Raw genomic sequence first — 71,311 nt, 5'->3', positions numbered from 1 at the left:
TTTATCCAGCATTTCTAGGTGTTTTGTGGCAAAGACATTTTTAGATTATTAGGCCATATTGCCAGTCTCTGGCTAAATAACCCTAAAATTAATTTCATTGGAAAAAAAACCTCACTGTACTTATCTCTGAATAGTAAGTGTGAGTGATTTTTATTTTCTTCTGGGTGCTTTTTTATAGGTTGTTTTTTTCATTTAAAATAAGCATGTATTTCACTTAAAATCAAAATTTAAAAAAATTTTAGCCCAGTGTGTGTTTATCTAGACACACAAGTGGTTGTGATGGTTTTTTTTCAGTTGTTATTGTTTTGGAGAGCTGTCTGAGGTTTTCTTTGCACTTATGCTGATACCTGGCAGGCTATAGTGGGCATCAGGCAGATCCCAGTGGGTTCAGGTCCTGCCTTTGACTCATAACATGTTACATTCTCAACACATAAAAGCAAGGCTTAAGATTTGGAGGGGTATCTGTTCCACTTCAGCAGAGATGCCTTCGCTCCAGCCTCCCTCCCGCTTGGCTTTCTCTGCTCAGGTTGCTTGTAGGTACTTCATGCCATTAAATACGTGTTGTCACTGCCCATCATTTCCATATTTAGATCTAGGTTCAAGGCACTCATGCTGGAAAAGACGTAATTTTAAAAGTTTTAAAATTAGATTCTTAACAATGCTTTCTTTTTCTTCTATTGCTTTCAGTGACCCCAATATCCTGGACTACTCCAGAAACACCAATACCACCACTGAAATAGACAATTTCAACTGCTACGACAAGACACCCTCTACAGTGACATCACCTGTCAATTCGAATATACCCATGAGAGCCACCTTGAGCTACAGTTTCTGGGAACAAGAGAATCCAAAGGAGCACTTCCTGCAGGCTCCTGTAGCCAGTTCCCTAGGAGAGAACTTCGTGGGACCCTAACACCTAGGCAAAACAGGGTCATCTTCCCAGGCTTCATTCAGTCCACTTGCTACAACCTTCTATCATGCTCTCTTCCTATTGTGGCCCAGATGACCATGGGAGAGGTAAGATGGTGTTTATAACAAGGTGCTTCGGTACTTCCACCAATAAACCTCCAAGTGAGTCCCTAATTGTTATAGGTTGTGCTATGGGGGGTGGAGGTGGGGAGGGGCTGGAGAAGGACTAATTAGGAGCAATAGCTCACTCCTTGAGAAATAAATGGAAAAAACATTCTGTTAGCTCAGTTGAAACCCCCAAACAGCCAAGCAAAGCCAAGAAAGCCAGTCCGGAGGAAAGGACCAGGGGAGAAATCCAACTTCCTCTTACAAAGGGATGGGGGAAACAGAGACAGGGCTGCTACAAGCCCAAAGTGAAAGAATCCTGAGAATGACGGCAGTCAACTAGGAGATGTTTTTGTGTTGCCCCACTTACCTCAAACAAGAATGTGAGTCTTCCTGCCCCGTTCCCTGTGTTAAGGTAAAGCTATGAAAGGTCATCCTGGCCATGCAAACTTTGGTTGCTAATGAAGATGGGGCTTCTGTCAAGGAAGATGGTGACCACCCATCACTGGAAGTCCTAATTGATTGACACTTCCTAACCAGGACCTAACAAAGCCCAAGTGGAAGACACAGTGTGTATATCAGGGATAGAACAGGACCCTTGACCAACCTCTGGACAAATGGGGAATACTGACTTGAGGAATACTACCACAACATTCAGTAGGCATTTATCAAGCTCCTGCTAGGTGCCAGACACTGCACTCGTTGCTGGGTATATTAGAGAGAACAAGACAGATGGACATGATACTTGCCTTTAGGGAGCATATGGGAGAGATACTGAGCCCTGTTTTGGAGACACAGGAAAGCCATTTAGGTTGACATGATGTTTGAGCCACCTGGTCTGCAAATCAAGTCTGGAGGACCTGCTTCCCTATAGTTCACACGTGGGTAATACAGTGATGGAAGGAGAAAGAACATGACTGCCCTCCCCTTGTGCATGCTCAGTTGGGCTGAGTGGTAAATCCCAGCTAGACTGGGTCAGAAAAGACTCTGAGCTGAGAGGATGCCTAGTGTTTGTTGATTGCTTCCTGCCTCCAATAAAAATTACAACAACAAATTTCCTTTCAGCTTGTTACAATCAAACAAGCTGAGCATTTTTGGTGCTGGTGAGGGACATCTAGAAGCAGAACTTAGAAAAGACTAAAGTGAAGGGTGACTACCCTTCCCAATTTATGCCTGTTGTTCTAGTAGCATTATTAATGTGTACGCATTCCACTCTCAAAAGTATCCCTAATACGGTATGTTTACAAACATTTAGGAGATCTCCATCCTCATTTCTATTGCCTTGGTTTAAGCCTCCATCAACTCTCACCTAGATTATTGTGGTAACCCCACCTGGTCTCCCAGATTCTGTCATCATTGTAACAATAATAGCTAATTTCATTAGAAACTTACTATATGCCAAACGCTATGCTAAGTCTTTACAAAGATCACTTAAGCGACACACTCATTAGGATGTAGATACTCTGTGATCACATTTTACAGATGATGAACCCGAGCCACAGAAAGGTTCAAGAACTTGCTTAAGGGCTTCCCTGGTGGCGCAGTGGTTGAGAATCTGCCTGCCAATGCAGGGGACACGGGTTCGAGCCCTGGTCTGGGAGGATCCCACATGCCGCGGAGCAACTGGGCCCATGAGCCACAATTACTGAGCCTGCGTGTCTGGAGCCTGTGCTCCGCAAAAAGAGGCCGCGATAGTGAGAGGCCCGCGCACCGCGATGAAGAGCGGCCCCCGCTTGCCGCAACTAGAGAAAGCCCTCGCACAGAAACGAAGACCCAACACAGCCATAAATAAATTAATTAATTTTTTTAAAAAAAGAACTTGCTTAAGGTCATATAGGGAGCAAGTAGCAGAACCAGGATCTGAACCCAGTCTGTCTAACTCTGAAGTTCATACTCTTATGAATTCGATTTATTCCCAATCCATTTCCCATCTATACTTCTAAAAAACCATCTTTCTGAAACATAAATCCATCACTTCACCCTTGATAAAAGCAAACTCTTTGATACAAAATGACCAGGCCTCTCTCTCCAGCCTCTCCACTGGCCACCACTCCCCTTGAACCTCATGCTTCCACCATGCCGAATTTCTTGTGGTTTCCATAATACACCGTGTGTTTAGACAGCGCAAGGATGTTGCACATCCTTCACTCTATTCAAATACCTGTCCTTGCATTTTCTACCTGTTGCTCTCATGGTACTTGTCCTTCTTGATGGAGCTCTTCTATGCTACCATTGTGCCCTGCGTGTACCCATTTTACAGCATTTCTCACACCACTGTAGTTGCTTACCTGTCTGTTTCCTTGGTGGGACTGTGAGAAGAGATACCATTTTATATTAAAGTTTTCTGATTGCCAGTAAGAGAAGCTGACTCTAAAATTTATTGGAAGAATATGAGTTGGCTCAGGGCATCAAAGGGACAGCTGAAAAGTCAGTCTTGGAACGCACTGACACCAGAACAGCTCTGGAGATTCAGGTAAGGATGGCTAATGGAACATGTTGTCAAATGCTGCAGCAGGCTGAGTGGTTTCCCCAAAGGAAATGGAGGGCTGTTACAAAAGAACAATTAGGGGAATGGATGTCCGGTGGCTGATAATAACAAATGTCCACCACAGTCTGACTTTGTGTTCAGAGAGGCACTCTGCCATGGCCTCAAGCATCTCTGTATATCCTTGCTGAGGAAGCCAGATTTCAAGGCCTAACTGTCCTCTGACCTTGAGCTATTTGTGTAGCTAGTCACATAGGCAGTTAGATAGATCAAGGTGACTACCTTACGATGACTTGCTCTTGGGGAAGGACACTGGTTTGGTTACTGTTTACTGAGCCCTTAGACCTGGGTTCCTCAGCTGCAATGTATCCACTGCAGGCATAGCCCTCACCTGGGCACATCATGTTGCCCTGTGGGGATTGGGGGCCTGGCACTGCCATGCTGATGCTCCTGCTGCTGTTTGCTGTGCTGTTATAACAAACTGTCTTGCTTTGATCCATTGACTCCTTTTTTTTTTGGCTGCATTGGGTCTTTGTTGCTGTGCGTGGGCTTTCTCTAGTTGCGGCGAGCGGGGGTACCCTTCGTTGCAGTGCACAGTCTTCTCATTGCGGTGGCTTCTCTTGTTGTGGAGCACGGGCTCTAGGTGAGCAGGCTTCACTAGTTGCAGCACGTGGGCTCAGTAGTTGTGGCACGCGGGCCCTAGAGCCACAGGCTTCAGAGTTGTGGCACGTGGGCTCAGTAATTGTGGCTCACGGGGCTCTAGAGCACACAGACTCAGTAATTGTGGCACACAGGCTTGGTTGCTGTGCAGAATGTGGGATCTTCCAGGACCAGGGATCGAACCCTTGTCCCCTGCATTAGAAGGCGGATTCTTAACCACTGCGCCACCAGGGAAGTCCTGATCTATTGACTCTTGCTGTCTACTTTGGGCAACTTTGGGCTTTTGGTAAGGCCATCTGATTGCTTCCTTAGTCATTTTCCTTGGAGTCATTTCTTTGTTTCTCCTTGCCATCCTCTGTGAGACCTGGGTTCTTCTCTGATACTGTCCAAACCCCTCGTATACACTCTTATTCTATAATTATTTTCACTGTTAAAAATAATCTTCAACTAACATAATGCCTGTGTTTGGGGTGGGGTGGGGGAAGCTCTCTTTATAGGGAAAACACAAAGCCTCCTCAATTACTGCATCCATTTCCAAATTTGAGTTCACTGGGCAATGTGTATTCTTCCCCTGGTTTGTTTCTATCTTGCCTTTATATTCCAAAAATTCTATAGCAAATGGTAAATTGAAATGCTCCAAATATATTCTATGTACAATAATGAGAGAAGGAATAACATATATTTCACCACAAAGAAAGAAATACAGGTGCAAGTTCTTGTTTCTTCATCTTGGTAACCAGGCAGTAGCTAGTATTTATGACCTTCCATTTCAGGTACATCTTGCTTTAACGTGCACCTCAGCCGGACAGGATTCTTCCCTTGGTAGGGAGACCACAAAACTTAATTCCTGAAAAACCTAAGCCCTCACTGGTCTTGCTGTGTAGGGTCACGTGCTCTTCTGTTAACTGAGCAGGTACTGTAAAGAGGCATTTCAAGGAACATCTGGGCTCCACTCCTACTCCTCCCTGCCCCTATCGTGTAGAAGCAACACTTTTTGCCTTTGATAGTGAGTCAGTGCTCTCAAACAACTCCAGAACCCCCTTTTATACATAATCGCCATGTTCCCCTAATGGCAAGAGGAGCCCAAAATAGCAGCATCAGGCTCACTTTTCAATCAGTGGAATGATTTTTGTGCCTCTGGTGGAATCATTTCCATCCTTAGGTATAAAAATCTCCAAACTTTGGACATGCAACGTACAAACATTTTCCATGCAACTCTTTCTTTGGAAACTTCTGGAGTATGCACTCCATTAAAATTCCTCAGGAGGAGGAAAACATGGACCCAGGAAAGGGTTGGGTTCAATGTAGGAGAGAAGTGAAGGAAATCCAAGATGTCGATGAAGGGAGAGCCTGGAATGACAGCAGAGCAGTTAGTTCTTCTTGGAACTAAATGTGTCTAAATGTGTCTCCGCAGAGATCACACTGGTAGAATACCCGATGTGCCTGAATGTAATGAGAGGAGGTTTACACATATGGCAGAGTTTAGGGGTATATTAAGAACAGTATATAAAACCAAGCAACCAAAACGATGCTATAATTATTAACTCCCAGAAGAAAAATTGTACTAAAAAGGAATATAATTCAAGTATATGCTTCGTCTGTGACTATTCATAATACTGTATACATTTAGATAGAATATAGATTTAATCAAAGATAGCAAGAACTGTATTTGGAGGATGAGTGAAAGGCAATTGTGTGGAGGTTGGGGGGAAGGTGTGGGAGAGGAGGGAGGTGATAAAGAGTACATCTTCATCTTTTATAGTTGGAAATCAGTAGCAAATACCCAAAACTGAAAAATCAAGAAGTAACAATGTAAGTCTGTTTTTGAGAGATCCAAGGATAACTATTCAAAGAAATATCTAAAAGAGTTTACTTATTTCTGAGAAATGAATGAGGCAATAGAGGGTATGTGGACAAGTGACTGCTATTTGTTTTCTTTTTTTTTGGCTGCGTGACGTGTGGGATCTTAGTTCCCCCACCAGGGTTCGAACCCACACCCCTGCAGTGGAAAGCATGGAGTCGTAACCACTGGACTGCCAAGGAAGTCCTGTGACTGCTATTTTTGATAACGGGCCTTGATTTGACTTTGTATACCATGGTCATGTAAAATGCTGATGAAAATAATTTAAAAATTAAGATAAAATAGAAATTATGCAGGAGAAACGTGCATCTTGCTATGCAGTTTATGAACAGAAATATTGGCTGTATAGCTGAGGTCCCTCTGTCACCCTCCTCAGTGAATCAGTTAGGTCCTCAGTTCCTTGAACCCCAGAGGAGTGATGATTATTATCCTGAATTTGCTGCTTATAATTTACAATTTTTTAAAAATTTATATATATATATATATATATCTCCTTCTAGAAGCCTCCCTGCCCTTTTGTAATACCCCCAATCCTCCCTCCCCTTGAGTGTAGGCTGGATTTAGTGACTTGCTTCTAATGAATAGCAAGTCACTTTCAAGGTTGGATTATAAGTCTGTACTTCCATTTTGCTGGCATTCTCTCTCTGGCTGTTCTCATATGCTTGCTCCAATAGGGAAGACCACCTGGGTGGTCTCCAACTAACAGCCAGCGAGGAATTGAGGCCCTCAGGCCAACAGATGGTAAAAAATTGGATCCTGTCAACATCACAGGGTGAGCTTGGAAGTGGATCTCGCTCTAGTTGAACTGTAGGGTGATGGTGATCCTGGCCAATACTTTGATTACAGTCTCATGAGAGACCCTGGGCCAACACCTTGATTGCAGCCTCATAAGAGATCCGGAAGCAGAGACCCCAACTAAGCCATGCCTGGATTCCTGTCCCATAGAAGCTGTGAGATAATAAATGTGTGTTCGGGGGAAAAACATATGAAGTTTTGGGGGGTAATCTATTATGCAGCAATAGATAACAGATAGATAATGTATATCTATATATATCATTATGTATCTCTATATCTGTCCATGTATTATATCTGTATATCTATCTACCTACCTACCTACTTACCTACCACATACCTATATTTGAGTGGTTTGTAGGTGGTTTTACCCACGTGCACGTTTCAGATAGGGATAAAATGTTTAGCCAGATGACGTCATATTCTGTATGTTCCTCTGGAACAGTTTTTTTACTCAACATTGAATCTGAGGCATTCCATTTTGACTGGCGGACGACACAGCAGCCTTTTGGGTCCCCCCACTGGTGTGAACTCAGAGCCCCCATGGTCCCTGAACGTTTGTGCATTTCCCTTTTACGAGGGCACCTTATCCTTGTCAGTGGCTTAAAGTTTCTTTGGGGATGCCCGGGAGAAAGATTCATAGTAGGTGCTCCATGGTGTTTATAACAGGGTCCTTGGTTAAGGGTTCGGCCTTGCCTTCATTTGAGGAGCTCTGGGTCTGAGTATTGACTGAGGCTTGAAAAGTGGTGAGCAGCCATGATTCTGTAACCATATTCCTCAGAGCTAGCTATCATCATTCTTTTGATGATGCAAATGACCTTAGTCACTGCCTATCAATTTTATTCCTAGAGACCTTAAGTCAGCCCTCATTTTTTTTAGTTGTCAACAACCAAGTCTCCCTAGTTCAGGCGTAAAATGAACATTGGACAGGCTATCCAATAGCTGACACAATCTCCAGAAAGGTAAGAGAGAAATGGCTTGAAGGCTTACGCAGCCAGGACAAAGAATGATGGCCCAACCACAGCAGGACTGCTCCAACAAAGACCCCACTCCCCACTATTGCACATACACTACAGCTCCCACCAGTGACCCTGGGCCAGGAGTCTTCTAAAAGCAGACACTTCTACTGCCACCTGGCCCAGAAAACGAGACTCTGTGCAGTGCTGGCTTCCTTATGTTCTCACTCCCAAGCAAGTGAGTCTGCTTGGGAGAACCCAGGTTGCAGGATGTACCTGAGCTGAAACAGAGTCTAGCTAAGTAAGGTCTGGCTTCCTCCCAGGCGAAGTAAAACTCACAAAGTGTAAATCCCCAAATAGAAGTACCAGCAGCCAGAAGCCATGAAAAATGTCCCCAGAGCACCCTTAGTTAAATAAGTACAGACCCAGATGTCAAAAGGTCAAACCATTCTCAGCTCTGATTACCAAGCCTGACCATGCTTCTGCTCCTTGAGTGCTCCCCAGAACCCTCTTTGCCCCACTGAGATCTCCACTGGAGCCCATTTACTGGCTTGCAGAGAGCCTATTAAACATTCTAATGCTTTCTCAAAACCTTGGAGATGTACAAGTATTCAGGGTCTTCTCAAAGGACAGAGTTGGACGAGGACAGGTACATGATAGAGGAGTCAGTATTCTTGCCTCCCAAAGCCTTTGAATTCCTCTTTCTACGTCATATCAAGGAATTTCTGGCCTCTCACTGTTCCTTTTTTTTTTTTTTTATGGGTGATTTTTACACTGAAAGGACATTTGCCATCACTGTATACTTTACACATTTTTTAAAATTTTTGAATTTTATTTTATTTCTTTTATACAGCAGGTTCTTACTAGTTATCTCTCATTGTTCTTTAATGTGAACTGGGTTGAATCCAAGCTCACTTTAACCAACACAGGAAACTATTAGAAACATACAGAGATGTGAGAAATAGCACAATCATTACATAACCTCTGGGAAGAACACCCATATCAATAAAATCAATCCAATCTAAAATTATGTCCTCCCTCTTTGATGGAGTGCCTTAAAATTTATTCTAATAGATAGTCCCAGACTTTACAGATACAAATTGTCAAATTTTTCTACAATATGTTTTCCTGGGTAAATACTTTCTCTTCCCTACATTTATTTCTACACTTATCTACCCAACACCCACTGAACATTGTGGAATCGAATTCTGGTAATCAGCCTCCTAACATTGAGGGGAATTTTTAGCATCCTCCTGCAAGAAGGGAAAGGCTTCCTCTCACAAGGGATAGGCAGTGGGAAATTTCCAGAAGGATTTGAGGATTTGGGTCTTCCAAGTCTTGTCAGCTATTCCTGTTCCAGTTGTTAGAGATTCACTCTGTTTCATTGTGCCTCTTTTACATGAAAGACTGAATTGAAGCTGTGATTTCGGCAGTCTTCAAAATTCAACAACCCAAAGAACCAGATTCTGAGTTCTTTGAAATTTTTTCTCTTTCTTTGAGTTATTCAGTGTCATCAGAAGCACCCATTGTACCCCAGTGTCCTGGAAGTCTTCATACCCTTTATATTGTCCTAAGGCAGCAGCCACCTTGTTCCCCAGATGCCCTCAGCCAACAAATGGTCCTCATTATCAACAACTTATAATTTAATTAGATGTGGGCCATTGACGGTTAACTTCCCCTCCCAGAATATTGCTGGAATCTTGCTGCATTCTATTCCATCTTGTTAGGGTAATCAATTCCCTGGGGACCTATAACCTGCAATCCACTCTCTAGTACCAATTTCGGTATCAGAGTCCTTCAGCTGCAAGCAATAGGAACTACTCTATCTTCGGCAGAAAAAGCTTGGGTTTTGTACCCCCCACCCCATGCCATTGGAGGCTGACTCACAGAATCAGAGACAATTGGAGAAACAGGCTTAGAAAATGCAGACCCAGAGCAGCAGCAAGGATGTAGGATTTGGATTTAATGTACACTTTGTTTGGGACAGTGTCACTGGCTTTAATGTCTCCGCCATGTTTTCTGTCCTTGTGGTTTTCCATTTAACATTCAATCACCCAGGAACCTAGCTTTGGCCTTATACCTACCTGTGCCAGTTACCTTCCCTTTTCCCTCCAAACTCACTCTCTGCCTTCTCCACCCTCTCCATGCCCCAGAACACCTATGGTTCCTGCTTGTTGTGCAAGTTGATCTGTATAGCCTACATCAAAGGGTCTGTTGCCTGTGGTCTCCAGGTGGGTTTGGCCAGTGGGAAGTCCAGGTGGGAGATCAGAGGGAGAGGGGAGGATGGGGCCAAGACAATTATTCCCTCCCTTGTAGTAGCATAAGACTGGCTGTGTGTCCTTTAACAGAAGGAAACTGCTTCCCTCATGGCAGCCTCTTCCAGTCAACTATCTCTTTCTGGTTCCAGTAACCAGTCCCTCCCCTCACCCTTCAGGTCCATTATGGACTTAGCTAACTGGATGCTCCCTCCTGAATTTTATATCTTGAGCAAGGATGTTGCTCATCCCCACAAACGAAGGTGTGGCAGTGGGGGCAGCATCCTGACCAGGCACTGCTGGCTATGTGACAGGGGCCGGGCATCCATCCAGCTTATTGGTCCTCTTTTGATTCCTGACAAGAACCCAAAATCCCCGAGTCTGTTTCCCTTAACTTTCAGCTGTTGTCAAGACCTCCCAATAGTCTTCCAAAGAATTCTCTTTGGCTTAGGTAGGCCTGTCATTTCCTGTGCCTACAACCATGAGGTCTAATTGATGTGCTGCTATCCCCAGAAAAGTGGATGCTATGTAAACATGGCAACCACAGGTGTCTTATTCATTTGTGTTTCCTCCAGTGCCTGGTTCCTGCCAGGTACCCAGTTAAAGGTTGTTAAGTAAATCCATTTCTGCCACAGCTAGCTCCTGCGGCCCCACGTTGCTCCTTCCCGCAAACAGGGAAGAAACTACAGCCTTTGCTGGATGAACTTAGTGAAATTGACTTCCCAGAGACTATTTCTTAGATGAAAATAACACAACATAAGGGATTGGTAAAGCTTTTAGTGGCCAATAAACACATCATTTAAAAGGGAAAAGGGATAAAACATTGTTATCCAGAGTCATTTAGAGCCCACCAGGACATGACATTTGCAAAAATAATCCCCCAAACAATGTAAGAATGCATCTTAGTTTCTGAAATGGAATTCAGAGAAAAGAGAAAATGTCCTCAAGGAATAATACCAAGATGGACCCACTTAGAATGTGTGACGGAAGTGAGATGAAAGCTTCACAAATGCCCTTGTAAGTCTCAAGAGAAATAATCAACAGCGGGTCCATTAAGACTCTAGTGGTATTGATGAGACAGCTGGTAGGGGAAGCAGAGAACCTGGGACAGTGAATATGTAGAAATGAGAGGTCCTGACCTGCATCCTGGGGCCACCAAGGGATCCACTAATGAACTCTCAGAACCACAGGCCATTGATTTAGAATACAAAACAAAACATGTCTCATCCTCAGCAAGAATCCTGTCTGTCAGTTTAGCCAGAATCCTCCTTACCCCTGATGCTTCTCTTAGTAATTTTCCATCCACTTCTCCTCACCCTGCTCCTTGGCTATAAATTGCCACCTATCCATCCTGCATTCAGAGTTGAGCCCCATCCCTCTCCTCAGCTCAAAATTCCATTGTGATGGTCCCTCTACCTGTTGTGTTAGTGCCCCCACCCCTCTTGTCCCAAATAAAGTCTTCTTCCTAAAAAAAAAAAAAAAAAAAAGCCCACAAGGGGTCAATCTTGAGAAATCCAAGACTGTGGTTTCAAAAGAAAAAACAAGCACTGAGAATGGTAAAGCTTCATAAAGTGAGCATTTAAAATAAAAATCTAGGGACTTCCCTGGTGGCGCAGTGGTTAAGAAATCCACCTGCCAGTGCAGGGGACATGGGTTCAGTCCTGGTCTGGGAAGATCCCACATGCCGCGGAGCACTACTGAGCCTGTGCTCTAGAGCCGGTGACCCACAACTACTGAGCCCATGTGCCACAACTACTGGAGCCTGCGTGCCTAGAGCCCGTGCTCCGCAACAGGAGAAGCCACCGCAATGAGAAGCCCTCACATCACAACGAAGAGTAGCCCCCACTCACCACAACTAGAGAAAGCCCGCGCGCAGCAATGAAGACCCAATGCAGCCAAAAATAAATACATAAATTTATATATTAACAAAAATTACCGGGCTTCCCTGGTGGCGCAGTGGTTGAGAGTCCTCCTGCCGATGTAGGGGACGCGGGTTCGTGCCCCGGTCCGGGAAGATCCCACATGCCGCGGAGCGGCTGGGCCCGTGAGCCATGGCCTCTGGGCCTGCGCGTCTGGAGCCTGCGCTCCGCGGCGGGTGAGGCCACAACAGTGAGAAGCCCGTGTACCACAAAAAAAAAAAAAAAATTACCAATGGCAATTTAAAAAATAATAAATGAAAATCTAGAATTATTAAGGCTAAGGCCACTTTCAGGAGCTATAACTTGAATGGAAACAACCAGAAAAACAACAATCTAGAAATACACCGAGAGAGGATGGTTCAGGTTTTCGAATCTGTCTCTGATTCCTGGCTGACTTGGGATAAATCAACTCATTTCCCCACTGGAGAGATACGTTTTTAAAATTATGCCCCCAAGCAAAACCCTGTTTTGGAATGTTAATAGTTGCAACAATAACCGGAAACACACCCTGTGTCCATGACAAACAAAGAAGTAGTCATAATTTATTCTAAGTTGGTTTTATAGCCCCCTAAAGTCTCCACGCTGCCTTGCACAAAGAACGAAAGGAATTTCTGTCATATTTATCCCTCCCCTCACCACCATTCAAGGGCCACGCCTAGATGCAAGAAGAATATGGCAACTAGTGGTATCGGATCATCCCACACGCACACTCAGGACATTCCATTTGTAAACGCTTTGCATTTTGCAAACTGTCTCCACTTCTACAATCTAATGTAATTTTCCCAATTGTGTGAGATAGCTGTTATTTTGAACTATACCTTACAGATGAGAAAAGTGAAGCCCAGAACAGCTTGGCAAGGAACTTTGGGCAGCTTGTGAGTCTCAAAGTCCAGAGGGCAGTAGTAGGGCCAATGGCCTCTGGGCCTCTTCTCACAAGTGTCAGTCCCTCTTGTGCCCATTTCTGTCAGCCGTCATCACTGAGACCTTTGGTTGCAGGCTCAGCCCAGCCTAGTTGCTAAACCAGGGGCCCAGCCCAACCCCAAGACCCGGATTCTTGACCATGTAGCAGAGCCAATGACTGGCACCAGGTGGCGCCACACTGCATGCGGGACTCCAGTGGATTGGATCTGCACCTCCCAGCCCCTTGGCTGTGTAGGCTAACCCCAGGTATTTTATTAACTTCAGAATAACGCCACAGCATCTGGTTGACTATTTGGGACTTCACTTGTCACACTATAGTGGGCTTTTACTCTTTTTCAGAAGCCAGTTCAATACACCTTCAAGGGTTTTTGGTTTTTTTTTTGTAACTACTGCATTCTGAGTACAGGTCTCTGATGAGCTTTCATTCTGACTTCTAAGAGTCATAAGCAAGCATTTATATATTAGAATACATATTTTTATTATAGTTTTTTCCTTTTATATGACAGTTGAGCTAGTACATCGATTTTGAAAACCTATATGTGTATATATTTATATATGGTATAATCACTGTATTTTATTTCAGAACAGCAGAAGAGGTGTTACAAAATATTTGCCATGAAAAAAATATATATATATATTTGCCATGAAAAGGGGACTTGGGTCTGACCAGGTTGAGGACCATCATATGGGAGTATTGACCTTCTGCTCTATATTTCCTGGTTGACTTGATGATACTTGAACAGACAACAACTTTAAGCCTACTTTGCTGTCTCCACTCTCTCCTGCTCTCACCTCACCCTGGGGCTGTTCCTTTGCTCTGCTGGTCCCACACCTCTGCAGCTCTCAGGGAAGCAAGTCCCTGACGGCATCACTCGTGCCCTGTTACAATCCAATGAGTGCCATCGCCCCCTCCTAGGCTCTCTCCCGCCCTTTCCCAGCCCCTCAGCTACATCCTGCCTGTTCTGTCCTCACTCCAACTCACTTCTCATCTCCAGTCTCTTCTGGACTGTCCGTCCAGGTGAGATCTTGGGCTGTGCTGGCTCTTTAAATGTCCTTTTCTCTAGTTGGAGATGCATCCTGTTCTCATGGAATAATCTTTGTCAATTCAGCCTGGAGATCTGAAAAACGGTGAGCCCAGCTGAGCTTTTCTGCCTCTGCAGAGGCAGTGCTGTGATAAATAAGGGCTTCTACTCTTGAAGATTTTTCTTACTGTTGTTTTCCCTGAGCTGATTACTCATCTCTGGCTGCCTCTCGCCTTTTGGGGCTGGTGGGTAATTTGTGAGAACACACACAATTATATTAACTTGCTTTCTTTATTATCAGGCCATACCCGGGTTTTCTGTTTTCCCTATCCTTTGGCCACCATGTAACCTCTTTCCTGGTTAGAGTGTCACTAGTTAAATTTTTGCTGTTAAAAAAAAATATGGGGCTTCCCTGGTGGCGCAGCGGTTGAGAGTCCGCCTCAACCCTCCCCGATGCAGGGGACGCGGGTTCGTGCCCCGGTCCGAGAAGATCCCACATGCCGCAGAGCGGCTGGGCCCGTGAGCCATGGCCGCTGAGCCTGTGCGTCCGGAGCCTGCGCTCCGCGACGCGAGAGGCCACAACAGTGAGAGGCCCGCGTACCGCAAAAAAAAAAAATGTATTTACTGTGGATGTCAGAGGGAGTAATTCTGTGACATGCTTCTTTGCAGAGTCTGCTGATAATCCACCAATATCCTTCATCCTTAAATAATAAATAATAGAACTCTACAGTTCTACATGGGCTCATGGCCACCCAGCTAAAAGCTACATTTCCCAGCTTCCCTTGTATCTGGGTGTGGCCATGTGACAGAATTCCAACCAATGGGATGTGAGCAAAAGTGATTACGCCATTTCCAGGCCATGCCCTTAAAAGGAAAGAGTGTACACTCCCCTTCCCCTTTTCCCTTCTCACTGGCCAGGATGCAAACATAATGGCAGGAGCTGGAGCAACCACCTTGGAACCCACCTGTTGAGAATAGCAGAGATACTCTTACCAGCTATGGACTGCTTACCTTTGGACCACTAGGTAAGAGAGAATCAAAATTCTGTTTTGTTTAACTCACTGTATTTGGGGGGCTTTTGACTACCTAGATTATACTCTAAGTAATACAGCTTCATGTTACTACCTTTACCCAGGAGCCTGTACTTCCTTATTACTTGTACTTATTTATGTTTTCTTATTTCAAATTTTATGTTTTATGTCTTCCTTTTTAAAACTTAAGTTGTTAGCTAGTGGTTCATCTAATTTTTCTTTTTCAAAGAAGCAGCTTATGGCTTTATTTATTCTAGTGAGCTTAGAGTTTTAAGATTATTTTTGCTACCTTGACACTTGAATTAATTTCTAGCCATTTATGGAATTGTTGGGTCACATCCTTTCCTCCTTAACACTCTTTCTACATTGTTCCATTGTCTTATGCCATCTAAAATTGCTGAAAAGAAATCTGAGGTCATTCCCATTTTATTCTTCTTGGTAGATTGTCTGCTTCTTCCGTCTGGATGTTTGTAGTAGGAGGCTTTTGTTATCTCTGAGATTTAGGAACTTCAGAAGAGCTATTCTGAGCCCAGTGGTTTCTTTACTCGATTTACCTGGAATATAGGAAATCCTGTTCATTTGCCAAATTGAGTCTTTTTGTTTCAGAAAGGGCTTTTCTTTTATGCTTTTGACTATTATTTCAATTCCATTTGTTCCCTCTTCATCAGGACTCTAGCTGTATGTTGGGTCAATATAAACACCTCACATAGCTGTCGTTTTCTTTCTAATCATTTCATCTCTTCACCTTTCTTTATTGTGTTCTGTGTGATATTCTCAAACCTGTTATCCATGGCACTCTGACTCAGTTTTCTGCCATATCAACTCTACTTCCTGTGGCTTCTATTGTGACTTTCAGATATTTTCTGGGTTTTTCTTCTGTTTTTTCCCTTACCTTTTCAAGTCTTCTTTTCATCTGATTTTGGTATCTCTGAATTTTTGTTCCATACAGTCCCATATTGTATTCAATTTCCTTTAGAGTTCAGAGAAGATACTTTTCAAAGAATTTATTCTATTTTCTGAAATCATTTTTCTTCTGTTATGTATTCTTTATATGTATTTCTACTGACATTCTTTAGGAGAGGATAGTAATATCTTACATAGATCCCATGGTAGCTCTTTACTAAGAAATAGTGACTACTACCTGAATCTATCTGCCCTTGAAATATAACTCCTTTTTAAAAATTAATTAATTAATTAATTAGTTTATTTTTTTGGCTGTGTCGGGTCTTAGTTGTGGCATGCGGGCTCTTCGTTGCGATACACAGGCTGCTCTCTAGTCGCTGTGGCATGCGGGTTTAGTTGCCCTGTGCCATGTGGAATCTTATTTCCCCGACCAGGGATCAAACCAGCGTTCCCTGCATTGCAAGATGGATTCTTAACCACCGGACCACCAGGGAAGTCCCGAGATATAACTTCTATTTCATAGGAAATATAGTAGCTAGAGAAGCAAGCTAAACACAAAGAAATAACCAGAGAAATCCAGAAGGTGGGACATTCTGTAGGACAACTGACTTAATTGTTTCCACTAGTAAGTGTTCTAAAAAAGAGACTTGATGAGATTAAAATAAACTTAAGGGACATTGTGGTCCTGGATTGGATACTGATTTGGATAAACCAGCTATAAGAATAATAGGAATTAATTGAATAAATTTTAATATAGCTTGGAAATTAACTGAGATGAGATATAATACCAAAACACAAAGGTAGAGAGTGTTGACTAAATAAAACAGGTGATGAAAAAGCTTTAAAACGATTTTTACAGTATGATCTCATTTTAGTACACACACGTGTAGCTGTTACAGTGACGTTTTCTGGGAGGTAGGAATATGCTATTTGTTTTTAAACTTGTCTGTATTTTCTATTATTCTACAAGCACATGTACTCCTTATGTAATACAATTTTTTTTAATTTTTAATTTTAATTTTATTTAATTTTTAAATTTTTGACTGCATTGTGTTTTCGTGGCTGCATGCGGGTTTTCTCTAGTTGCGGTGAGCAGGGGCTACTCTTCACTGCAGTGCAAGGGCTTCTCTTTGCGGTGGCTTCTCTTGTTGCAGAGCACGGGCTCTAGGCGCTCAGGCTTCAGTAGTTACAGCACGTGGGCTCAGTAGTTGTGGTACGCAGGCTCTAGGGCACGTGGGCTTCAGTAGTTGTGGCTCGCAGGCTCTAGAGAGCAGGTTCAGTAGTTGCAGCACATGGACTTAGCTGCTCCACGGCATGTGGGATCTTCCCTGACCAGGGATCAAACCCATGTCCCCTGCATTGGCAGGCGGATTCTTAACCACTGCGCCATCAGGGAAGTCCCAGGTTTTTTTAAAAATAGTGACACATATTTAAATGGAATATATTTACCATGAAGCTAATAAAGCTTAAGCTTCAGGGTTCCTTAATCACATGGGCTATTCCAAGGCCCTAGGAGGGCCTCCAGCAATTTTGTATCATACTTTCAAAGGATTTTAAAATTTCATTTTTTATGCTCCAGCATTTTTTTAAATTGTGGTAAAAGACACACAATGTAAAATTTACTGTTTTAACCATTTGTAGGTTTACAGTTCAGTGGCAGTACATACATTCACATTGTTGTGCGAACATCACCACAACTAATCTCTGAGGCCTGTACCCATTAAACAATAACTCCTGACTCACCTCTCCTTCCAGTCTTTTTTATTTTTAAGAGTCTCCAAAATTGTATAAGCTTTAAACCCTACACAACCTGGGCCCAGCCTCAACTGACAACCAGATATCCTGATCATTCTTTTTTTTTTAAATATTTTTTTGACGTGGACATTTTCAAAGTCTTTATTGAATTTGTTACAATATTGCTTCTGTTTTATGTTTTGGTTTTTTGGCCCTGAGGCATGTGGGATCTTAACTCCCTGACCAGGGATTGAACCCGCACCCCCTGCATTGGAGGCAAAGTCTTCACCACGGGACCGCCAGGGAAGTCCTTCCTGGTCATTCTTGAGCGAGCTTTTGAAATGATACCCAACCCTGCCAAAGTGACTTTAGCCTCAAACCAAAGGACAATCAGCATAGTCGAGGAGACTCTCACCAAAGTGCTCATCAGTAAATGTGCAGAAGTCAAAATTGTGACAGCATCAACATCAATGTATACACAGAAAAACAAATCCAATAAGTTACTCATATTACTGGAATATATATTTATACAACGTTTTCCAGAAATTATGTTTGTCATTCTTAAGGTCCAACTTGATTGTAAATTAACCCTATTTTCTTCATTGCTTAGAATTATTGGTAAATAGTACCATAATTTCCTGTAAAATTTGTCCAGAAGAGTAGATAGTCATTTTATATAGTTCTATCAGCTTGTTTTAAGTCTGGCTCAAAGTCACAGAAAACCTTTATTTCCTTCATACTTAAAAGAAGTCTGGAGGTACAGAGTTCAGGACGAGTATGATAATTTTATGATTTGCAAGGAATTGGAGCCCTTTTATCTTGCTATGCTACCATCCTTGGCATGCCACTTCATGGCCCAAAAGAGCTGCTCAAGCTCCAGCCATCAAGTCTGTATTCCAGTCAGAAGGGAAAAACAAGGAGTGAAAAAGAGCATGTCCCCTTCCCATAATGATTCCTCATAGAAATTTCACCCAACACTTGAGTTTACCTCTTTTCTTTTTTTTGTCCTATGGCTTTACCTAGCTATAAGGGAGGCCAGGAAATGTAATAGTTATACCAGAAACTTGTGTCCAACTAAAAACCAACCATTCTATTACTAAAGGAATGGAGAGAATGGATATTGGGACAGACAACTAAGTATTTATCAAATGTTTTTTTAAAAGGTTCAGTGTGCTAGTTTTTGAGGTTTGATGGGGGCAGGTAGGAAGGAATAGGAACTTAAGGCACCATTTTATCATTGTTTAGCATTTTGTTTAGAGCTGAAAGCTTGCTTCCTCACAATTAGCTATTTAGACTGGGTGCTAAAAAGCCACCCTCTACACACCACACAAATGGACTCAACAGGCTTGTAAAGAGAAAAAGTCATCTTCCATATTGACGGGAATTTTTGAATGTCTCAATGGCCAAATATATCCAAACCATGTATCTAAGCCAATAAGATTTACTGTTGCAGGTAAGCTTTCACTGTGAAAAGCATCGTATCAGCGTATTAACTGCCATCACTTTTGTACTGTATGTTGTTTCCAGGGAAATGTAAACCACAGGATGCAGTCTCTGACCCCATCCTTAGAGAATGTTACCATAGAGGACATTTCTCCCACATGGTAAACAAAAGAAAACAAGGAACGTGAGTGCAGAAGTTGCTTTAGCCATGAGCGAGCCGATAGAGCAGGGGCGTAATGGAAACGACTCAGAAAGGGAGATGATGGAATCAGGTACGGAAAGCCTCGTGACCTTTCAGCCTTCTCCCTGACTTGATAATGAAACACAAAAATAAACCTCCATGCTTGTACTTTGCATATGTTGGTTGTCAAATTGCTTTTCTAAATTGACTGTATTTAACCTTGATGGTTGGTGAATTGTACCTTGATGATTAATAGATTCTGGAATTTTGTCCAAACTAGAATGTGATTTCTCCCTGAAATAGACTTGAATAGCAGTCAGCCTGCTTGGTTCTTTGCCTCTGATCTAGCCACCCCAAGATCTGGGCTCTTTCTTCCTCTGGCTCAAGGGTGAGGAAGCAGGGCTTGTTGATCCAGCAGAGCTGCTCATTGGGATTCTATCCCTCTCAGCTGGTACCCTCACCAAGCCAGCCCCTGGATAAGAAACTACTTGTTTCTACAGTTCTTCAGTTTGACTTCCTCAGGGAAATAAGGCCCGCAGAAGTAGCCAGGCAGCTGTAGGAGAACACAGAGCAGGCACCTACAGCCCCTCAACTCCTTCCAGAAACAGCAAAGGCTACTGCAGATAAACCAGGGTATGTGGGGCCCACATGGTACAAAGCTCAGGAAAGCTGAGTTTTAAATTGACAACAGCCTTTAAAACTCTTTGGGGGTAGTCGCCTTCAGAGTAAGGGAGGGTTGAAAGGCAGGGAGGGTATTTTCCTCTTAGAAGCAGAAGGAGCTTCCTAACAGCCTTCCTTCTTTGCTTTGTGCCTGGTTCAGCACTTTCTTAGCAAGTTCTGGGGGAGCTCAGGTCCTGAGAAGGGCTGGGGCCTGTCAGGGCACTAAACAAGCTGTAAAAGCACTCTGGAGGAAAAGGGAGGCTCCTCTGCATTTCCCTTTCCTGCAGGCCTGCCCTGTTTTTTCATGATGTCATCCATTCATCATTGTGATCTGATTGGTGGTCCCAGGTCTTGGCCAGCTGCCCAAGGCCAGAAGGGAAGAGAGAGATCCCAGGACAAATGCGCAGCAGGCCCCTGAGCATGTGCGGAAATGTTGTCATCAGTTCCACATAGAAAGACTTGGAACAAATCGAAGAAGACAGTAAAAGTCACAAGATCCTATCCAACCTTCCGTTCCCTGAATGCCTGGGAAGAATTTAGGGGCCTCTTTCCTGTGGATAGGGAACCAAATCCTGGAGTGGGCCTGGGTGTGGAAGAGGGACTGCTCTGCCAGATGGTTCATTCTCCAGAATTCAACCTGTTTCCTGAATCAGTGGTGTTTGAAAGCAACTTTGTCCAGGTACTCTTGGGCCACTCAGAATGGCACTCCTTGATTCCTCTAAATCTGTTCCCACAACGTGACAGAGTCTATCCCTGGAACTGGAGTGGAGTGACAACTGAGGCAAAGAGAGGAACCTAAGGCAAGGCTACCCCCATCTGACCCTGACTTTGCAGAGCTCCAGATAGGTTTTCTCCTGCAGTCACTCTGGGGAGAGAAGTCAAGTGTTGTCTGCTCTGAGTGGAGGATTTGGTAGCTTCCTCCCTCAATTTACTTCCTCCTCCAGGCTGCTGGATCTCAAGGCAGATGAACAAAGAGGCAGTAAAGTGAGCTGCCCTTTGAGCGTTCAGAACAGAAATGTTGGTGGGTGAAAGAATAGGAGCTGGGTGCCCAGAGAGATCTGGGCTCAGAGTCCGGTCCACTGCTTTCTTATCAGGAGGTGTCATCAGGAAGGTGACCTGCACACCCTGAATCCCAGTTTCCTCTATTGTAAAAAGGGTGGGACTGACCTGGCTGTTCCATGAAACACAGGAGGCAAAGGCCTTAGTGCAACGGCACTCAGTGCATTTTTGTTTCCTTGTCTGGGCTCCCCTTAGGCCAGATGGAACCCAGAATAAACAGAACTTGGAAGTTACAGGGACCTGACAGTGCAGAAAAGGTGCAGGAGATAATAGGGTCCCTCAAGAAAGTGCCAAAGGACAGGTTTTTCAAAGAAAACCCAGGAAAACAGTCTGGGGAGGATTCACAGAAGTGTGACACACGTCAAGGAACTCTTGTGGACAATTGCTAATAGTAGGTAAAGTAAATACTGGTACAGTTGTTTAACCAATATAGGTTAAAACTGTGGTTCCCAACGAGCGATGATTTTGCCCCTGCCAGCAGGGGGCATTTGGCAATGTCTGAAGACATTTTGGGTTATCGCAATTTGTATGGGGGGAGGGTGGAGATTGCTCCTGGCATCTGATTGGCAGAGGCCATGGACACTGCTAAGCATCTTACAATGCACAGGACAGCTCCTCCCCCAAGCAAAGAATTATCCAGCCCAAAATGTGAATGGTGCTGAGTCTGAGAAACTCCCACCTGAAACATACTGCTGCTTCTGCCAGGGCTCAGACTGTGCCCTGGGGGTGCTGCTTTGCAGGTCAAAAAGGGCAGGAACTGGATAGACATCTACAAAGCCTCCAACACCACCGCCCTTGGGGTGACCTCCTCTGTGCCCTGCCTGCCTCTTCCCAACATCCTCTTCATGGCCAACGTCATATGGCACCATGGGCAGAGCCAGACATGGAACCAACCAACTACAGCCCCCAAGATCATCCTGAAGAGGTAAGCATCCTGAAGTGGGGCAAAGCGGGGCCATAAAGTGGACAGGAGTGAGGGCCAGTCTACATGCTCTCTTTCCTTCTCGCTGCATTCACTGCACTGAGTTCTTAGGAAATCTCTCCGCTTTGGGCCAAGGGGCAAGGAAGCCAGGCAGTCTGGCAGATGAAGCACTGGCTGGGACATGCAGGTTCTAGTCCTTATGCAACTAACTAGACTCAAATAATTTTTGAGTCACAAGTTACTTGCTGCATTGCAGTCTTCCTACTGGTAAAGTGAGCGGAACGAAGTCTCACTTGGAGCTGTAACATTGTGCTTGTCCGAGATGAAACGGCCCTTTTAGATGTTTGAGCCTCTTCTGTAGGATATCTCAAGTATCTCTAGATATTCCCAGAAGTCCAAGTAAACCCTTCATTGCTCCATGTTGCTTCAGTGATAGACCTCTCCATTATGTTCTAGGTACACCTATGGCAAGTACAGCCCAGACCCAGCTGACTAATACTAGATCCAAAGGCAGCTCCTTGAATCTTAGCTCCTTTGGGAAGAGTAATTGAGGCATTGAGGTCAATGAATGGACAAGCTGGACAGGGAGACCCAGCTGCTGTTGTGCTGTCAAGAAGGAAATTGAAAAGCCCTGTGATGCCAGCTACCTTACTCCCAGGCTGTCCCTCTCAAGCAGGATCCAGGGAACACCAGCATGAGAATCATGGCAGGATGGGTAGAGGTTAGAATGCAGATTCCAGGGGCTCACCCCAGACCTACTGAATCTGAATCTTTGAGGGTATCTTCAGGCGTCTGCATTTTAAACAAGCTCCCCAGGTGAATCTGATCTCCCCAAAGTTTGAGCACCACTGTGCTAAGCATTCTCTCTCCTACCCACCAAAGCCTCAGTTCTGAAGGAGACACTCCTCATTTTAATGAAGACAGGGTTGGATCAGAAGCAATGGGGTTGTCAATGTGTGTCTTCCCTCACACCTTCAGGATTCTCCCTTTGAAGTTTGTGGAGCTCCAGGTATGTGACCGCTTTCAGCGTATCCTGCGGTTGAGGACAGTCACGGAGAAGATCTACTACCTAAGGCTCCACCCTGACCATCCTGAGACTGTCTTCCACTTCTGGATCCGACTGGTTCAAATTCTGCAGAAGGGCCTGTCCATCACCACCAAAGACCCTAGGATTCTCATCACTCACTGCCTGGTACCCAAGAACAGCTGCAGTCCCTCAGGAGACTCACAGGTAAGTGAGCACCACTGGCTCTTCCAGCCAAGGTCAGAGCTGAGCTGTAGAGCTTTGTTGAGCTGATACGGGGGCACCCTGGGAAGCCTTGCCTTAGGTCTTTTCTAACCAGCTTTACTGATTAAAACTCACCTGAGTGTACAGTTCAAATTTTTCAGTAAATGTGTAGAGTTGTGCAGCCATCACCACAATCCAGTTTTAGAACATTTCTATCACCCTAAAAAATTCCCTCATGCCCATTTGCAGTCATTCCCTGTTCCTACTTTCTGCCCTAGGCAGCCATTGATCTGTCTTCAGTCCCTACTCATATTTCTGAAACATTTCATATAAATGGAATCCCATAATATATAGGCTTTCGTGTCTGGCTTCTTTCACTTAGCATAAAGTTTTTCAAGTTCATCCATATCATAGCATGGGGCCAACTCTAGGGTAGAGTCACAGATTACCAATAATTTATTCCTTTCAATTGCTGAATAGTATTCCATTGTATAGATATACCATGTTTTATCTGTTCACCAGTTGATGGACATTTGGATTGTTTCCAGTTTGGGGCTATTATGAATAATGCTGCTGTGGACATTTGTGTACAAGTTTTTGTATAGATGTATGTTAGGGTATGTTTTCATTTGTCATGGGTAGATTCCAAGGAATTGGAATTGCTGGGTCATATGGTAAGTTTATGTTTAAACCGGCAAACTGTTTTCCAAGGTGACAGTACCATTTTCATTCCCACCACTAATGCACGAGGGTTTTAGTTTCTCTGCATCTTCACCAACAATGGTATTGTTGGGAATTCCCTGGCGGTTTCAGTGGTTAGGACTCCGTTCACTGCTGAGGGCCTGGGTTCAATCCCTGGTCAGGGAACTAAAATCCCACAAGCCACACGGCCAAAAACAAAACAATGGTATTATCTTTTTAATTAAAGTCATTCTAGTGGATGTGTTAAGTTTTTAATTAGGGTTTCCTGTCGAGCAACTTTACATGGGCTTATTAGTCATTTATATATCTTCTTGGTGAAATTTCTATTCAAATCTTTCTTGAAACTTTTAAAAAATATATTTATTTTATTTATTTATTTGGTTGTGCCAGGTCTTAGTTGAGGCAGGCCAGCTTCTTAGTTGCAGCTCGCCTGCTTCTTAGTTGTGGCATGCAAACTGTTAGTTGTGGCATGCAAACTGTTAGTTGTGGCATGCATGTGGGATCTAGTTCCCTGACCAGGGATCAAACCCAGGCCCCCTGCAGTGGAAGCACAGAGACTTAACCACTGGACCACCAGGGAAGTCCCTTGCCTATTTTTAAATTGATTTTTTTCTTTTTATTGAGTTTTAAGAGTTCTTTGCATATTCTGGATACAAGTCCTTTATCAGATGTATGATTTGTAAATATTTTCTCCCAGTCTGTGAGTTGTCTTTTCATTTTCTTAATGATGTCTTTTGAAGAGCAAAAGTTTAAAATTTTATTTTATTTATTTATTTTTATTTTTGGCTGCATTGGGTCTTTGTTGCTGCGTGCAGGCTTTCTCTAGTTGTGGCGAGCAGGGACCACTCTTCGTTGCAGTGTGCGGGCTTCTCATTGCAGTGGCTTCTCTTGTTGCAGAGCATGGGCTCTAGGCGCGCAGGCTTTAGTAGTTGCAGCGTGAGGGCTCTAGAGCATAGGCTCAGTAGTTGTGGCACATGGGCTTAGTTGCTCCGCAGCATGTGGGATCTTCCCGGACCACGGCTTGAACCCGTGTCCCCTGCATTGGCAGGTGGATTCTTAACCACTGCACCACCAGGGAAGCCCAAAAGTTTAAAATATTGATGAAATGCAGTTTATCAATTTTTTCTTTTATGGATCAGGCTTTTGGTGTCGTATCTAAAAACTCTTTGTTCAACCCAAAGTCACTAAGATGTTATCCTATATTTTCTTCTAGAAGTCTAGAAGACTTAGCTCTTACATTTAGGTCTTTGATCCATTTTGAATTAATATTTGTGTATGATGTGAGGTAGGGGTACTTTTTTAAGTACTTTTTTTTTTTTTTTTTTTTAAAGCATGTGGATATACAACTGTCCTAGTACCATTTGTTGAAAAGCCTATCCTTTCCACATTGAACTGGCTTGGCATCTTTGCCAAAAATCAATTGACCATAAATGAAAGGATCTATTTCTGGCTTCTCAATTCTGTTCCATTGATTCATTTGCCTAGTCTTGTGCCAATACCACAATGTCTTGATTAATGTAACTTTATAGTAAGTTTTGAAATTGGGTGTTGTAAATCTTCTAATTTTGCTCTTTTTCAAATTGTTTTGGCTATTCCAGATCCTTTACATTTCCATGTAAACTTTAGGATCAACTTGTCGATTTCTACAAACAAAAAAAAAAGCCTGCTGGAATTTTGATAAGGACATGTGGAATTTATATATCAATTTGGGGAAAATTGCCATCTTGACAATATTGAGTCTTTTAATACATGTATATCGAATGTCTTTCCATTTATGTCAATCTAATTTAATTTCCCTTAGCAATGTTTTGTAGCTTTCAGTTTACAAGTTCTACACTTCTTTTGTTCAACATATTCCTAAGTATTTGATTGTTGTTGATATTATTGTGAATGGAATTGTTTTCTTAATTTAATTTTTGCATCAGTCATTGAAAGTGTACAGGAATACAATTGGTTTTTGTGTATTAATCATGTTTATTAGTTGTAGTAGTTTTTGTGGATTCCTTGGGATTTTCTACATATGTGCATACATTCATGTCATCTGCGAATAAAGACAGCTTAACTTCATTTCCAGTTTGGATCCATTTATTTGTTTATTGCCTTATTGCATTAGTTAGAAACTTCAGTACAATGTTTAACAGAAGTAGCAAAAGTAGACATCCTTGCCTTGTTCCTGGTATTAGGGGAAAAACATCCAGTCTTTTATTAAGTATAATGTTAACCATGGGATTTTTGTAGATGCCTTTTATAAGATTCAGGAAACTCCATTCTATTCCTTGTTTATTGAGAATTTTTATCATGAATGGGTATTAGATTTTGCCAGATGCTTTTTCTCCATCTGCTGAGATGATCACATATTTTGTCCTTTATTCTATTAATATAGTATATTACATTAATTGACTTTTAGATGTTAAACCAGCCTTGTGTTCCTGCAATAAATTCCATTTGGTTATGGTGTGTATGATCCTTTTTATATATTACTGGATTTGGTTCACTAGCATTTTGTTAAGGAGTTTTGCATCTATGTTCATTAGAGATATCGGTCTGTAGTTTTCTTGTGATAGCCTGGCTTTGGTATCAGGGTAATACTCACCTTATTGAGTAATTTGGGAAGTGTTCCCTCCTCCTCTATGTCTGAGTTTGTGAAGATTGGTGTTACTACTTCTTTAAATATTTGATAGAATTCAGGGAAGCCACCTGGGCCTTTTTGCCCCAGGCCTTAGAGTGTAATGAACAGAAGCCTGACTTGAGTTACAACACAAAATCCATGAAGGTTGAGATTTTTATCTGTTTCCTTCACTTCGATTCCCCAGTGCCTGGCACATAGTTGATATTCAATAAATATTGAATGAATATAAGCAGCTTGCACAGCTGGGGCATCTGGGGGGTATCGCAGGCAACAGGAAAAAAGGCAGTTTTACTCTGGCATAAAAAGTAGCTCAACGTAGGATATTTCTTAGAGAAATGAATTTGAAAAACATTAAATTCCTACAATAAACATTTAATCCCCTTCCATTTAAATATAAAAACAGCATAAGCTTTATTAAAGTTTATATTAATAGGCTATTCAATAACATATTAAGGTATGGTAATAAGAATAGCTTATCTACTAAATTATGTTTAAAGTTTTCAGAGACAATGGTATTCTTGGGACACCAAAGGATATTTCTAACAGTACGGGGGTATAAACAAACAGATCTGGCCTCAGAATTGCCTCTCTGTGCAGTTGGCGTGGCTCTGTCTGATAGGACAGCTGAGTTCTAACCTTTAGGGTCTGGACCATGATATTAGGAAAATGCAGAGACGCTGAGAACTTAACCACCTGGTTTTGCTTTTCTTTCCTCCATCTAGTTAGTGCAGAAGAAACTCCAAGCCTCCCAGCCCAGCGAGAGCCTCACGCAGCTGATGGCCAAGGGGGAGAGTGAGGCCCTCTCTCAGATCTTTGCCGACTTGCACCAGCACAACCAGTTCAGGTACGTGACTCAAATCCAGCCAGCATGACGTCCCCAGATGGTCTGCGCTGGGAGATCCAGAAACCAAGTTACCTTGGTTAATGGGCACAGGGAGGTGCATGAAGTATTGCCCCTCAGTATCCAGTCTGTATTCTTGACTCAGGGCAACCTTTCCCTGGTCTCTTTGCCTAATTCTCCTTCTCCACAAGCATCGTGGGCTTGACCCCAGAGGAGGAATTTTATAAAAAATGAAAAGTAGGGCTTCCCTGGTGGTGCAGTGGTTGAGAGTCCACCTGCCGATGCAGGGGACACGGGTTCGTGCCCCAGTCCGGGAGGATCCCACATGCCGCGGAGCCGCTGGGCCTGCGAGCCATGGCCGCTGAGCCTGCGTGTCCGGAGCCTGTGCTCCGCAATGGGAGAGACCACAACAGTGAGAGGCCCGCGTACCGCAAAAAAAAAAAAAAAAAAAAAAAAAACCAAAAAAATGAAAAGTAGCTTCTTCAATATTAAGAATAAATTAGTAACACAGGTGGAAAAGTAAAACCTAATTTCTAAACTAGTTTCTAGTCCTACAGAAAAGTAATCAAAACATTGTTTAAAATGTCATCATCAGGCTTCTCTGGTAGCGGAGTGGTTGAGAGTCCACCTGCCAATGCAGGGGACACGGGTTCGTGCCCCAGTCCGGGAAGATCCCACATGCAGCGGAGCGGCTGGGCCCATGTGCCATGACCGCTGAGCCTGTGCTTCCGGAGCCTGTGCTCCGCAACGGGAGAGGCCACAACAGTGACAGGCCCGCGTACCGAAAAAAAAAAAAAAGTGTCATTATCTGGCCTCTGCTTGAACTTTATGGAGCTTCTATGGTCACTTTTTTTTTTAATGTTTTCTGGAAAGCTCCCTCATGCAGGCCTGTCTTCTCCATGCCTGAGGAAATGTCCTTACATGTACAGGTGACTTAGGGTTGCATCTTACGACTGGTGGGTATGAGAGAGACAGAGGTCGAGAGCACTTAGACCACAGGGCACCACGGCCAGAGAGCAAAGATGAAATGGGAACCGGAGTCCTAGTTGAACTTGATTTGTGATGTCAAAGAAAAGGAAGAACAGAAAAAAATTAGTAAATGGCACCAGAAGAGAAAAACGAGGTGTCAGAGAGAAGGGGATTTTTTTCATAACCGGGACCAGCAACTCAGAGATAGAATTTAAAAAAAGAAAGTTTTCTTTGTGAATGCCAGTAATAAACTAAAAACCAGGAGAGCTCAGAGGATGCAATCTCTCATAATGGGTAAGAGCTCATACAACCCTGGGCCCAAGTCACCACTCTATGAGCCCTTGGGGGCATATTGCTTAACTCTGCTGGGCCTCGGTTTTTACACCTATGAAGTAGAAATTGCAGTACTGCCAACCTCAAGCAGATAGTATCAGGATTAAATGAGCTCACATGCATCAAGTGCTTGGCCCATCCTCAGCAAATTTACAGGAGGTTGTAATAAACTCTCAATTAATATTAACTTGTAGGGAATTCCCTGGTGGTCCTGTGGTTAGGACTCTGCGCTCTCACTGCCGAGGGCCCGGGTTCAGTCCCTGGTCAGGGAACTGAGATCCCGCAAGCTGCAAGGCACGGCCAAAAAAAAAAAAATTTGCTTGTATTATTAATTCTAACTTGAGCTGGAAGTAGAAAAACTATTAACACAAGAAGAAGACTTGTTAGTTGCCTGCTGTTAAAGAATTTATACTGGGGTTGTCACTCTGTATATCATACAGAGATCTGTAATGAAGGAAGATGTAAGATGGTAAGATGTCACATTGCTGAGCTGGAGAGCCCTGGACTCTAATGGAGGAAGATATTTGATATCTAATAGCAAGATATTTTGACTGTCTCAGAATGTTAACTTACAGATTTTCTTTATTACTCTGGGAAGGATGGCTTCTGTTTATACCTCACTGGCCACAATTCAGTCACATGGCCACACCCAGCTGCAAAGGAGGCTGGGAAATGCAGCCTCCATTCCACATAGCCATGGGCCCAACACAAAATTAGATGTTCTGCCCCGGAGGGAGGAGGGAAAAGGGCACGCTGGGCACCTACTGGCAATCTCTGGCACAGACAGCTTTTAATATCTCCAGGAGGTCAGAGGAGTCAAAGACCTGAAGGAGAGACATGCACAAGGCAGATAAAGTGTAGAGAAAGCTGCTGTGCAGGGTAAGGGAACAAATGAGGCTTCGCCCTGAGGAAGAAGCTTGGTGAGTGCAGAGAAAGGGAAGGAAGGCCAGTAGGAAGTGGGGATGGTGGAAGGAAGACATAGAAGTGGGCAGGGACCAAGTCAGGCAGGGGCTGGGAAGCCATGCGAATGGATTTAGACTTTAAGTGTAATGGGAGCCTTAGCAGCATTTTAAACAGGGAAGTGGCATGATCCCATTTACATTTTAAAAAGGTCACGCTGGCTGTTGCAGTGACAGTGATTTGAAGAGAGGGAGGCTAGGTGTAGAGAGACCAGCCAGGGAGCTATGGCAACCGAGTCTGGGCTGTCATGTACAAGGCGGATCAGAGGGATGTGAGAAACAGGGAACATTAAATTTTTGCTTCCTTATCTCAATAATTGCTTTGTACAAACATTTAGTTTCTTCTCTTTAATTTTTCAGCATGAAGCCCTGAGTGATGATTTTTCTCCTCATTTAGGCAGGTTCTAGTCTAGTTGCGGTTATAGCAGTTTTTACACGTTGGCAGCAACATGCAACGTACAGCAAATAAAATAAATGGCCAAGACGCAGGACCAAACAGATGGAGTCACACCCACTCCACCTCAGCAAAATCAGCAGCCTGGGTTCTGCTGCCCAAACTCCACCCCATCCCGCCTCCCCCTTTCCTATTTTTTCTTCTGGTACTTTAATATGCGTCACACCCACCCAATATAGTCACAGCTGGCCTTTTTCACATTTATATCTGCCTCTAAAGCTTTTGTTGCATCAGGAAAAATGTAACTAGAAACAAGATTTAAAATGAGAGTTTCATGCTCTATTCTTTTTCTTTTGACTTCCATTTCCTTGATCCTGAAATGGCTGGAGTTCCAGGAGCAGCAGAAAAACAGAGAAAAAAAAGGACAGTCCAGGTAACGGAGGGCACGGGGCCCCTTGTCTAGGAGAATTTTCTGCTCTGCAGATATAGGAATAAGATTGCCTCTAGTACCCCATCCCAACTTTCCTGGTGCTGTCAGGGTTGCCATCATCCTCCTGTTACCTTAGTTTGAGTTCCTCCGGGATCTTTGGCCGCCATAGTCAATTTGGCATCAAATCCTATTAATTCCTTTCCTTCAAATGTTTCTTATATTCTTTACTTCATTTCTACTCCCACAGATCCCACCCTAGTCCACTTTATCATCTCTTGTCTGGACCACGGCAGCAATCTTCTGCTAGTTCATTCATTCATTTATTCATTCAAAAGCATGCACTGAACACTTGGGAAGTGCCAAACACTGTTGAAGGCTTTGGAATCACACAGCACCCCCTTCAAGGGGTTTATAATTTTTGGAGTCAGATGGGTAAATCCCCAAATTACATAACCTCTCCTTCCAGGCAACATTCGAAGCTCAAGCCTGGGGTGCCGCAGGAGCACAAAGGCAGGCCTCCCTCACTCCTCCCGGGAAGCTGTCCCAGAAGGCCTGGGGTCTGAGCTGAGTCAGAGAGGATGAGTACAAGTGGGCTGGCCAAGGCAGATGAGGCAGGGTTTCTAGGAAGAGACGCAGAGTCTGTGTGAGACAGCATGACCCATTCTGGAAACAGCAGCCCTGTTCCCTATTTATTTCCGGGTTCTGGTTTACCCGAGATCCACTCATTTTGGTATGGATGATACTGCATGAACTTTCCCCTCGTACCCATCTCACCTGATCACTGTCCCCTCCTCAAATGGGAGCCCTCTGACTCCTCCTGTTCAACAGCCCAAATCTTCTGCTCTGGTCAAACCTCAGCTACCCTTCCCCATGCCTTAGTAATCCCCCTCTCCTCCCTTCCTCCTGACACCACCCTAAATCCTACCTAACCTTTCAGGTCCACTCACAACACCTTCCTGCCCAGACATATCTCTCCTTGCTCATAATCTCTCTTACACAACGTACTATCCCTAATTGTTTCTTTTTTTTCCCTGGTAAACGGGCCTCTCACTGCTGTGGCCTCTCCCGTTGCGGAGCACAGGCTCCGGACGCGCAGGCTCGGCGGCCATGGCTCACGGGCCCAGCCGCTCCGCGGCATGTGGGATCCCCCCGGACCGGGGCACGAACCCGTGTCCCCTGCATCGGCAGGTGGACTCCCAACCACTGCGCCACCAGGGAAGCCCCCTAATTGTTTCATAAGCTTAAGTCTTGTTTCTTCAACCAATACTAAATTTTTCTGGTGCCTCTGAATTTCTACAGTGACAAGCACAGGGCTGGGAACACAATAAGAGCTCAATAAATATTTGTGCACCACACCACTAAGAAATTATTCCTCCAAATTGGCTCAGGAAGCAGCCAGAATATCATGTTATGTTTAGAGATTTAGAGGAATGTGTAGATCCCAAGGGAGCTGTGCCAACTTTTATCCAAACCAGGGGTCAAACATCTGCAGGGGGTAGAGAGGAGTAAAGAGTCTAAGTGTCATAGATATAAGAAATGGCTGGGTTTTCTCTCAACTCTATCATTGGTAAAACAACAGCTGGGCTGACACTTGGTTTCAGCAATGAGGAGACAATAGGGAGTGGTGGGGACAGGGGCATGAAAAAGTGAACGTTTCAATTAAAGCTTCAACTAATTGTTGCCACACTGCAACACAGGCCTGGGGTTGCCAGATACTCTGATTTTTCAAGAAAAAACAAAAATCTGAATTTTTATATCACATACCACCCCCCTACTTCATAAAATACTAAAGTACAGTACAGGCCAACACTTAGTGGGCAAACAAAAGGTTTCCGTAGACCAAAGTGAGCCTGGAGGCTGCCAGTTCGCAACCCCTGATCTATGTGGTAAATAGAGCTGATTGCTGGCCCACGTTTTCTCCAAGTCTAGAAGTACTTTCTTATATTATGTGACTGCTAATATAACGGTGATTCATTAATGTTTTTCCACACACATTCAAACACGCACACACACACACACATACACTCAAAACATACCACATGAGATTAGAGTTAAAGAAGACAGAAAGAGAGAATCTTTCAAACTTATTTCTAGGACGTGAGAGAACAGGTAGAATTTCAGACTCATAGGACATCTGTCTCAGGGGAACTGTTGTTCCCAAGATGCCCCTAGGCTGATTTCAATTAATCATCCTGGGGTGTCCTCAGGACCCTGCTCTTTCCTTGGAGCTGAAGGAACCCTTCTTTTCTCTTTGGGCCACGTAGTGCCAGCGTCCCCAAGCTTACCTGTGTAGTTGAATCTTTCGACTACCTACCAGTGGGTGGTGTGACCTAACACAGTGCTTCCCAAACTTTCACGTGCAAATGATCCCCTGAGGATCTTGTTACTATGCAGATCCCTATTCAGTGGGTCTGGGTTGACCTGAGACAGCATTCTTTACATGCTCTAGGTGATGCCAAGGCTGCTAGGCTACAAGCCACCCTTTGAGTAGCTGAAACCAAGTGGACCAGGAACAGGCTCTGGCTTCAGGCCATCTGGGTTCAAAGGCCATTGCCAGTTCAGCTAGCTGAATCTCCTAGGGAAATTCACTTGGTTAACCTCTCCAAGCCACGTTGGTTGCCTCCTTTTTCTGGTACTGCCTTGTTCACATGATGTAGTGGTAAAAACACGGGCTCTGTTGCCTCGTTATCTGGCTTTGAATTCTGGCCTTGCCTCCTCACTTTGTGACCACGGGTAAGTGACTTAAACTTGCTGGGCCTCAGAATCCTCATGCATCAAATGGGGACTATGGCAGCACTGACCTCTCGGGGGTTGTTGTGAGTATTAAAAGAGCATTAACGCCTGTAACTGTTTGGAACAGTGCCTGGCCCATAATAAGCACCTCGCAAATGTTGGCTGGACTCTGTGAGAGCGCTCTGTGAATTAAAGTACACAAATGCATTCCCTTTTTGACCTAGAAAAAAACTGTCCCAATGAAGACTCCATCCCTTGCACCCACGACCTCAGTTGGAGGGAGTCGTTCACCTATGGAGAGTGGGAAAGAGAGAACCCCTCTGGGCCGCAGCCCCTTTCGCTCCTCGGCACTCTGGCAGCCTCCACCGGGCCCCAGTGGGCACCACTTATAGGTACGGTGATGGGATTAATCCAGATGCCTTCCTGGGACAGGCCTGGAATTCTACCTCAGGTCTGGGTTCAGGTCCTAGGGTCCTTGGGATGATTCCAGGAGACTGTGGGGTGGGAGTGGGGGGCCTCTTTCTTTCTTTTTTTAAAAAGTTATTATTTTATTTTTAAATAAATAAATTTATTTATTTATTTTTGGCTACGTTGGGTCTTAGTTGCTGTGCACGGGCCTTCTCTAGTTGCGGCGAGCGGGGGCTCCTCTTTGTTGTGGTGTGTGGGTTTCTCATTGCGGTAGCTTCTCTCGTTGTGGACCACGGGCTCTAGGTGCTCAGGCTTCAGTAGTTGTGGCACACCGACTTCAGTAGTTGTGGTGCACGGGCTTAGTTGCTCCGCAGCATGTGGGATCGTCCCGGATCAGGGCCCAAACCCGTGTCCCCTGCATTGGCAGGCGGATTCTTAACCATTGCACCACAAGGGAAGCCCTCAGCCCTCTTTCTTCTTGCCCTGTTCTTCTTTACCTCCAACTGGCCTGAGTGAAACCCTAAGTATGGCACCTCCAGAGCCACCAGAGGCCCCTGGGAGTTCCTGCAAGTGGCTCTGAAGGCACAGAGACTAGCAGGACGCTGTCATCACTAGAGCTGCCTTCTCCCTGCAGTGTGGGAGGCATGAGGGTCTGCCTCTGCAGTGGGGAGGGGGGAGCTCCTTTCCCTTCTCTGAGCTCCCTGGGAGCCCCAACCTTCCACTGAGGAGAGTGAGAAGGAGCTAGGGGCCCTAGCTGGGGCCCAGCCCTTATCTTCCCAAGCTCCAAGCCTCATCCATCTATCCATGTATTCATTTAACAATTATTCATTAAGTACTTCCTTTGTGCCTCTGTCTGACCAGAGAGAGATCCTTAAAGAAGGTAGAAGTGGTTATATGTTTTCCAGAGTAAAATATTATCAATAAACTACTAACTCGTACAAGTTACCTGTTATTAATAGTTGACAATTTTAAAAATTAACAGAAGTATCTAGGTGCCCACAGAAGAGCTTTTAAGGCATTATATCTTATTGAAAGTTTTTCTCTCCTACACCTACAGGAAGTTCTATTTGAGCCACGCTTTCACACTGGAGAGAATCTACACAGCCCTCACCAAGCCACTCTGCAGCATTCAGCTTTCTGAGGGACTCTATCTGGGTGGAGGGGAGAAGAAAGCTGTAACTAAGGAAAAACTAGAATAATCTCACGCTGACAACACAGCCTTACCCTGGAGAACCACTCGGGAGCATGGCTCCTGGATGAGAAGCATTATTCCAGCATCATTCCAGTCCGTAACTTCATGTCCTCACCACTGCACATCACCACACCTCACCTCCATTCCAGCACAAGAAGACGTGCTCTCAGAAGGACCAGGACCAAGAGTTGGAGAGAAGGAAGGAAGGAGAACCAGGACCAGAGGAGAGGTGGAAGAGAACAAAATGGGGGTGAAGAAGAATGTGGAGGGTGGAAATCGAGAAGAGGGAAGATGCAGAAAAGTGGTGACAGAAAGAAACAGAAGAGAGGACAAAGAGAAGTACACCTCTTAGAGAGGCCTCACCGAGCTTCTATTTATCTAATTTAAAACTTGAAAGTAAGGCCATATACCAAAAGAGGTATGTGTTTTCTTCTCCACTCAGATTCCTCTGGATAAGGATGAGGAGACAGAAATGAATTCCAGCCAAAGGCTTCTCCTTAAATGTCCCTTTTTGCCAGTTTCTCTTGTTAGTCCCTCTTTTCTGATTCAAGCTTTAGACCTTCTTCCTTAGTGCATTCCCTAACTTGAACTTGCTAGCCTGGCCCTGCTGTTCCAAATGGCGGTTTGGGTTTGAGGCTGCAGAAAGGTTCCTGGAGGAGGTTGTAAGACAAGGTCTGTGAAGTAGGCGGAGTTTCTCTTTTGTGTTCAAACTTTCAAAGTTTACTATTGTCTCAGCCCTACAAACACTGGCTCACTTTCTTTTGCATATGACATCCCCTTGAAATGTTGACATATCTTGTTAGTGCTTATTAGAGATTCCAAAGAGAAGAGACACAGGCACAAAGCACAGGTAAATCAGAGGTTCCAGGCTTGAAGTATAGGTAAAATCAGGGGTTCACAAATTATGGATCAAGAGAGTCACTAAGGAGCGTCTGCCACATGGCCCATGGACTGGCCTCTATTTAAAATGCACAATATTTCACATTCAATAAAAACCAGACTATGAGTATTTCAGAAAACCTACCCAACCTTCTAATTGGAAAGCTTTTTTGGATGTCTTATTTTGATTTAGGATACCCTAGGAGGGTCTTTTTCTTCACTGAAGTGGGTTTTTTTTTGGGGGGGGCAGTGACAAAATAACTTTTTTTTTTAACTTTTTATTTTATATTGGAGTACAGTTGATTAACAATGTTGTGATAATTCAGTTATACATATACATGTATCTATTATTTTTCAAATTCTTTTCCCATTTAGGCTGTTACATAATATTGAGCAGAGTTCCCTGTGTTATACAGTAGGTTCTTGTTGGTTATCCTTTTTTTCTTTTTTTTTTTTTTTTGCGGTACGCGGGCCTCTCACTGTTGTGGCCTCTCCCACTGCGGAGCACAGGCTCCAGACGCGCAGGCTCAGCGGCCATGGCTCACGGGCCCAGCCGCTCCACGGCATGTGGGATCTTCCCGGACCGGGGCACGAACCCGTGTCCCCTGCATCAGCAGGCGGACTCTCAACCACTGCACCACCAGGGAAGCCCTGGTTATCCATTTTAAATACAGCAGTCTGTACATGTCAATCCCACACTCCCTAACTATCCTTTCCCCCCATTCACTGAAGTGGTTTTCAGACTGAAATGGCTGGAGGGCTAAAAGTAAGTTCCTGGACCACCGTCACTCTTGCCAAGGATGAGTTATGTCCTAATTCTTGGTGCTTTCAATAGCCACATAGATGATCCTTCCCATACCCTGGTCGCTGTTACTGTCCTTCACCCTCCTCAGCCACTGACCCCCCTGATTTTACCCTAGAGTTTGTCATTAATAACTGCAACCCACCCCATTATTCCTACTCTCCAACTATACCATCTCCTATATTTCCCTGAGTTCAATAATCCTTCAACCCCACCAGTCCTGTAATCTCTTGCTCCTTCTGGGTTTTCACTATCCCTCACTCTCCTCACATCCTCAGTCCCTTCCCCTCCAGCCTAGATTCCAGAATCCATCCTGAATATTATCACTCCCTCGCAAGTACCATCAGCACCTTTGTGTCTCTTCCACTTTATTCTATTCACCGACCAAGTCCAACTCTCCATCAACCTGCACCATGCCACTAAACTTGCCTGGAGAGAAAACATATGACATACTAACCATTTTCACCTCGAAGTCATCATCTCAGGCCTCAAGAGGGTCCTTAATGTTGCCTGGAGATCATACTATGTTCCCCTCATATGTTCTCTCTGTTGAATGGCTATTTCACATCTTTTCCCTCTTTAAACCCCCCACTGCCTCCTGATGACCCAGCTTCCCCTTTCACTGAGAACATAGAAGCAGCTGAAAGAGAACTCCAAGTTCTCACCACGATGCCTACCACTTACCTGGAATCGGACCAGTAGATCGATTTTCTCTCCTTATTAATATAGGAGAACTGTCTCACTGTAAGCAAAGTCCAACTCTTCCCCTTTTGTACTGGATCCCATGCCATCTCCCCCTACTCAAGGACATTGCTCCAGCAACTCTCCCTTCTCCCTACATCATCAGTTTGATCCTCTCTCCTAGGTCCTTCCCATCAGTAACAAACATGCTGGTATTTCTCCGAAACATAACTGTTATATCTTCCATTTCAAAACATAACAAAATAAAACAAAACCTCTCTTGGCCCCTCTGCCCACTCTGCTCCGCTTTATAGGAAACTCCCTGAAAGGGTTTCCGACATCTTGCTTCACATTCTCTCTCTAACCCCTCCACTACCCCACCAAACCTGATCTTCACATTGCTAAAGCCAATGGTCAATCTGTCCTCACCTCACTGTTAGCATGTAACACACGTGATTTCTCCTGGAAACACTTCCTTCACTTAGCTTCTAGAACACTATGCCCTCTTCCTCCTTCACTGGCTTTTCTCCTCAGTTTCCTTTGCTACTTCATTCTCATCAACACCCCCCACACAGCGTCTCCAAACACTAGAAATTTCCAGGACTCAGTCTTGGGTCTCTTCTAATCAAAACACATGGTTTTATACCACACATAAACCACTTACTCCCAAATTTATATCTCTAGTCCAGACACTGTGAGCTCCAACTGCCTACTTGACATCTCCATTTGAATATCGAATAGGCATCTCAGTATGTCCAAAACTAATCTCTCAATAGTATCCCTCAAGACTTGCTCCCCACAAGGTCAATGCAGCTCCATTTTTTTACTTGCTCAAAACCTTGCAGTCATCCTTGACTCCTCTCTCTCCACCCCATTTCCAACCCATCAGGAAACCCTTTTAAACTATTGATACTTTCAAGATATATGCACAATCTGACGCTTCTCACTATTTCTACTGTTACTACCTTGGACCAAGCCATCATCACCTGAATTGTCGAAAAAGCCTCCTAAGTGGGTGGCTTGATTTCTAATCTTAACCTCCTCAATCTAATGTGACCCTTTTAAAAATCTTAGGTCATGTCACTTCTCTGCTCCAATGAGAAGTGGAAACCTTCCAGTGGCTTCCCATCTGTATTAGTTAAGGTAATGCTACCTCTGTAAGAGATAAACCCCGATATATCAACGGCATAAAATAACCAACAGAAGTTCATTTCTCACATACATAAAAGTCCAAAAAGGGTGTTCCTGTTCATGGAGTGGCTCTTTTACAGGACCCTGGGCTCCTTCTATCTTGTGACTTGCTATCTGCACTACACAGTTTCCAGGGTTGCCACAGAAAGAGAAAGAGCATGGAGAATAGCACGTGGCAGGTTTGCATGGCGAGTACTGGAAGTAGTGGACATCATTTCTGCCTCTCTTCCCTTGGCCAGAGCTCAGTCACATGGCCATGCTGTAAGGGGGCTGGGAAATGTAGTCTAGCTGTGTCACAGGATGAAGAAGAAACAGTTTGGTAAATAATTAGCCAGTCTCTTCTACATCACTTCACTCATAGTAGCAGCTAAAGTCCTTACAATGGCCTAAAGGCCCTGCATGGTGTCCCTCTGCCCTTTACCGCCATCCCTGCTACTACCTCCCTGACCTCATGTCCTCTACTCTCCTCAATTACTGTACCCAGCCTCCCTGACTTCCTGCTGCTGCTTAAACACTCCAGCAGCTTCAGCTCAGGGCCTTTGCCCTTGCTGTTCCCTTTCCCCGGGATGTTCTTCACCACCTTCAGATGTTCACTCACATGTCATCCTCTTCATAAGCCGTCCCTGGCCACCCTCTCAAAGACTGTAGCACCATTCCTGATAGTCCTGACACCTGCTTTTCTCCTTTCCTGCCTTATAGTATTCCATGGTACCTATCACCACTTCTCATTCTATATATTTTGCTTTTTTTTTTTTTTTTTTTTTTTTTTTTTGTGGTATGCGGGCCTCTCACTGCTGTGGCCTCTCCCGTTGCGGAGCACAGGCTCCGGACGCGCAGGCCCAGCGGCCATGGCTCACGGGCTTAGTTGCTCCGCGGCATGTGGGATCTTCCCGGACCAGGGCACGAACCCGTGACCCCTGCATCGGCAGGCGGATTCTCAACCACTGCGCCACCAGGGAAGCCCTATATTTTGCTTTTTTATCTTGTTTATTGGCCACATACCAGAATATGAGCACCATGAGAGGGTTTGGTCCACTGTGTTCACTGCTGTATCCCCAGTGCCTAGAACAGTGTCTTGCATACAGGAAACAATACATTCATTTGTGGAGTGAATGTTCAATAGCACCACATGAGCAGAGTTGGGATGCTTGAAGAACACCATCAGCCTTTTGAGGCTGACATCCCTATACCTGCCATAAACAGTCCTTCAGTGCTTCTCTCGGAGACAGAATCCACAGTTAGATGGGCCTTTGATACAGCTATGGTGACACATCTTATGTGTGTGTCAGCCCTCAAGTCCTTTTCCTCCTCTGCTTTCTTTCTAACTCTTGGGCTCCCATGAGGCCTAATCTGTTTTTCTCTCCTCAGAAAGCTCATTTGTTCTCATGGCTCCACCAGCTGCTGCCTGGCCAGTGACCCTAAGTATCTCCTCCAGCCTCTTGGTTCTTTCCTTTTCGATGTTCTGCCATCACCTTTGACTCATCATGTCTTGAACTCAACTCAGTTCCCCCGTCTTCCACTCATCTAGCTCATTCTCCCAGTTTCCTATGATTACAGCTTTAAATTTTTGAGTGCTCCTTCTTCATTTCCTTCTTCCAAGCAGTCAGTGAGTCCAGGAAATTGTTGTTCCCACTTTAAAAAATTCCCTTGTATAGAAGTGTTCATTTGCATTTCTCTTGCTTTGCCTAGGCCAAGCCCTCATTCACAGGGAATCTCAGGGTTGACAGGCCCCATCTCTGGCAGAGTCCCACTAACTTATCCATCCTCTTCTAGGACACTTCCAGGATGGTGGCTCTCCCACTAGGCTGCAGGTCCTTGAGGGCAGGGACCATGTCCGATTCTTTGTGGGTTCACCAGCACCTAGTGCAGTGCCTGACTTCAAGGAGGTATTTTCAAAACAGTTTTTAAAATATCTCCTGATGCAACCTATTCTATTATAGTTAACCCCTATTAGGAGATGCACCTCCCTGAAAGAACACTTTCAACCTCATTCCATCTGCCACAAAGGTACAAGCTTAGAAACCTTCAGAAGAAGACCCACAATTCCCACTGCCTTCAGCTCAGGCTCCTCAGAGCTCAGGCTCCCCCCCTCTGCCCTTTTTTTTTTTTTTTTACCTCCCTCATCCCCTACCTGACCTAAGAAGTTACCTCCTACTCTGTCCCCTGCTTGCCCTTTTTCCTGTTATTCCTTTTGCTGAACAGGGCATTCAGGAATTTCTTAGTCTAGCCTGACTCACACCTTCTTAGGAAGCCCTCTCTGGTTGCCACCAAGGGTCAGGGCCACAACTTTGAATTCCCACTGGTTGTCAACCTCTCATCTTGATGTTTAAAGTAAACTAAGTTGCTTTGTATTTAACTCTCTTATGAGCATACCACGTGTCTCAACTGGATTTTAAACTATAGAGGCTTTATGTGCTAAGAACACAAGTTTATAGTCCATTGACATTGCAAACATAGTAGCCCTTATTTAATTTAACTTTAATTTCATGACTTGAAAATGAATGAATAAGTTAATAATTTCCTGTGTTCCTCTTCAATCAGGGACATTCTATGGGTTCCACCCATTCAGTTCACTTAACATTATTAGGCATTTACTTTGAACTGGACAGTAAGCTCAAAGCTGTAGGTACAAAGATGAATAAAGGCAGATCTCTCCTCTGGAGCTTAGTCTGGAGGAGGACAAATGGATAAGCAGCACTATATAGCAAAATTTGGCAAAGTGTACCAAAGATGCAAAGTGCTATGAAGGTAAATAAGGGAGGAATTACTATGCCTAGTGAGTCAGGAAAGGCTTCTAGAGCTAACATCTAAACAGTGATTTCCGTGAACGGGGACTCCTATTGTCTTTCACAAGGCAGAGAATCTGGAAAACGCCCTCACTCCTGGTTGATAATGAAAGACTATGGAGATGTGAAAGGGCGGGCAGTTAAGGAACACCGAGATGGTGGTGGCCCGAAGTGGTGGGAGATGAAGCCGGAGCTAGCGACTGAAGTTCTGTACGATACCCCATTTAGGCGGCAGAGCTGAAGGGAAAGGAGGGGATGGGATTATTCAATGTATCAATAGTTGGCGACTGATCGAGTCGGATTAATTCGGCCCTGGGTTCTTGTGGGCATGAAGATAATTAGGTTAATTTAAGAAGCCCTATGGAGGCCAAGTCAAGCGCTGCGAACCAGGACGTGGCAGTCGGACAGCCTCGCCCACACGCCCCCCGGAGTAAGGGGCTGGGGCCCGCCAACCCCACAAGGCCAGGGACGATAGCTGGGAGGGAATCCTGTCCACGTAACTCGGCGCGCTCGCGGGGACGTGGCGCTTTCCAGCCAATCCGGACCACGAGACCGTAGGGCCAATGGCTGTCCGGCGAAGCTGTGCGTCCGCGGCGGGTTTGTTGGTGATTGGTCCGGAGGTTGCCGGCGTGGAGGACAGCGGCGGGGGCGCGGAACCGCTTCCGGTTGGGCGGTGCTTGTGCGCCAGAGCTGAGCCGGTGGGTGAGCTGCAGTCGCGGCAACCTGGGCGGTGGGCGCAACGGGGAGAGGTAAGTACCACTGTGCACATCCCTCCGCCGCCGCCTCCCCCTTGTTCACTTTCTTTTTGTCTTCTGGGCCTCGCTCCCGGCGCGGCAGGGCCTCCTTGTCTCAGGGCCCCTGTTTCTGCCATGTCGGGGTCCGGGGCCTGAGGCTGCTCGCTACTGCCCGACCCTCGGTGCGCAGCCTGGGTCGGAGGCCGCCGCTCGCCTTCCCTTGAGCTCTGGGAAGGGGCCTGGGTCCCTGAGAACTCCGGCTCCCGGCTTTGCGTCCTGTGGGGTATAGTTTCGTGCCTGGCTTGCCACGTCCTCTGGCCCTGGGCCCTGCCAGTCACCAAGCCCCTCGTACGAAAAGGTCACTCTTGTTTACCTCCTGAAGGTCGGAGTGCAGTCAGATAGCGTTATTGTTACAGCTCCCTGCCACTTCCCACACTTGGGTCTGCTTGTGTCTGCCAGCTCCGCCCCAGGGCCACATCCCGAGAGGGCATCTGCATCTGCCAGGAAGGTCGTGTTCGCTGATTTTAAGGGTGTAGAAACAAGGGGGAAGAAAGCATGAAGACACTATGTGGTTTTTTTTTAACTCTCTATAATTGTAAAGAAAAGACGGAATATCTCGAGCTTCCATGTTTGGCCGCGTGCTTCGGTTAGCGAAGGAAAGTAGTTTTAAAAGCTTCATTAAAGGATTGTATCTTTACCTTGTTTTGTTGCTTCTACCTCCAGACCCTAGTTCTGATTTTTGGCATGCTGTGTTCATCAATAAACTTAATTCCCTACAGCTGCCCTGATTAAGAGTCGTGTGATTTGCAGTTACAAAAGCTGCTTTTGCATCAAGGCAAAAAGCTCCCTGGGTCTCCTGCTAAAACTTCGGGGCCTTTGATCTGAATTCCTAAGTGTACAAAGTCCCAGAATAGTGTCTTTGAGAGTTGAATTACATACACTTCCTGGCATGAACCATAAAGTCTACGTTAATGAGTCAGGAATAAGGTTGCTTCTAATTTGTTTTTGTAGCTTGGAGGTAGAGAACTGTGGAATTTCTGATAAATTTTTCTTTGCCATAGAATGGGACTAGACACAAGACAAATGCATGTTTGACCTCATTCAGTAGATTTAGTTAACCGGGTAACAGACGGTGGTCATCATTGAAGAATTTATGTACATTGTACTAGAAACGAGGGTCCAGAGGTAACCTGTAAATTGTATTTGTGTGGCGAGAGATCTGAGTTTACCTGGGCCTAATCTGAGATTTACAGGGATTCAGCTGTCTCCAATAGAATTCTTTTGAGAATCACAACTAGGAGAAACATGAGCTAACAAAGATGAATTGAGTATGCCTGAGTGGATAGTAGTACTCAGATAGCTTTGAAATCAACTCTTAATCATCACTGTTAATATAATCGTTTGCTTCCATTCATCCAGTGATGTGTCAGAAGATACTTATGGCATTTTATGTACATTGCACCAGTACTGGAGATCAGTACACTGATTTTAACACACATTTTCTCAGTGTGTGGCACACGCATGGTGTAGCCAGGGATAGCCATTGGAGATGCTTGTTAGGCCGTAAGGTCCTAGTCCCCTGTCTTTATGAACTCTTAAATATGGATGTTGTTGATGCTGTGATTTATGTATTAGAGTTAAGACAGCTGAAATAACACTTTTCTTGTTTCTGGCTGATGGCCAGATCCGGTAAGGGGAATTGGGGGTTGGGGAGCACTGGCAGCTGGCAGGAGCTATGTTGCTCCCAAGTACCGTCCAGCTAGTCCAATAAAATGTTTTGGTGTACAGAAAGTGCAAGACACTGTGTTAAGGACTATAGAGGGGAATTAATTTATATTAGCTGAGATCCCTGCCTTCCAAAAATATACATCTACAGAGGAGCTAAGGAGACAACTTAAGATAGCCTATGATCCTTATTGTGGAATGGTACAAACAAATCTTATAAAAGTTGAGAGGAATGTGTGCAGATCACTTCCAGCTGGAGTGATCATAGTAGGTAGGTCTTTTCATCTAGGATTTTAAAATTATATTTATTTACATTTGGCACTAAAGCAAGGATTCCCAAGCATTTTATGTGTGTTACACATGCACGGCAAATTACAACTAGAAACGAAAACTCTTGTCCCTACATTTTACATAGTATTCCTATAGTAGTTAATTATGTCTTGAAGTTTCATCTGCCAGAAGGAAACTTTGATTCTCCTAGAGTTTCTAAGAACTTACTTCTTAAAGGAAATTTTCTTTACTCTGTAGCAAGAAAAATTTTGTTTGTACTGGGTTGCTTTGGTTATAGAACTAATGAAACCTGAGTAATAGTTTGTCATTTCAAAGCTTTTCTTCTACAGCCAAAGTTTGCACTTTTATATGCTCAACTATCTTATAAACGTATGCCCTCAGTTACACAAATAATTTAATTAGAATATATTAATGAACTAGAATAAATTAGAATATATTAATGTAAATTTGTTCCATCGATCGCTAGAGAAATGTTGAATGAATGGTTTGTCATTATCATAACTTTTATCAAATCATGAAGTGTGACATTATTTAATATGATAATCCATTGGTGGTACTTGTACTGAAGTCTGTAAGTGAAGAATGTCAGATAGATAACCAGATACCTTTAATTTCTAGACTTTATAACCTGAGCCTCAGTATAGTTAAATTGCTGTCAGGCTCTTGCCCTCAGTCCCTAATTGAAGTAGACACTTAAGCATTGAGATTCTGCTTTTGCTGCACTATAGAGGAATCCCGCCCCCCCTCCCGGCTAAATATCCGACTCACAGAACTGGAATTTTACCACCACACCCATTTCTCCCACTATTAACATTGAGCAGTGGGTCTTTGGTCAACTAGAATAACTGTGGGGTCACCCACTGTTAATGTTCTTGAGAAGTTGAATTTAATCCAGACATCTAAATTCCCCTGAAAAAACTTAACTTTTAAGTGTTCTGCGACCAGTGGATTTGTATAAAAAATGATTGGGAAGGAGGGGAGAAATGGCATGAATTTAAAGCTGTCAAGGAAATTTTTGAATGGATAAAACTAATTCTCAAGGCTTATCATTGTTTTTGAAAGAAATTCAAGTCTCTGCTGTTACCTTTTTTTCCTTATAACTTAACTGGAACAATTCATGAAGATAACTTTGCAGGAGACCGTTATTGGTGACATGCTGCAAAAGTATGATAGTAACTTAATACCTTTTCTGTTCTAGTCCTTTATTTGTGTCTCTAACATCGCATGATGCAATAGAAGTATAATACAAGCCACATATGTAACTTTAGATTTACAGGTGAATATTTTAAACATGTGAAATTAATTTTAATAATTTAATCCAGTACATACAAAAATACCATTCTTTTGACATAAAGTGTAACACACCACTTCTTAATTCACACTAGCCACATTTCAACTGCTTGGTAGCCACATATAGCTAGTAGCTCTTGTCCTGGACAGTGCAGGTCTAGTTTTCTGTTTGTTTAGGAAAAAATATTAAATGTTACCCTTGGTGAGGGAGGGACAGAATTTGAGGAAGAGAAACTTACAGGTCATTTGAGAAGTGGGAGATGGGGAGATGCATTTTTCACAACCATTGATTTACCTTTAGATCACATGGTAAGTTCACAGGCCTTCCTCAGAAAAGGAAAAAAATCTCAAATAACCTAACCCTACCACCTGAAAGAATTAGAAAAAGAACAAACAAAACCTAAAATCAGCAGAAAGGAAATAATAAAGATCAGAGAGGAAATAGAGATTTAAAAAACAATAGAAAAAGTCAACAAAACCTAGAGCTGGTTCTTTGCAAGGGTAAACAAAATTGACAAACCTGTGGCCAGACTCACCTAGACCATGTGGTAAAAACTCATACAACCGGGGGTTCCCTGGTGGTGCAGTGGATTCGAGCCCTGGTCTGGGAGGATCCCACATGCTGTGGAGCAGCTGGGCCCGTGAGCCACAACTACTGAGCCTGCGCATCTGGAGCTTGTGCTCCACAACAAGAGAGGCAGCGATAGTGAGAGGTCTGTGCACCGCGATGAAGAGTGACCCCCGCTTGCCACAACTAGAGAAAGGCCTCGCACAGAAACGAAGACCCAACACAGCAAAAATAAATAAATTAATTAATAAACTCCTACCCCCAACATCTTCTTAAAAAAAAACAAAAACAAAAAACTCATACAACCAAGTCCTTCTTTTATGTAGTATATTATGTTTTCCTAATGTTCTGTTATCCATTGATGAATAGCTCTCATGACGGAGAAAGAGAAGGGTCTTAGTTTTCTATTATTTGGTTTCCATTTGGTTGAAAAGAGAAAGATGCTTCAGAAATAACTGCACTGATGTAGTTCTTCAGATGCCTTGAGTAAGAAGTTGTTTTATACTTCTTCTCACATTGTCCCACGTTATATATCCTTTGTCTTGGGAGATACCCTTTGTTTCTATTTGGACATATTTATGTGTATATGGATTTAGATAAATTTAGTAGTCTCTTTTTTTAGTGTCTATATTCATAAAACAAGGGGCCTTTTGTTAGTTTCTAATAGCCAGGAGTTGATATATTTATATGTGGGCACAAAGTGCATATTTTTAAAAACTTACTAAAGTGCAGATTTTTCATTGCCCACTGCAGAGAGATAAAGGTAGGACCATTGCTTTGTCCAGCAGGTGGTCCTTGATGACCTTTTTAGGCAGCTTCATCAGTAGTGATAGAAACCCAGATTTCAGGGTGACAGTAGGTGGTGAAGAAGAAGAGACAGCAGTTTCTAGAGACCCTATGGGTGAAGGAAAGGGAAGAGCATGCTTGAAGGAATAATGGGGTCTGAGAAAGACTGATTTTGGATTATGAAGACCTGAGAAGTATTGATTGACAGAATGGATAAACCTGTAGAGGGGCAGGATCGAAAGTTTAATTGAGAAGGGAAAGGATAGAGAGATGGATAAATGATAAAGCTGAATCACTTGGCTTTTATTCTGAAATTCTTCTTTTATCACTGTATCAAGATGTTACACCTCAATCTTAAATGTAGTTTTCCCTCTAGAATCACAGTGAGTCAATCTGTTACATTTCTTTATGTTACACATTATCAAAACTTTACACAGTATCCTTCCCAGGCCCTGATAGTGGGCTAAAGCATTAATTCATATTAAAACATTTGGGGTTTGCAGAAGTTGTCAGGGTATTATGCAAGAGTTGTTAAGTATTATTCTCGGGATGTAATTAGTCATTTATAAAATTTTCCTAAATGGGAAGCCCCCTTGTTAATAGACATAAGGAAAATCCTCTGTTGCAGTGACTCTTGATTTTACTTGATTCTGTAAGCCTCTAACATTATAGATATTATTTGGATATATCACAAAGTAACAACATAAAACTCGTTCCTTATCTCTCTAAAGGATTTTATTTGTCTAAAGAATTATTTGTAGTTTGAAATGGAAGTTTCATTTTGTTAAAATAAAGGCATACTGTGATGTTTGAGAGAGCCACTGAATATAATTTTCTCTTTACTGTTCCACTGATCTGACTGATTAGATTCAATTATTGAAGAGTGGGCTGGAGTGTTATTCTCCTAGGGCAGTGTTATTTTACTTTATAAAATAGGGTTTGTGTCTTAAGAATAAATATGTGTTTTTCCTTCAGTCTCCTTTTCCAATCGGGAGAAATGGCTTGAAAATGTTTGCTTTGCTACCTAAAAATGCAAAGAATTTTTATGCTACTGTTTAGAAAGTAATACACATAAAAAGATAATACACGGGCTTCCCTGGTGGCGCAGTGGTTGAGAGTCCGCCTGCCGATGCAGGGGACACGGGTTCGTGCTCTGGTCCGGGAAGATCCCACATGCCGCGGAGGGGCTGGGCCCATGAGCCATGGCCGCTGAGCCTGCGCGTCCGGAGCCTGTGCTCCGCAACGGGAGAGGCCACAACAGTGAGAGCCCCGCATACCGCAAAAAAAAAAAAAAAGATAATACACATGACTGTGTGCTCATTTACAAAAAAATAAGACAACACAGTAGTGAAGTTCACTCCCCACGAACCTTACCTCCCCACCCCATCTCTTCTCCCTTCAGCCTAGGGCTTATTGCTGTTTACAGATAGATGTTTATCCTTCCACACCATTTTTGTGCATATATGTTATATTTTATACAAATACAAACGAGCTGGGGAGGTTGTTGGATTTTGCTTTTTATATAAATGAGATCTTGACATTGTTTTACAACATGCTTTCATGTTGTTGTTTTTGTTCACTGAACATACCTTGGTGCCTTGTCAGTTTCAGTGTGAATAGGTCCACTTCATTCTTCTTAAACTGTGTTGTGTTCCACAATATAGATTTAATATGTATTTACCACTTCTTTGGTTTAGTTCATTTTCCTTTTTTTAAAAATCATTATAAACTTATCATTGAACATCTGAATTGAAGCATCTTTGTATACAAATTTGGGTATTTTGATGGGATAGCAGGAAACAGAAAACATTGACAAACTTTCACAAGCATAGCCAAGTCCTACCATTGGTGAACAGCTTAAGAATAGTACCACTTTCTTCCCCTTTCTCCGTGGGTCTTACGGCAGTGCTGCCACATTGTTTCCTCTGATGGGTTTTCATCAGTCTTAACAACTGTCCAGCAAAATTACCCTTTTTGTGTGTTTTTGCCCTCCTCCCATTATCTCCTTAGCTAACTTTTCTGTTTGTCTTTTTGCCATTGTCCTAGTTACTCTAGAACACTTTCTACTCTGTTGATGTATCCTTCTCTGCCATTTCTGGACCTCCCCACTTAGCTGCTTTCCTATTGAACACAAATAGTGCCCTTGTATGCCCTTTTACAGCCTGAAAGTTACTCAAGGAGGCCTCAGGTTGTGCCTTTGTATGATCAGCTAAATTGTGTTAGCATTAAACACACTCCTCTATTTGCTTTCCTTCCACTTTTAAGGAATTTTTATATAATGTAACGTGCTCACCATTAGCTGTGCTAAGCATTTTTTAGTTTATTAAATCCAAAATGCTTTGTAAATCCAAGCAAATACAATGTAACTTCTTTTAGTTACTATTTGGGGGTTACAAGGAGATGGATATATTAAAATATGTCTTATTTATTGGCATATTTGATTTCTTTATCCCTTGATGCAATTCACTTTCTTCCTTCTAATTCCCAGAACTTTGAGGCAGGATCAGATACATGCAGTTTCTTCGTATTAAGTGTACTCTCAGGTCACATTTCTTAAGATAATATTATGGCCATTTGAGAATTTGGTTAGAATACTGGTTCTCAACCTAACCTGGCTGCCTTTTAAAAATATTTATGGTTAAGGGTGGGGTTCAGTGGTCATTTATAAAAACTCCCCAGGTGATTGTAGGGTACAGTCTAGGTTGAGATCACTGAGTTACAAGCAATGCTGAAAGAATTTTTATAATTAAAAAAATTTTATATATAAAATATGAGCCTTAGATTAGATAGTTCCACTGGTGGCATCCTGGGGAAGGTAAAGCCTGTGGCTAGTTTAATCTGCAGATTAGGACAAGATAATGCATTTAACTTTCATGTGATGCTGTGTCCCTCTGTACTGTAGCCTTGTATTAGTTTCCTGGGGCTGCTGTAACAAATTACCATAAACTATGTTGCTTAAAAGGACAGAAATTTATTCTCTTACAGTTCTAGAGGCTAGAAATTAGAAATCAGAGTGTCAGTAGGGCCATGATCTCTGAAGGCCCTAAGGGAGGATCCTTCCTTGCCTCTTCCTAGCTTCTGGTGGTTGCCAGCAATCATTGACATTCCTTGGCTCATAGATGATCACTCTAATCTTTGCCACTTTCATAATGTGGCATTCTCTTCTCTGTGTCTGTATCCAAATTTCCCTCCTTTTATAAAGACACCAGCCATTGTATTAGAGCCCATCCTACTTGATTACATCGACAAAGATCCTATTTCCAAGTAAGGTCACATTCACAGGTACCAGGGATTAGGACTTCAGCATATCTTTTGGGGGGACACAGTTCAACCTACGACAGGCCTTATGCCCAGTAACCACCTACCCATCCAGTAAGGGAGTCACTAGTCATAAGAGGAAATGAGTAAGTGATAATATGAAATTATAAAAGTTTATACTCGCCACAAGGGGAGAAGCCTTCAAATCTGTGTTCTACTGATAAAGGATTAGTTAAAATATGAAAGCCTGGGAAACTCTTTCCCCTTGATTTTTTAATTTAATTTTATTTTTTGGCCATACTGCATGGCATGCAGGATCTTAGTTCCCCACCAGGGATCGAACCCATGCCCCCTGCAAGTGGCAGCGTGGAGTCTTAACCACTGGACCGCCAGGGAAGTTCCCCCTTCTTTTTTTTTTTTATAATTAATTTATTTATTTATATTTGGCAGTGTTGGGTCTTCATTACTGTGCATGGGCTTTCTCTATTTGTGGCAAGCGGGGGCTACTCTTCGTTGTGGTGCGCGGGCTTCTCATTGCGGTGGCTTCTCTTGTTGGGGAGCACGGGCTCTAGGAGCACGAGCTTCAGGAGTTGTGGCACGAGGGCTCAGTAGTTGTGGCGCATGGGCTTAGTTGCTCCATGGCATGTGGGATCTGAACCCCTGTCCCCTGCATTGACAGGCAGATTCTTAACCACTGTGCCACCAGGGAAGTCTCCCCGCCCCCACCCCTTGCCTTGATTTTTAATTTTACAGTTTTCTCTAAAACCTTAACCTCTCTAGAAAGTACTATAGGTTATCTATCAAGAGTTCTAAACAGTTTCTATCCTGCAGCTTCTCTGCGATTTTTTTGTCACTGTTTTTGATAAAGTGTTCCAGCCTTGTGCTTGTTCATCAGAATCACCTGTGACTGCAGAGATTCTGAATGTACAGTGTAGAGCTGGGGAATCTGTACTTTGAACAGTATTCCAGGTGGTCCTTATACCTGGGTAGGTTTGGGAAACACAAGTATACAGAATGATAAGGCAGTTATCCATCACTGTACCACCTCAGTGGTTTGATCTTTGAAGGTGATCATTGGTTCTTATCTGACAACCATCAGAGTCACCTGGGAACCATTTAAAACTACAAATGCTTGGATTCAGCCTCAGAGATTCTAATTCAGTAGGGGAAACTTTTTTTTTTTTAATAAAGCTTCCTAGGTGATTCTAATAACCAGCCAGGTTTGAAGACCAGACCACTGATATAGTACAAAAGTGAAGTATTTGGGGTCAGTAGGTCTGGATTTAAATCTTGGTCCTTTCACTTTTAAATCTTAGGAACTTGGGCAAAAGGATTAAAGTTCTACTTTGGTGTTTTTGAAGTGAGACCACTTACAAGGTGGATGTTCCTAGTAATTCCTTGTTCCTGTAATTCCTTGTCAGCCTACAATCAGATGAAGAAAACTGGTGAATATTTCGCAGAGTAAAACTGGAAAGTCTGATATTCTACCATACTTTTTTTATGGATTAAGTAATAATATTTGGGATAATATCAAATTAATATTGTAACTGGATGTGAGCTTTTAATTTCTTGTTTCATTATTAAGCATACTGCTTCCTGAATGAACTACCTTTCTTTTTTCTTTAAGATCTAATTATCATGGACCTGCGACAGTTTCTTACATGCCTGTCCCTGTGCACAGCCTTTGCCTTGAGCAAGCCCACGGAAAAGAAGGACCGTGTACACCATGAGCCTCAGCTCAGTGACAAAGTTCACAATGATGCTCAGAGTTTTGATTATGACCATGATGCCTTCTTGGGTGCTGAAGAAGCAAAAACCTTTGATCAGCTGACACCAGAAGAGAGCAAGGAAAGACTTGGGTAAGGTGCCAGCTCTCAGGGGGCTAGTTAGAATAATGACATTTCTTTATAAATCAACTCGTTCTTTTTTTCTCTTTTGGCTCAGTCACTCGGCAAAGCTGTATTGAACTACATCTTCTGAAAACTAACCACAGAATTGCTACCACTAAAATTTAATTAAGCGCTTTCCTGCATTTCTCCATTGAATAATAGTTTTTACCTCATTCTACAAAGCAAAGTCATTTATGCATAAAATTGCCAAATACTATAGGACTCAGCTTAAACTGCATCATCTTGACCCCAAAGGAACATTACATGGGGGTTTTCTCAAACCTGTTGCTTTTAATTTTTAAAAACTGTCTGTGACTTATTTGTTACTGACCATGCCAAGTCTTTGAGTGGATAATAAACTGCAAATTAGACGCCTGGACTGACTTAATTTCTGTAAAGTTTATGGTTTCCAGGGATGTCCTTAACCCTCTTTGGTTTCATTGTCAGATATTTGCTTAAACAAAAACAAAACAAAACCAACCTTGCTTTTTTTTTTTTTTTTTTTAAATGTGGACCATTTTTAAAGTCTTTATTGAATTTGTTACAATAGTGCTTCTGTTTTATGTTTTGGTTTTTTGGCTGTGAGGCATGTGGGATCTTAGCTCCCTGACCAGGGATCGAACCCGCACCCCCTGCATTGGAAGGCGATGTCTTAACCACTGGACCGCCAGGGAAGTCCCTCAACCTTGCCTTTTAGAAGGTTGTAATAAGCAGTGGTCTTAATGTCAGAGTATGTGTTGCTATTTCAATAACAGCTGGGCCATAGTCAGGTTCTGTGGCTCTCTCAGCAGGCATCTTTTTATTTAAAGAGTTGATTTGATAGAATTCCAGTTGATTATTTCTGAGGATCTGAGAATGTCTTTTTTAGCTCTTTCAAAGCCTTGCTTTTTAAGGAAATGCAGGTTAATTCAGTGAACATTTTCTCAATGAAAGGCTACCATTGGTGTAACTTTCTGAACAGTATTCAAGAGATTTGTCTGAAAAGTTATACCACATAGGAGTTTCCAAAAATATTTTGCCCATGGACAGTGCTGTGATTAGAAGACATAGGATTTGCTTTGGGTGGTACTTCAAAATAAATTTATTCTTTCAACGGGTTTTCTGCTAACTGAAGGATATAATATTTTATTCTTAAACACTCACGGAAACAATCAAAAGATTTTGCTGTGTAGAATGAGAAACTCCTAAAACATTTGAAAGTAGATAGAGAAAACAAATTTATCAAAGAGTTAGTCTTCTGTTAGGTTGTTTTTCTAACTTTGAGGGACCATGCTCACTTTTAATTTTAATCTTGTAACTGTGCTAACATTCCAGGCTGAAAATAGGGATGCATGAGGGCGTTCTCTGTCTTCGTGTCTTGCATAATGTGCATGTCCTTCCTGCATTTTGGTCTGCACATGTCTCTGCAGAATTACTGTTAAATAATGAAGGGCCCTTAGGTTTGGTGTCAATCCGGGTGTTCTGGCTCTGTGTAGGTACTGGAATAGCTCTGCTAACAGTCTTCAGTAGAGATAAAATCTTTCTTTTTGTCATCAGTAAATATCAAAAGTTCAACACACGAGCAGACTCCATATTTGATTAGAATAAGATGGTTAAAATCATGTTTTTCATGGAATGTATGAATGAACCAAGTACTATTTTCTTCTCCCAAATTGGAGATAATGGCAAATATCTCCAGTTTATAAGGTGATGTACTGTTGCAAGCAAGAATTCCAGGTGAACTTTTTTTTCTTTTAACTTACTGTGGCATTTCTAAACATTATTTGGTATGTGACTATATACACAGAGGTTGAGAACAACAGATTCCCCCTTTTCAACCTATCTAGGAGGCCAGTAATTATTAGGAGATAAGATCATTGTCTATACCTCTAGTTGCAAAAATTCACTACTATTTTTAAATCCTTAGTTATAATACCTAAAAGACTTCAGGAAGCACTTAAAAACAATTTTAATATCCAGTTTTTAGTTCCTTTTTCTTATGAAGAATGTTGACAAATAGAAGATTTTTTCTTGTATATGTATTCTCAACCCCACCCCCAAGAATTCTAAATATACTAAATTTTCATTTATGTGTCCTTCAAATGATTTATTTATTTTGAGGTGGTGGACCTTAATAAAGTTTTCACCCTTGATATATTTGCTCTAGAAATGAACTAGATAGAGCAGTTCATCATCCTTTTTTGGGTCACAGGCCCAGTCCCTTTGGCAGTCTAGTGAAAGCTAAGGGAAAGTACATACATATGAATATATATAAAATTTTGCATGCTGAAAATTTCTGGAATATTTTGAACCCTCCTGGAGCCCATTTATTGACCCAGGTTCTTAAAAAGTCAAAGGGTTTGTTTGATGCCTTTTGAAATGTAGAGGCATATGTTACCTCTTAGAAATAATATAAGATCCACTAGGTACATTGTGTCTATCCTGGAGTGAGTGCTTATTTAGTGGCATCATGGATCTGTAGGGTTCTCCAGTGTCATAGAAATACAACACCATTAGCTTCATAAATTTACACAGGCTTTCAAAGATCAGAGTTTAGAGCTTCATGCCTAAAATAGGACATGCCCACTTCCAATGTACTTTCACAACTGCGTGCAGGCTGTATAGCTAGCAAGATAAGGATGGCTTTTTTATTTTTAAATGGTTTTGTGGTTATTTTTGTTGTTTTAAAAATATGTGACAGACCATATGTGGCCCACAAAGTGAAAATTTCTTCTTATCTGTCCTTTTTCAGAAAAAGTTTGCTAACCTCTGAATTAAACCATTTGGGATATTTCTGTTGGGATGAATAGAATGGCATTTAGCCAACTTCATTAGGTAAAGCCCATCTTAAACAGTCATATGCCTTTTTTATCTGAGTGTTCCTTCTCTTTAGGCTGTTTAGTAGTTTAAAATTTTCTTTCAGGAATAAGTACCTTGCCCTTTTTTTCTTAATGGTACAGTGGCAATCTTGGTAGCCAATACCTTTTGGACACAAACTGGATCCCATTATAGATAATGCAGAAGTTTGGGGGCGGTTAAAACTTAATTTATGAATATTGTTAAAATTCTACAGGTTCAAGTTGCAAAAAATTTTTGTCCTGTGTCCATGTAGATAGAGGAGGATATTTGAGGTGACTTCTTACTGCTTTACCTTTTAACATTTTAGAGCAGAAGCTGTAAGATTTCTCTGAAGGAAAATGCTTGTTAATTATAAGATTTTTTTTTTTTTTTTTTTTTTGTGGTATGCGGGCCTCACTGTTGTGGCCTCTCCCGTTGCGGAGCACAGGCTCCGGACGTGCAGGCTCAGCGGCCACGGCTCACGGGCCCAGCCGCTCCGCGGCATGTGGGATCCTCCCGGACCAGGGCACGAACCCGTGCCCCCTGCATCGGCAGGCGGACTCCCAACCACTGCGCCACCAGGGAAGCCCTAATTATAAGATTTAAGTAATAGACAATCATGGCTAACAGCATATCAATATCAAGATGAATTTGTGTTGCTTGTATTCTGTGATTTCTAATCACTTTCCAGTGTTGTATTCATGAGATGAATACAAACTGGGGGAAAACGTTATTTGCTACCAAACGACAGTCTTTTTCAGTCCTACAAATAATAAAGCATAGGAGTATGCCAAGATTTCAATTCCATTAGAAGTTGTTGGGTTTTTATTGTTTGTTTTGGTTTTTTGGCCACACTGTGTGGCATGCCAGATCTTAGTTCCCCACCAGGGATCGAACCTGTGCCCACTGCAGTGGAAGCACGGTGTCTTAACCAGTGGACCACCAGGGAAGTCCTCCATTGGAAGTTTTGATTTAAAGTTCTTGTGACTTTACATAGGCTGTCTTAGCTTCTTTAAGTAAGTGACTGCATCTTTTAACAGAAGTTTTCATATCATGCACATATTTTGAAATCCTTAAATCATTAAAAAATGTCTGTCATTAACATAACAGATCTAGAAGAAAGAAACTCATGGAGGGTAAAGTATATTGATTCTTTAGCTTTGTAGTTTTGCTTTATCATCTGCACCCTAACCCTCTCAGCTTATTAACATTCTCATAATCAGGGATATACATTCTTACCACATAACTTCTTTCAGAGCTCTCTGGTTTTGTGGTTATATGTAAAAATGCAGTTCAACATAGTGTATAATAAACTGCTAGCCATTTTTAAAAATAAGCATGCTTCTGTCTCTGTGTACCTGTTTTGGGGTTTTAAAAAAAGTAATCTTGACTTTAGGTATAAGTGATCCTGGAACTATATTTGATATCTTTGTATTTTTAACAGAAGTGTTTTGGGGTTTGTTTTTTTTTTGAAAACACAGGTGAATTTTTTAAAGTCTGGTTTAAGTTTTTGAATTTTTAGAAAACCAAGTCAGTGGTTGTGATTGTTTACCCAGAAATTGAGATTCTCGTAAAAGTAGTAAAGAAAAATATAAAGATTTGCGTGTTGTTTGATACTAAGAGTGGAGAACCCAGATAGGAATGGATATTCACTCCTGAATTCTGACCATCGGCTGAAACCTACCTCTAAAGGGATAGTCCGGATTCACTTTTGGATCCAAGTACACCAGCCATGGACTGTGCTTGCCTTGTCTGGATGGCTCATTTCAGACCAGCAACGGGCACTTAAGAGAAAAATTTTCAATGGTCTGTCTGGCAGTTTCGTTTTGGAAACAATTTTTATTTCCATGCTTTAGCTCTGGGCAACACCTGTGGCCACAGCACACATCTGGCTAAGTCCAGAACCTTGTGTCCTTTTAACCTCTTGCTGGATTTCTCTGCATTTTCTACAGAAAGATTGTAAGTAAAATAGATGGCGACAAGGACGGGTTTGTCACTGTGGATGAGCTCAAAGACTGGATTAAATTTGCACAAAAGCGCTGGATTTACGAGGATGTAGAGCGACAGTGGAAGGGGCATGACCTCAATGAGGACGGCCTCGTTTCCTGGGAAGAGTATAAAAATGCCACCTACGGCTACGTTTTAGGTAGGTCCCTACTATCTGGGGGAAAAAGCTTTGTGGAGCCGGCACCTTGAAACGTAACTGTTTTGTCTTGTAGAATGATTGTAGATAAAATAGACGCGGATAAAGATGGGTTTGTGACGGAGGGGGAGCTGAAATCCTGGATTAAGCACGCCCAGAAGAAATACATATATGACAATGTTGAAAACCAATGGCAGGAGTTTGATTTGAATCAAGACGGCTTAATCTCCTGGGATGAGTACAGAAACGTGACTTATGGCACTTACCTGGGTAAGGGGCAAGATGTCAGCCTGGCAGAGACCATGGTCTTGAGTCAAAGAAACAAATGGGTCACACAGTGAAGGAAAGGAAGAAATTATGCTTATCTGAGATAGTTTGATGCTGAGCTGATTCTCCTTCCCTTTATTAATTTTGAGTTTGTATATTATGTATTTTTTAAAATTTGTTTTATTTTGGTTTTCTAAGGTCTGACATCTTTTACATCTTTAGCATTTCAGATATATTTCCCCATTTTTTTCTTGCTGTCATCCCTCAGAGAGACCATTTTTGTAGTAGATCTTGTTTAAAAGGCTGCATTGTTCCAACAATGCAAAGCAAGAGGCTTTGAGATGTCTCAAAGCCTGACATGGTCACATTAAAGTGTTGGACCTGAAATTCAAACCAAATTAGATTTCTTTGTAACTGGTGAGAATAGAAGGAAAATTACTGTTTTTCCTTAATAAAATAAAGATCAAATATAATAGCTTTCCTTGATGAAATCTAACTATTTCAGTATGTCTGCTTACTGAAGTTTAGAAATGAATTATTTCCCATTTGTTTTCTCTGGCACATGAGTTTATCAGCCTGCTTTGCAAATGCTTCAAGGCAAATAAATGTGACTTTGATTGCTTTCTGTTGATTTGGTAGCTTGTATGCTTGGGCCACCTGTTAGTAATTTTCTTTTACTTATTACACTTGCCTGCTGTTGAATGCTAGGTGGCGATCTTACTGAGTTGATGATTTAGGGTGTTTTTGTTAGTCAGATTCCTCTATTGCACATGGTTACAGTTTGACACAAGAATGTATAAATGTTACTTCTTGCATTTTTATTCTGGAAATTAAGTAAATTTCTGGGTTAAAGCAGGCATTCTCCATCACTGACTAACAAGCAGTGAGTGTATGATGGTCTGTTTCCCCCACTGAATAGCCAGCTGTCCGTATTAATTACAGTACTGCATACATTTCTGTTGAACAGATTTTTATTTCTGTATCAGGCTTGTTCTCATTCCTAAGACTAGAGTGGCAGTCTCTCTCTATGCTTGACACTTACCCAAGAACCAAACATATCCTTCACCCAATTAAAAACACGTGTATTAAAAAGTCAGTGCAGATAGAGAGGCATCCATGCTTCTTGCTCTCTGGCTGAGACCCAACACCCTCCTGATTTATTTGGAATTAATTATAAATGTAAAGCAGTGGGTAGGCTATTGGTGATCTCAATAGAATGGTGTGTTAATAAATCTCAGCTCAGACCTAGTCACTCACTTGCTGTCCAGAATGAATCTTAAACTATTTGTATGATTATGTGCATAAAAATCTGTTGAGAGCTTTGTTGCCTCACAGGGCAAATGATTAAATGTAATGGGTATTTCTACTGACTGAGACTGCATACGCTGAAGCTCTGGCTGGAGAAACAATGTCTTTATAAGGCATCTTTCCCTGGAGACCTGTGGGTGGACAGTGCTCAGGGTAATGAGGTGCCTTACAAAAGTGCTGAGGAGTTTTTGTGAAAGCGTGTTCTTGGTTCAGCTGAGTTCAGGTATAAATCATTTTAGCTTTTAGTCTGCTTTCCACAAAAGGAACATTAACCCTGTCTCTGCCACAAGTAAAATATGAGATACTACGATCCACCCTGCCTATACCAAAACTAGATCAAGAGCCTACCCAGGCCAGATAGCCCAGTAAACTGGTGCTTAAGACAGATAGTGGCAGTCTGAGCAGTGATGATAGGCACATGAGTTTAGTCATTAAAAATAAAGTTTTAAAGCTTCCTTTTTCATCCTTATATATGTGCACGTTATCCGGCTACTTGATTCCAGTCACCATGTTTTAACTAAGGAGGAGAGAAGGGCTCTTAGCTAAGAATCTACTCTTAATATATAAGTTGTCTTCTGTTATCTTTCTTATTTATGTTACATAGTTTGTACTGAAGCTTTATTTGTTTAGAAGAAATGATTTAGTATCTGAGAAAGATCATACTTTCCTTACATTCTTTGTCTCTAACCTGTTATGGCTTTGAGTATACACGTATAGGCTCCGCAAAGCCTCATGATTCAGTTAACTGTCTCACTGAATTTTGACACTCAACAAAGTGAAGCTTCAAGTTGCTCATCTCTCAAAATAGAGCAGTAGTTTATTGTTGTTGTTTTTAACTGTGCTTAAAGTATGGAAAGATTGAACTACAGTATCGAAAGTCAGCAGTGTAATGTTATTAAGGGACCCTGTGGGTCTTTTTTATAAAACTAGTGCTGTATCTTTCTTTAAATTTGACCAATATGTTGTAGGAACAATCATTTCTTACCTTTAATATGGTGTCTTTTCCTTTCAAAATATCTTCACATGTTACCTTATTAGGTCCATACAGCAACTCAGATTGAAAAGGGTTTTTTTTTTCCTTTTCTGCCATTAACTCCACATTTTTTCAACTTAAACAAAATTTCATTTTTCTATATTCTTACAGAGAGACTAAATAACTACTGCTTGTGCAGTTCAACATCCTAACAGATGGATAAATCCAAATTTAATTTGGTTGTAATCTAATATTTATCTTTTGTAACAGCTTTATTGAAGTATAACTGACATACGATACACAGCACATATTTAAAATGCACAATTGATGAGTTTTGACAGGTGTATGCATCGGTGAGCTCATCACTACAATCGAAATAAATGAACATTTCCATCACCCCCAACAGTTTCCTTGTGTCCCTTTATAATCCTCAAGGCAACCACTGATCTGTTTTCTGTAACTCGAATTTGTTTGCATTTCCTAGAATTTTACAAAAATTGGGGAGGCGGGGTAGTGACCAGTATTTGTATCTCATGGTGTATTTCTGAGTTGGCTTAAGAAACTAAAGTGTGACCATTCAAAGTGGTGTTGTTCTGGTACTTGAATCCAGATGGCCTATAATGGGAAAGGTCTTTGATGTATGGCTTCTTTGGGGGAGGGTGGGGCAGGGGGGTGCTGCACTGCGCGGCTTGTGGGATTTTAGTTCTGCTGACCAGGGATTGAACCCAGGCCCCCGGCAGTGAGAGCTCGGAGTCCTAACCACTGGACCGCCGGGGAATTCCTGATATCTGGCTTTTTAATGAGAACCTAATGTTTAATCAACATAGCATTGGCTAACATTTATTAAAAGCCAACTCTGTGCCAGGCACTGTTCTAGCACTTAACTTCTATTTATTTGCTTATTTACCCTCATAACAATCCTATGAGGCCAGCACTGTTATTATCTCCATTTTACAGATGAGTACATTGAAGTACAGTTAAGTTACTTGCCCAAGGTCACATGGCTAAGAAGTGGTAGACTTAGGATTCAAACTCAGTATGACTTTAGAACCACCGCTGCCCCTTGGATATATCTAGAAAACTCAAGCTCGTTGGTTGCCCCAAGAGCAGTGACAGTGAAGCATTACATAATGGATTACACAGTCCAGGAGCCAAGGTTCCATGTTGAATGGCAAACATTTACCTTCAACTCAGACCTGATTTTGAGGTCTTTGATTACCAAACGGAAATGTCTTTATACTGCTGCAATTTTACCTGAGTAATCAAGAGTTAATTCTTCAGTGCTTGGTTTATCTTTCTTGGAAATTGATTCCCCATACATTTTCATGTTTTCTGGAAGTCGTTTAAGATTTGACCTAAATTTTTCTTTTCTAGATGATCCAGACCCTGATGATGGATTTAACTATAAACAGATGATGGTTAGAGATGAGCGGAGGTTTAAAATGGCAGACAAGGATGGAGACCTCATTGCCACAAAGGAGGAATTCACAGCTTTCCTGCACCCTGAGGAGTATGACTACATGAAGGATATAGTAGTACAGGTGGGTGGGGTGAGAGCAAGGATTCTCAATGGAAACTTTCTCTTTCTGTTGCTTACGCTTTCCTTTTTAGCTTTTCCTCTGTATTTAGAAGAATGACTTGCTATACAAGTGCTGGCCAGATTGAGTCCAAGCTCTGTCACTCTGTTTTTCTGTGATCTCGATGGTGCTTTAGGCTTTCTGTTTAGTATGACAATACGTACCATCAGATTATGTCGTTCATTGGTGGCTTCGTACTGTAGGCATGAGGGGAAATCCTGGTTTTTTGTTTTTTTTTTTTTTTTGTGGTACGTGGGCCTCTCACTGTTGTGGCCTCTCACATCGCGGAGCACAGGCTCCGGACGCGCAGGCTCAGCAGCCATGGCTCTCGGGCGCAGCCGCTCCATGGCACGTGGGATCTTCCCGGACCGGGGCACGAACCCGTGTCCCCTGCATCGGCAGGCGGACTCCCAACCACTGCGCCACCAGGGAAGCCCGGAAATCCTGTTTTTTAATATATCAGGCACTGAGTAATGCCAGTGATACTAAAGAATTTTCACAGAAGGCAGTTACTGATAAAACATAGACTATAGCTGTAGATGTACTCACTGGTCACATCTGTTAAAGTTAAGCATGACTAGGGCTACCAGATCATCATGGGCTTGATGATGTAGTTCACTATTAAGTGTTCCTTCAAGAAGACTCTTAGTTATTTTAAGCTGTAGCATAAAAAATTGATAATATTTTACCATTCTTTCAGCTAGAAAAACCACAGTTTCCTATGGATTAACCATTCCCACACACATCTACATAAACACGTGTGTGTGTGTGTGTGTGTGTGTGTATTTTAATGAATGACAAATAATTGCCTAAACTAACTCATCCAGATACTAAGTCTAATTACTCTCTTCTGTTTAGGAAACAATGGAAGATATAGATAAGAATGCTGATGGTTTCATTGATCTGGAGGAGTATATTGGTAAGTCTGTTTCTAGTGTTTTTCTTAGAAGAAGCTGAGAAGCTTTGGAAGATATGTTCACCAATAGAAACAATTTACCCCATGGGTCAGCTCTTAGCACATCATTAAGTCAGACCAGGGTGAGGAATTAGGGGGTCATGATAAAGTGTCTGTAGCAGCACTGGCAAATCAAAATGTAAATGTGAGCCACATATATAGTTTTAACTTTTCTAATAGTCACATCAAAAACAATAAAAAGAAACAGATGAAATTTATTTCAATAGTGTATTTTATTTAGCCTAAGATTCCAAAATACTATAATTTCAACATGTTATCAATATAAATCATTGGGAGTTTTTTTTATACAAATCTTCAAAAGTTTATTTTACACTATAGCACATTTCAGTTTGGACCAGTCACATTTCAAGTCCTCAGTAGCCCCGTGTGGCCAGTGGCTACTGTAGTGGACAACACTGAAATAGTGCATCCCAGATGCCCTGTGGAATTGACAGTAAGGAGTTGCAGGGAGCCTAGACTGGCATTAGGAAACTGGGAAATAGAACAGAAGAGACAGTTGGGTGACTAAGAGTTGTTGATTCCTCTTAGTCTTTCCTTTTTGCTGTATTCTATTCATATTTTCTGTCTAGGTTCTCTAATTTGTTTCCTTTAGTCTTTTTTTAAAAATCACTCCTTTCTGCCATTTTTCCTTTTAGTTGTCTGGTTTTGTTTTGTTTTCTTTTCCTTTTTCTTTTTTTTTTTTTTTTTTTTGACCACACCTTGGCTTGTGGGATCTTAGTTCCCTGACCAAGGATCGAACCCTTGCCCTCAGCAATGAAAGCTCGGAGTCCTAACCACTGGCCTGCCAGGGAATTCCCAGTTGTCTGTTTATTTTAGATGCTATACCTTTCTCTCAAGTAAAGCTTATTTTTTTTTTTTTGGCCATGCTGTGCAGCATGTAGTATCTTAGTTCTCCAACCAGGGATCGAACCTGTGCCCCCTGCTGTGGAAGTGCAGAGTCTTAACCATCGGACTCTCAGGGAAGTCCCTAAAGCTATTTTTATTATCCTCAAAATAATTTCAAGATTTTCCCATTGCTTTAAAAAAAAAAAAAAGGAGCTGCCTCTTACCAAGTAGTTGAACAAATTGTTTCACAATTAGTGTGATGGAAATTAGCATAAGTAAAGGAGAAGAGATGGAAGATATTACAAATGTCTTTGTTACAGATGTCATTCCATTTTAAAAGATATTAGATAATTTTTTATTTCCAATTATTATTTTTACTCGTAGTAACTTAATTCTAGTGCACTACTTGTTTTGTGTTTCATAAGACAATTTGTTTTTAGGCTTCTGATCTTTACCTGGAATGTTTATTTTAAGTGTGAAAGGGAGACTTAAGCCCTTACCTCTATCCCCCTGTATGTCACTTCAGTCCATTGAACAAGTTACTGCTTTACTCAGATTTTGTCTAATTATACCTGCTATGTATTTTCTAGAGCTATTCCAGTTGAATTACTCCTTGAATACTCTTTTCTTCTAAGACTCCATGATGTGCTTTGAGAGGGGTGAGCAGTGGGAAGATGGAATTTTTTTCTGAAATGATTTTTTTAGTGGAGTTCATCAGCACAGTGGAAATAAATGCCTGGGTACATTTATTGAGCCCATTTCGAAGTCGACTATTTCTTTTTAAAAAATATTTTATCTTTTAATTCTTGGTTTTGCCATTTTATCACGGTTGCTAAAATGGAGGAACTCATTTTGAACCTCTTGAGAGGAATTAAGTGTTATAACGGTTAAGTACCATCATTTATCAAGCATTGGGGCCAAATAAAGAGATACTTCTATCTCCCTCCCATCATATAGATCAATTGTTTCTTGAAACTACTAAAACTATCAACTGTGTGTGTGTGACTTTGTTTTGCAAATCATCAACTAATGCAAACACTTTTACATCTTGGATGCTGGGCTTTGTAAAGCTAAAAAGTCTCCCAAACAGTATCTTCCAGTTTCTAGGGGTATGCTAGTTTCTGCCCTGTTGAGGAGAAAGATCAAAAAGAAACAAATGGTCTTTGCCTCTTACATTTAGCATTAATAAGTCCCCAGAGTTATACTGTTGAACCATTTAAATTTATTATACAGCCTTGCAAGCATACACAAAATTAAATAGAATAGTATAATGAATCCCCTGTACTTACACCCAGTCCCAGCAGCCATCAACCCATGGCCAGTCCTTTTATATCCATATCCACGTCTTACCTCCTTTATTTTGAAGTAAATCCCAATCAGCATCTCATTTCATCTGTAAACATTTGGTTATATCTCTCTTAAGATACATATGTATCTCTAAATATTTTTAAATAAAATCTTAAAAAATTAGTAATTCCTTAATATCATTATATAGGTTGAATTTTTTAAAATTTTATTTATTTATGGCTGTGTTGGGTCTTCATTTCTGTGCGAGGGCTCTCTCTAGTTGCGGCGAGCGGGGGCCACTCTTCATCCTGGCGCGCGGACCTCTCACTGTCGGGGCCTCTCGTTGCGGAGCACAGGCTCCAGACGCGCAGGCTCAGTAGTTGTGGCTCACGGGCCTAGTTGCTCCACGGCATGTGGGATCTTCCCAGACCAGGGCTCAAACCCATGTCCCCTGCATTGGCAGGCAGATTCTCAACCGCTGCGCCACCAGGGAAGCCCAGGTTGAATTTTTCAATAGAAAATTAAATAGTATTAATTCTTATCCTTACTCTTTCAGCTTTAAGATGCACTTACATTATGTTGTATATTCTAGCTTCTATTAAAAGAATGTCTTTCAGGAAATTCCCTGGCGGTCCAGTGGTTAGGACTCGGCACTTTCACTGCGGGGGCCGGGTTTGACCCCTGGTTGGGGAACTAAGATCCCGAATGCCTTGTGGTGTGGCCAAATTTTTAAATAAAAAGAAAGAAAGAAAAATATGTCTTTTAAACACACGTTTTCCTCACATGCATTTCCTAATACACACATATTACCTAATTCAGAATTTCCCAATCTGTATACAGTGAAAGGTCTCCATGACCCTCAGGACAGCTAGGGCAGGGTGCTGGCCAGTGGATCATACAAATACTGTGTTTTCTGAATGTGCTGTGACATGAAAAAAGAATTGGCAAGACCTGCTCTGAGACTCCCAATTTGTGTTTAAGACAGAAGGGAGTAGTTCTACTCTTAACCCTCAAGTTCAGGAAAATGACAGTGCCAACTGTCAAATGCCGGAAATAGTAGAATTTAGTAACAAGTTTGATGTCCTTTATTCAAGGGAAAACAATCCGTGGATTGGGGGGGTAAAGTACCTCACAAGCAGTGGAGCATTCTTCCCAGGGGGTTTTGGGCAAGAGCAGGCTTTATAAAACATTAGAGGGGCAACTCGGATGCAGAACGTGATTGGCTAGGAGGTCAGGGATTTCCTTATAAAGATAGCAGGTCGTCTTTTCTAAGGGTAAGGTAAGTTGACTGAAGCTTAGCTGGAGGGTTGTGATTGATATATGTTAGGTTTTCTTGGCAGTGTGGTCTGACTTAGGTTTAGATTTGTGGCATGGGCCGGGCCACTGGGGCAGCCTCCATTTTATGGGTCCCAACATACAAATTACTTTTATCACAAGTAAATAACTCTTTAGAAGTTACTTAGACTTATATTAGGTGTGTTCCCATACCTTACATGAAATGCATGTACACTTACTTTGATATAGTGTAATTTAGGAGTCTTCAGACTTTCACTCATGTAATTCCTAAAAGAATTTTGACAGTAGCTAAGCCCATGCGCCACAACTACCAAACCCGCACTCTAGAGCCCATGAGCCACAAGTCCTGAGCCCATGTGCTACAACTACTAAAGCCCGTGCGCCTAGAGCCTGTGCTCCGCAACAGAGTAGCCCCTGCTCACCGCATCTAGAGAAAGCCCATGCGCAGCAACAAAGACCCAACGCGACCAAAAATTTTTTTAAAAAAATTTTTTGATACTTAAAAAAAAAGTATACTCTGTAATTGGTTGGTGGACAGTTTGACTTACAGACCTCTCAAGTTTTCTTGGGGATTTAAAACCACATCTTTCTAAAACTAGTGGTCAGGTTAATTAGTAGTGAAATGGAATGTAGGGACCAACTATCTTATGAAAGTTGGTCTTTACCTTTTTATTTATTTTTTTTAAAAGAAATTTATTTATTTGTTTTTGGCTGTGTTGGGTCTTCATTGCTGCGCGGGCTTTCTCTGGTTGCAACGAGCGGGGGCTACTCTTCGTTGTGGTGCACAGGCTTCTCATTGTGGTGGCTTCTCTCATTGCGGAGCACGGGCTCTAGGCACGTGGGCTTCAGTAGTTGTGGCACACATGGGCTTAGTTGCTCCGTAGCATGTGGGATCTTCCTGGACCAGGGATTGAACCCATGTCCCCTGCATTGGCAGGCAGATTCTTAACTACTGCTCCCCTGGGGAAGTTCTGGTCTTCACCTTTCTTGATGCTAGTCATCTCCCTTTGTTTCTGCACTTTTTTTTTTAAAGGATTCTCTTTGTTCTCATATCATTCAAGACCAACAGCTGGAAATATTCTTGTTGCAAGATCAGTAATCACACATCAGGAAAACACCTTGCTTCTTAAGGTCTCTCTGACCTAAAATACCCTTATAACTGCTATTAGGTTCCAAACTGATGAATGAGGAAAAAGGATCAGGTCAGATTTGCATGGGGCAGTCTTTGAGAAAAGACAAACTCATCTTTTGTATGGATGTGTATTCACACAGGTGACATGTACAGCCATGATGGAAATGCTGATGAGCCAGAATGGGTAAAGACCGAGAGAGAACAATTTGTTGAGTTTCGAGATAAGAACCGTGATGGGAAGATGGATAAGGAAGAGACCAAAGACTGGATCCTTCCCTCAGACTATGATCATGCAGAGGCAGAAGCCAGGCACCTAGTCTATGAATCCGACCAAAACAAGGTAAGTCTGTCCAGGCCCAAACAATCTATCAATGATTGAAGTCTGTTTCTAGGGGATTGCCTAAAAAATTCCTGTTGAGGTACATAGAGCATTTAAGGTCTTAATTAGTTTGAGTCTGCTATGGATCTAAAATTGGCGATTGAAAACTTACGGGGCAGAGCTAGCTCTCTGATCTCATTTTAGAAATCTCTTTGCCCAATGTTCCCAGCATTGGAGGAATTTAGGCCTCAGAAAGAGCCTCTGGATATAGCCTGTGCCCAGCATGCATCATCTGCTATCTTTGGAACCCCAAGAAATCTTCTTTGCTTTTTTGTTGTTATTTCCTTTGTTCTTTTATCTTTTACAGGCTCGTTTTGCCTACTCAAAGCTGGTTGTTTCCTTCTTAAATCAAATATGCTTTTTAAAATTAAGTCATTTGTAGGAGCTTATAAATCAGCTTTTCTCTGAAACCTGTTAAAATTACCCTTGATCAGTTATCTGAGAAGGCATTCAGTTCATTAAAAGAGTGGTGTTACTACTGAGCCCTGTCACCTTTTTCAGAGATTTGAATGCTCTCCTTAGAGAAAACTGAAAATCAGTCTAAAGTTGGGGGATTCTAGAATTCTAAATGTTCTTTTATTTAGACTGATCTTCGGTTTTAATGCAGTTTCTTTCTCTTTTTCTTTTTTTTTAAAAATCATTTATTTTTGGCTGCATTGAGTCTTTGTTGCTGCGCGCGGGCTTTCTCTAGTTGCGATGAGTGGGGGGCTACTCTTTGTTGCAGTGCACAGGCTTCTCATTGCGGTGGCTTCTCTTGTTGCGGAGCACAGGCTCTAGGCACGGGCTTCAGTAGTTGTGGCTCGCGCAGACTCTAGAGTGCAGGCTCAGTAGTTGTGGCGCACGGGCTTAGTTGCTCCACGGCATGTGGGATCTTCCCGGACCAGGGCTCGAATCTGTGTCCCCTGCATTGGCAGGTGGATTCTTAACCACTGCACCACCAGGGAGGCCCCTAATGCAGTTTCTTATTGAGCCTTTTTTGAGGGTCGGTCTGTTTTGAGTTCTTGCTCAGTCACTTCGGTAGCCAGGTGCTGTGTCCTGAGACATGTGAGAAAAGGAAACTCATGTAGTCGTCCCTTGGGAGTCTGGCCTAGATAATTCTTGAGATGAGTATCTGAGTCTTCATTTGGGGTTCTGTCTGGAATCTGATTGGTGACTAGGTCATTTTGGAGTTGAAGACTGTGCTTGATATTAGCATATTTCGTTGTTCCTGTTAGACAAAGACTTGATTCACTTTGAAGTATTTTTCCTGGCTATTCTTGACTATCTCTTACCCATATCTAAGAGATGTCCCACATTTTGCTCGAAAGGGAGCATTTTCTTCTCAAAAAACAAACCCATATCCCTAACATTGAGCTATTGAGCTATATTATTTCCATCCTTCCACTTTTAACTTCCTTGATAAGAAAAATGTATCAACTGCTGTTTTCTTCCCTCTTTGCGTGTGTGTGTTGGGGGTGGGCAGTGAAGATTGAGTTCACATTTAATTTAGTGGGAATTAGAATCGTAAATCTTGACTAACCCCTGTTGCACGTTAACAGTGTTCTAAATTTGAAATGAGAAATATTTTGCATCAATTCACTGTTCTCTCTACTTTCAGGATGGCAAGCTCACCAAGGAGGAGATTGTTGACAAGTATGATTTATTTGTGGGCAGCCAGGCCACAGATTTTGGTGAGGCCTTAGTACGACATGATGAGTTCTGAGCTGCAGACAGAGGAACGTACATTTCTTCAAAAGTAATTTATTTTTACAGCTTCTGGTTTCACATGAAATTGTTTGCGCTACTGAGACTGTTATTACAAACTTTTTAAGACATGAAAAGCTGTCTTAAAAATCCCGTCCCCATTCCTCCTCCTCTCTGAGGGACTGGAGGGAAACTGTGCTTCTGAGGAAAAACTCTAATTAGTACACTTGTGTTTGTAGATTTACACTTTGTATTATGTATAACATGTGTGTTTATTTTTGTATTTGTTCTCTGGTTGGGAGTATGATATGAAGGATCAAGATCCTCAACTCACACTTTGTAGGCAAACGTTAGCCCTTCACTCTTTCTCAACCCTTATCATATAATTTTTGTAATTCTGACTTAATTAATTTTAAGCCTGAGATCAATAAGAAATGTTCAAGAGAGAGAGAAGGGAAGAAATAGTCCCCACAATTTATATTTAGAGAGAGAATACTTAAACTTGCCTATTGAAAAGTATACTGCATAAGTAGTAGGGGCCGAATATTTCATTCAGCTGCTCCAGGTCCAGGTCCTGGCATTGTCTGGGCAAGGACCCATCCCTGTGCTGTAAGAAAGCTTGGCTCAACTTGATTTCATTATTCTTTTTTTTCCTTCCCTGTAAGACTAGCTGTTTGCTAATTTTGTCAAGCACAGCTGTGGTGGGAAGAGTTGGGGCCACTGTCTTGAAAATCAATCAAGTACTGAATGTGATCTCTTTACAGAGCTATACATAGAAACAGCTGGAAAACTAAAGGAAAAATACAAGTGTTTTTAAGGCACATGCTTTTTTCTGGGTATGCATCTATTGAAGTGCTCGAGACTGTCTTGCCTATTGAATCACTGTAAGTGCCCCCATTCAGCTCCTATTTCCCCAGGTGTTCCAAGGAATTAATCTGCACTGCAGTTAAAATGTACTCCTTTCCAATCATGTCATTGAAAAAGTGCCTTTAATGAGAGAAATGATCACTGAATGAGGATTCTCTTAAGAAACTCGAAGATAAAATAAAGAGAAGATTATTTGGACCACCTTAAATGAAAGCTTAGAACCTCCTAGTGTGGTGGGATTTTTTTCTTTCCTTTCTCTTTTGGACGGTGGTTAAATAGCAGTATTAGTTAGGGGCTTGGTTGCAGTGTTCTTATCTTGTGGGCTGGTTTCCAAAAACCACATGCTGCTGAATTTACCAGGGATCCTCATACCTCAGAATGCTAACCACTTACTACCAGGCCTGTTTCTGTGTCAGCTGGAGAGCTTGAGCTAAGACTCAAAGATGAGAGGGCTCTTTGGTTTGAGGACCATCGCTCACCCTTCCTGCCTTTGCCCCATCACTCCCTATGTCCCCATCTCCCCACTGCCAAAAACAAAGTTTATCATGAATCAACATGGCCAATCCTTATCAGAGAGAGGGACATTGTAGAGGGAGCTGAAGAAACCACCTCTGTTCGCAACTCACTTTACCTATACTTTACATAACAGGAAACTGTCTTTTTTGGTCCCTTTCATACAGATGGACCTCTTTTGAGAAGAATTATTATATTCCAAGTTTTTAGCCCTCAGGTTACTAAGACAAATATATATATATATATATATATCTAACTGTTATTATTTCATATATCTTTCTGGATAATACATTCAGGTGGTGCTGGGTGATTATTATAATCTGAACCTAGGTGTATCCTTTGGTCTTCCACAATCATGTTGAGGGTGGACTGCTTGGCCTGGTAAAAAGCCGGATATTGTGTAACTCCACCCCAGCCTTTGCATTGAGCTCTTGAGAGTGGATACATTCTTTTAACCCCAGTATAAGGGAGTGGAAATTTTCTGCCTTCCAGATTCCCCATTTTTATTGTTAAGAAGATCAGGGATAATTAATAATGCCCACCAACCCTGGCTTGGAGAGGGCACATCGTGAATTGTGTGGCAGGAGATCCTCATAGGTCACTAGGTACAGAGAACCCAGGCCTTATGTTAAAGTCATGCACCTAGAAAGCAAACCTCCATCTGCTAAGACAGCAACTTCTGGATGCTGGGTGCTCATCAGTAAGCATTGTACTCTAATCTCTAATGATCCCCCTGGATTTTTTTTTTCTTTTGGTTTAAATCAAGTCTGAGGCTGGTGAACAGTAGCTGCACACCCACATTGTGTGTTCTGTGAATGCTAGCTCTCTTGAATTTGGATACTGATTATTTTTTATAGAGTGTAAACCCAGTTTTATATTCTATAATGCAAACAGGTACCTATCTGTTTCTAAATAAAACTGTTTACATTCACTGTGGGTTATGTATGTCCTTTATTTTCTTAAGAAATGGAACTCTTGCTTAGAATTACGGGTGTTATAAAATGGCACAGAAAAAGAGCTCTCCTAGAAAGTTTATCATACCCCCCACTCAAACCCAGAGAAGTTACTGCCTTCTCCTAAATTGGTTACTCTTTTCTTCCTATTCCTGAAATCTTCTGGCATCCTTCTACAGCTGTAACCCTTCTCTGCTTCCCTTAGGCCACATAACTGGAGAGGAGCCCAGCTGCTCATTACGTAATTGCCTGATACCAAACACAAGCCATTTCTGAATGTACACACATTTATCTTGATTTTTATTTCAAAAAGTCTCTTCTTCAGGGGGTGGGGAGAGGGAGTATAAGGTAAAACAATTTTTGAACATTTTGTATAGTTTATAAATGGTATTGAGATATGCAAATTCATTTTGAGAACATGAAGGGAATTAAACTATTAACTTTAGTAAATACACAGCTTAAGACAGATATATAGGTTTAGCCAGATGGGAGGTGTGGGGGGAAAGGAAGCACCTGGAATATTCATGTTGGTACAGGGGTTTGTGGGCATGGCTTTCCCAGCCAAAGCGATAGCAATTATTGGCAGTGACAGCATAAGAAAGTTCTTTCAAACTCATTTGGGACCTACTAAAGGGTTTTTGTTGTTGTTGTTGTTTTTGCGGTACGCGGCCTCTCACTTGTTGTGGCCTAAAGGGTTTTTTTTTTTTTTTAAGGTTTTGTTTTGTTTTAATTTATTTTATTTATTTTTGGCTGCATTAGGTCTTCGTTGCTCTGCTTGGGCTTTCTCTAGTTGCGGTGA

At 42.4% G+C, this 71,311-nt stretch overlaps 3 protein-coding genes across 6 annotated transcripts in view; all 3 read left to right on the top strand.

Moving 5' to 3' along the window:
- The window catches only part of GARIN1A (golgi associated RAB2 interactor 1A), an 11,260-nt gene extending 10,347 nt beyond the window's left edge, over positions 1 to 913 (top strand). Inside the window, 1 exon segment of the mRNA XM_067042248.1 lies at positions 715 to 913. Coding sequence (XP_066898349.1) covers positions 715 to 913 — 199 coding nt within the window.
- Positions 914 to 20,267: 19,354 nt separating this feature from the next.
- On the top strand, positions 20,268 to 35,655 carry GARIN1B (golgi associated RAB2 interactor 1B). Of its 3 annotated transcripts, none has more exons than XM_059074224.2 (7): positions 20,268 to 20,516; positions 21,637 to 21,821; positions 22,797 to 23,049; positions 27,100 to 27,221; positions 30,269 to 30,306; positions 33,261 to 33,428; positions 34,502 to 35,655. In XM_059074224.2, the coding sequence occupies exons 1-7, from the start codon at positions 20,268 to 20,270 to the stop codon at positions 34,513 to 34,515; spliced, it is 1,029 nt and encodes a 342-aa protein (XP_058930207.1). In that variant the 3' UTR covers positions 34,516 to 35,655. The 3 variants fall into 3 exon arrangements, with proteins under 3 accessions (XP_058930207.1, XP_066898347.1, XP_066898348.1); XM_067042246.1 differs by having other exon boundaries at positions 30,263 to 30,306; positions 34,502 to 34,594; XM_067042247.1 differs by lacking the exons at positions 30,269 to 30,306; positions 33,261 to 33,428.
- Positions 35,656 to 41,605: 5,950 nt separating this feature from the next.
- CALU (calumenin) lies at positions 41,606 to 70,491 on the top strand. 2 transcript variants are annotated; one of them, XM_067042245.1, is made up of 7 exons: positions 41,606 to 41,724; positions 51,255 to 51,486; positions 56,553 to 56,746; positions 60,399 to 60,565; positions 61,460 to 61,520; positions 66,258 to 66,457; positions 68,094 to 70,491. In XM_067042245.1, exons 2-7 carry the CDS (start codon positions 51,266 to 51,268, stop codon positions 68,196 to 68,198), a joined length of 948 nt encoding a protein of 315 aa, XP_066898346.1. In that variant the 5' UTR covers positions 41,606 to 41,724; positions 51,255 to 51,265; the 3' UTR covers positions 68,199 to 70,491. The 2 variants fall into 2 exon arrangements, with proteins under 2 accessions (XP_066898346.1, XP_058930206.1); XM_059074223.2 differs by lacking the exon at positions 56,553 to 56,746 and adding an exon at positions 56,286 to 56,479 and having other exon boundaries at positions 41,620 to 41,724.
- The last annotated feature ends 820 nt before the right edge of the window (positions 70,492 to 71,311 follow it).

This window comes from Kogia breviceps, chromosome 9 (genome assembly GCF_026419965.1).
Source record: "Kogia breviceps isolate mKogBre1 chromosome 9, mKogBre1 haplotype 1, whole genome shotgun sequence".
Taxonomy (NCBI): domain Eukaryota; kingdom Metazoa; phylum Chordata; class Mammalia; order Artiodactyla; family Physeteridae; genus Kogia; species Kogia breviceps.
Note: the sequence above shows the minus strand (reverse complement) of the source record. Positions and strands in the feature narration are given on the sequence as shown.

Bases quoted from the DNA above. Each gene is read 5' to 3' on its own strand.
- CALU (XM_067042245.1), top strand. From the start codon at position 51,266: ATGGACCTGCGACAGTTTCTTACATGCCTGTCCCTGTGCACAGCCTTT. The intron at 51,487-56,552 runs GTAAGGTGCCAG...TTTGTCTTGTAG, and splicing joins GAGAGCAAGGAAAGACTTGG to AATGATTGTAGATAAAATAG. The intron at 66,458-68,093 runs GTAAGTCTGTCC...CTCTACTTTCAG, and splicing joins ATGAATCCGACCAAAACAAG to GATGGCAAGCTCACCAAGGA.
- GARIN1B (XM_067042246.1), top strand. From the start codon at position 20,268: ATGTTGTCATCAGTTCCACATAGAAAGACTTGGAACAAATCGAAGAAG. The intron at 23,050-27,099 runs GTAAGTGAGCAC...TCCTCCATCTAG, and splicing joins GTCCCTCAGGAGACTCACAG to TTAGTGCAGAAGAAACTCCA. The intron at 27,222-30,262 runs GTACGTGACTCA...AAATGGCTGGAG, and splicing joins CACCAGCACAACCAGTTCAG to TTCCAGGAGCAGCAGAAAAA.